The following is a 72,089-nucleotide window of genomic DNA, read 5'->3' on the forward strand; positions in this document are numbered from 1 at the left end:
TGGTGGAATCTCAACCCCTATTTCTCCATAAAAGTTTACGTCACTTTGCTATTTTCCTAAATTTTATTTAAATCTAGAAATTTTGTTACCTTCACAAGTCTGAAAAGAACCGTTTTACCACTACTACTACAATCACTTTTGATAAACCATCAAATTTTTGGCGCCGCTGCCGGGGACCTGTGTTTAGTTAGCATTTTTTTTAGATTTTTATTATTTTTATTATTTTTGTTCTTCTTTACGTTTTTGGTTTTTTTGTTTCCTTGCAGATTTTTGAAGATTGGAGCGAAAGACAATTTTGCCAAAGCTTGTGGTGATTTACTTAAAGTTTGGGAGCGAAAAGCAAAGCTAAAGGAGCGAAAGAAGAAGAATTTTATTTATTTATTTTGATAAAAAGAGAGACATTTTTTTGTAATTTTTTTTATTAGACTTTCTTTTCTTTTGTATTTTTTTTTTATGGACTTTGGACATTAATTTTGGGACATTTTATTTTTATTTTTTAAACCCTACGGAAGAGTATCCTTAAATATAAACTGTTTGCAGGGAAGGACGACGATTACGATATCGTCTCGGCCCCTCGGGTTCGCACACGGCCACAGAAAAATGTTCGGCAATGCATAAAGGTTTACGAGCAAACCGAACTATGAGTTCAGTTACAAGTTAAAATGGTGTTGAACCGAACTATTTTTTGAAGGTTCAAACACTAACTGAACATATACTTGATACACTAGCAAGTATAAATCAAACCTCAGAGTGGAGTTATGTGATTTCTGAATCATCGAGTGATTTTCCAACTTGTGGACACTCAAAATTTCAGTCCACAGAAATAAGTTTGGCAAAGCATTAAAAGTTGCGAGCAAACTGTGTAGAGCATTTCTCGGTCGAACTCGCATGCATGCTATCTCAAGCATGTTTGTCAATGTTAGTATTAAAACTATAATTCTGATTTCTGGTCTTACTAAGCTAAGCTCGGACTAGGATAGAAAGTGTAGTTGAGCTAAGAACTCCATGGCGATTCATCATACAATGAGAAAACTACTCAAGGAACCGATGGAAGTTCATCAACAAAAAGGTATGTGGAGACTTAAACTTATCTATCACTCAAAAGTGTATCTACTCTATATCCTACCTTGAGAAAAAAAGTCGTTTTGCTATAGAGATTGATTATACACATGTGGTATTTCGAGCCGAGTATATCTCGCCTATCTATATCTCGAAATATGCGTTGGTAAGCTTTCACTTCAACCTAGTGACGAAGTCATGATAGGTTTGAATCACTTTGAAAATTGCTTTGACGAGAAAGTGTAACAACTATATAACGTCCTCTAAGAATGTTTCAATGATTTGAAATGCGGGGATTTAATTATATAACCAATGGTGTACATAAGCATTATTGTGGAACACATATATGTATAAGTCCTTATTCCTTGAACCAAAGTTTGCGAACGTTGTTGATCAAGAGAAAACAGAATGTGGCGTGAGCAAAGTCCGTAAACTGGCAGATTCTAGACCAGAGAATTCTGCTCGAGTTTGTGAACTCCTTCCGGGAACTAAGTCCGCGAACCAAGTCCGCAACTGAGTAGGTATATCTAAAGATGATTGTTTTGAACTTATAAATACTAAGGAATGCAATTGCAAATGTGGTATAAAGTTCATGAACCGATTCAAGTGAACCAAATCATCTTTGCTTCATTGTGTCTCTGTGGTAGTTACATAAGACTTGCTTGCCAATATAAACAACTCTCTAAACTAGTTCATATGAGTCATTTGAAATAGTTATGGTGAAGAAGAATATGGTTGATATGGAAATGATCATATGGCTAACCATTTGGTTGACTATTGTTGAACCAACAAATGCATACGTTTGGGTACGGTTACACAAACCTATAAACGTGCATTTCATTTGTGTAACAAGCTAAGTTTTCGATCTAACGGTTGAAAGATATTAGCTTGAATAAAATCAGGTTTTCATCTAACGGTGAATATTGAATATGTTACTAAGCTAACATTGATTGCAAACCCTGATTTGAAAAACTATATAAGGGGAACTCTAGCATCCGTGCAAAACTAATCCCCACACCTTACGTGTGATACTAGTTTGTTTGCTAGAGTCAATTCTCCTTTAACCTTTGGTTTTTTCTTAAAAACTAGGTTAACGACTTAAAGACTTCATCGGGATTGTGAAGCCAGACCGATACTACTTTTATCATAGTTGTGTGACCTGATCTTGCATCTTCTATCGTACGAGTACAATAAGATTGATTGGATTGAGATTGATATCTCAGGTAGGAAAGATATAAAAAGTAGTCACAAACATCTTCGTCTCATTGTTTGTGATTCCGTAACATCTTGTTTCGCTACCATACGATTAAGATTGTTGTGAGGTGATTGATAAATCTAGGCTGTTCTTTGGGAATATAATACCGGATTATCAATTGGTTCATGTTCATTTTGATATATCAAAATACGGAAAAAAAAAACCTTTTGGGTTTATCTGTGGGAGACAGATTGATCATTTCAATAGACTTGTCTGTGTGAGACAGATTGGTTTATTTCAAGTCTTCGACTTTGGGTCGTAGCAACTCTTAGTTATGGGTGAGATCAGCTAAGGAAATCAAGTGCGTAGTATCCTGCTGGGATCAGAGACGTAGGGAGATCAAATGTACCTTGGATATGTGTGAGATTGGTTGGGGTTAAACTACAGTCCAGTACGAAGTTAGATTGGAGTAGGCTAGTGTCTGTAGCGGCTTAATACAGTGTGTGTTCAATCTGGACTAGATCCCTGGGTTTTTCTACATTTGCGGTTTCCTCGTTAACAAAATTCGGGATTGCTTATCTATATAATTGAAATAATACAGGTTGTGCGTTGAAGTTCAATCAATTAGAATATCCGACCTTTTGGTTGTTGATTTACATTGATTGACACTTGGATATGGTCTTCTGTACCATAAGTTTTACCTTGCATTTGATTAAAGACTCGTTGATTTCTATTAACTTGAGTAAATCAAATCAAGAGAGAGATATTAACTCATTGAGATACTTTTATCTATATTGAGTCTGACTATCTAGTTGATTCTCTTGAAAGTATATCGGAGTTAGTCCATACAGATTGCTAAGCGAAATATTGGGTGGTGTTGTTAGACCCCACTTTTTCAATTGGTATCAGAGCAGGAAAACACGTTCAAGACCTTACAAGTCTGTGTTTGTAGCGATCTGACTCTATGGACAATAGTGCGATCTCAATAAATGCACCACCAGATCCAGGATTTCAGAATTCTCTTCCATGACTGATTTAATAAAATCTGTAGAAGAAATTCTATCTAAACCTCCACCAGGTTTAAAATCCCTTGAAGTGTTTTCAGGGCTTGAAAAGAAGCTTGAAATCTTATCTCTTGATGTTGAGTTATACCTCCAGAAAGAGCAAGAATCTCTTGACCGGCTAAATCAAGTTATGATGAATAATATTTATGTTGAGGTTGATATTGATTTACTAATCAGTGAGAGCAATGCTCCTCCTCTGCGTAATCCAATTAGTTGTGATAAACTAAACGAATTACAAGAGGAGTTTAAATCTCTGTCATCTGAGTGTATCACCTCAAAGCATGAATTGATTCGTTTCTCAATTCATGATACTTCCTATCAAGATAGTAGTATTGTCTTGTTTTTGAGTGTTTTGCTCCGTTTCGTCGCACTTGTTCCACTTCTCTTGAACTTGGGCACTTGGATTCTTGGAGTACTACTCTTCTAAGCTAATTTGTAGCTTTTACAAGAATGTTGTTGGTGAATCACAAAGAAGGAAGTTCAAGAATGGGCAGTAGCATGTATTGCTATGGGATTCTTGAATATTCACCATCATCCTTAGTGAACTATGGTGCATGGTCGTTAATGACTTTGTTTGTTCTTCTTTTTGAAAATATTTTTATACGCCTTTGGTAGCTATTATTTGTAAAGACCCTCAAGCTCGCCAACGTTATTAGACTAGTCAAGAGACGATTTGGTCAATAATAACTTAATTAGTTTAGAACGAACGCTAATTAATAGGAATTATTCTAACAACGATTTTGATATGAGACTAGTACCGTTGGATAGATCTCGAAAAGTTACGCGAAATGGACTACTCGAACGTGTCATTCGGATAACTGATGAAGATAATTATCTTGTACCCTTATGACCCCACATGTAGAGGCGAGTGGGTGTCTCATCATTTTGGGTCGGCCTTATCTCTAGTCCGAGAAGATAAATTTATTCTCACGTATTCTTTCACTTTCTTTTTCTTCTTCTTCTACTTCTCTGTTCTTCTTCTCTTTCTCTGCAAATTCTTCTTCCGCCCGTATCAATCGATGAAGCATAAATTTGAAGTTAGCAATTAAATCAGTGAAGGTTAGAAGACACGAAACTGTCGGTGAAGATCGATATGTAGTTGATTTAGGTTCAACAGAAAAGGGGGTTTCAGAGATTTGAAATTAGGGTTACATATTTGGTTAGCGTTTTGAAGGTTATGAGATATGAATCAAATTACTGATAGATGAAGAACATGAGGGTTGTGGTTGAATTTGTGTATTGAAGTTTTTATGATGATTAATTGAAAGGTTAGGGTTTCGTGGGATTTCTGAGAAGATGTAGAAGATGAAATTAAAGCTGCAGAAGTACAATTAGAAGTAGGTTTGACTCGATTAGAGAAAAGGTTGAAGAACATCACAAATTTTATGGCTAGGGTTTTGAGTTTGAAGCTGTTGAAGAAGTTAGGGTTTCTATGTTCCAAGAGAAGTTGATGCTGGTGAATTCAAGATGAATAAGATGGTAATTGTAAAAGTAGGAGATGTGTATAAAGAGTTGATTAAAGTTGAGATGTATTATCCGAGAAGATTGAGAAGCTGTAAGAGAATTGGTTTGCATTTGAGGTAATTATCTTTCTCTATAATCTTTGTGGAGTTATTCATTTTCATTGTGAGTTAGGAAGTTGTTAATGAATTAAGATTGAGAAGGATATTCAGAGGATTGATTGTAAACTTTCAGATGGGTGTATACATGATTATAAGGTTGTGGTAGTTGATGGTGTTGCTCAGATATTGTATTATGCTGAGATGTAATTGTAGATATGAATAGAAATTACAGGGATGGAGGAACTTCAGATGTAGATAATGTGTTAGTGATGTTCTGGTTGTGAATGGGTATGGTCAGTATGGTGGTGATGGTGCTGTTGTGTTTTATTTGATTGTGTTGAGATGAGGTGCAGAGTTATTGAGTTGGTGGTGTTATGAATGAACTGAGAATAATGTGTATGTAACAAGAGTTGAAGAACTGGAGTTGAAGGTGTGTAGTTTTGTTGGTGGCACTGCAGATTGGTTAAGGAAGACTATTTGAATGGATGGGTGGTGTTGGTGATTGGAAATGATACAGGAAATGCTCTTTTATCTTTGGTAGTGATGTTACAGGTGATCATAGGTGTAAAATAAAATGGGTCATGTTGTTGTGAATGTAATTGAGAATTTCTAGAGTTTTAGATGCATAATTAGAAGCCTGCGATTCATGAAGGTGAACCTGATAAGGGAGAAAATGGCAGAATGTAATTCGGATACACTTTGGTATTGTTGTTGTAGATGTTGATGAAGATAGCTGTAACTTGTAGTTCTAGTGTTACATTTGTAGACTTGTAGTAGTGGTAGCTTGAGATGGTGGTGTTGAACTGAGGCGAGAATTAAAATGAGGATTTTGGAGTGTAAGTGTACTTTAGTAAGAATAATGGTCTTACAGTTGAAGGTACAAATGATGGGAGTTATGGTTATTATCTTGCTGGGTTATATGTACTGGTGTAGGTTAAATGGATATGATGTTGTCTGTGAAAACTATGAGCCATGAATGTGCATTGGTGAATGTTAGTGGTGGTGGTATATGTTGTTGTTTTAAGTTTTGCAGGTGATGGAAGGATTAGAGTTACACCATGTTTGTTTACTCCTGACTCATCTGAGTCGTCTGGATCTGAGTGAAATCACCTGACTCATCTGGATCTGAGTCGATATGTTTGTTTTGAGTCAGATCTGACTCATCTGACTCGGAAATAAGTGAGTCAGTGGTTTGGTCCCATGAGTCAGGGGTATTTTGTTACCTGACTCAAATGAGTCCGAGTCAGGGGTTATGTCTGAGTCATATGTCGAGTCAGATCTGACTCAAAATGGAAAACAAACGGTCTGACTGCTGACTCGGTCCGAGTCAGGGGTTGACTCAGATTCAGACGCCGAGTCAGCTGCAAACAAACAAGTTCTTAGTATGGCAACATCTAGTGTTTGTACTGGAATTGGAGCTGTATTTGAATCATCTGTGTGAGTGTAATGATGAATATTGCTCAACTGAGAGCAATAATAGTTGTAAAGTTGTTTTGGCAGTGGCCTTACTGAAAGCCTGCAACTGCAAGGTAAATAGTTTTTTATTTCAGATTGAGTTATGAAGTTACGTTTAAATAAATGATTTGATGTTATGTTTAGTCTAATAGAATTGAAGTGAAGATGAAATAGAGTGTATGTATGACTAGTTTAACCTTATCTAACTCAGTTACCTGACCCAGTAAACCCTTGACCTGAATCAGTCTTATTGACTGAGTAGACTCACCGAGTTCCCTGTCTAGACCCGAATTGACTCAGTTGACCGATTTAAACTTTAGACTTTGACCCGACCTTGGACGTTGACTGTTATTTGTCCCTTGACCGTTAGTTCGACCGTTAGTTGACTTTGGTGGACTTGGGCTTAGGGAAGTTTTCTTAATTAGATGTTTTGGACCTCTTGTGGTCCGAATTAGACTTTGACTTCATTTACTAAGTTGTATAATATTCATAATACTGGGCTAACGGGTTGTAGAACCAATCTAATTCAGGTAGTAAACCTTAGCTATGCTAAAGATAGATAAATAAAAGATGTAGAACCTTAAATGGGCCTAGAATCATTAGAAAGACTTGTATGATTCTTGTGTGAGCCTGTTGGCTAGATTCTTAGACTTCTTGTGTGATTAACAGTTAGTCTATATTAACAACGATCTATTCAAAGGACGAACCAGTGGATCGTGGATCTCGAGGTAGGCGTGGCTTGTCATCAAAAGAAGTGGGAATACATTTGACTCTCTTGTAACCATTGATGTTTTCTTTTACAAAGATTTATGTTTATCAAATTCATGCATTTTCTAGTTGTGCATTCCATGCTTTGTTTAAATTGCATTACGATAATTATGTTGATTATTTTAATCTTTCCAAGGTTTGGAAAGGACTTGTAATGTTTTTTTGTCATTATGAGTTGTTATGGGAAATGAGAATTTCCACTTGTGGTATATATGATACACTCCTTCACAATTATATCTACATGAATTCATCTTTTATGCTTAGAGTGGATCATCATGGTCTTGGTGATATCAATAGCTATTGAGTGTGGTTAGCACGAATATTATACATTGTTTGAAGAAGGAGTTTGTCCATATACATGTTTGTTTATTTCAGTGACTTGGTCACTTTTTAATGTTTGGGAAAACATTATTGTTTTCCAAATCTTTCCATGATTACTTGAAAGTTAAGTGTTATTCCTGCTGGGCACCCCTTTTAGGGATGATGTGCTTACCCATTCCCACTTTCAGTTTCAGAGACAGATCAGAGTTGCGCAGCGAAAGCTTCAAGGGTTGTTTTCATTAGTTGGTTAACTTCTATTATGCTTATTATATATTACATACGGTATCTGTAAACCAAATGACTATTGTATATGTATCATTTGAGAGGACATCTTATATATATATGTTTCAGAGCGGGTTAGTTTTGGGTTAAGTTTTGTATCACATTTCTTAATTGAATGCTTAAGTACATGTTTTAGATTCTTAGTGCGTCTTTATTTAGTTAATCTCTTGGATTAGTCAGCTGCTAGCTTAAAGGGCGCTACATTATTTGTGTAAATTCGGGCGAAAAAGATTGATTCTACCCTATAAGGACAAATCTTCTTATATGTGCATTACGAGTTTATCTTGATGCCTAGGAAACTTCTTATGAGAATTTATTCTTGTTTTGAGAAGAATTACTAGAGTTTGGAATAGCCATTATTGTGATTTCACATTGCTATGCTCAACGCTTTTATCTTCATGTTTTTAGGTTTATTTGTTTAAATTCTAAAATTGTTTGGAAGATGATTTTTGCAGTATTAATCTTTATGGTTTTATATATTGCAATATGTTATGGGATATGTGTGTTTGCGTCCGTGAACTATTATTATCACATACGATGTCAAAAGTTAGCTCTTTCATATGTCGATATGCAATTATTGATACAAGATCGATGAACTCTTGACAAATACAAAAGTTAAGCTTATTATGTCAATTATTGATGGAAGACAGGTTAAAATCTTTTGTGTGCAAGGATTATGTCTATTGATTGTCGTTATGAAAATAGTGATGGAAAATAGAATGAATCCTTGTGTATTCCGCAGTATTGATCTTCCCTGATCCATATTATATGTGTATAATGCAATACTCCACAATTCTTCTTGTGATGAGTATATGAACGGTTAAGCTAATCATTTCCTTATGGTTAACTTAGTCGTAGCTCCGTAAGTTCTCTTATGTTGAGCATTTCCAATTAAATTGATCACTCTTGTGATTAATTTGATTAAGTATTCCGATTAAATTAATCATGGGTTTACTTGTGATTAATTTGATTGAGTTTTTGGATATAGAAAATCATTCTTCATGGTTTTTGGTGTCCAATAAAAATCCTTTGTTTCTTTTGAAATTAAGGTCGCTCTTGTTGTTCTTTTGGGAATGAAAACAAATGGGGGAGAGTTCTTTTGAACTTGTGCTTAATTGCCAAATCTTGAGGGGAGTGCGGCTGTGGAATATTATAGGGGTTATCTTTTATCTTTAAACTCCGTGATGAATGCATTTAGATTCGGCTTTATGATTGCATCTAAATTAGTTGGTATGTATTTTCCTTTTTAGTCATGAAATGTCTCTTTCGGAAATTTCATTAGGATCTTTTTCTTGTACCTTTGCCAATTTTATTGACAAAAAGGGGGAGAATTAATATGTAGTTCACACTACAAATACATATGGTTTTCGGATCATTATGTAAGGGGGATTGGTTTCCATGTGAGATGGAGTATTGACTAAGTGGGAGTGATACATATCATCATAGTATTATTGTTGAAGTTGTGATACAATTGAACTTTGACACTATGTAATAATACTATGACACTGTATAACAATGATCGAGAACTATGTTTTCTCATTGTTATAGCTACGGATCTTTAACAACGGTGATGCTGAACTTACAACCTTTGGGGATCATTGGAGTACTTGGAAGTGAAGAAGATTTCGAGTAATGTTGAAGATTAGGCATGTGGAATAGTACCTACTAAAGTTTCTTTATCTTTTTTGTATTTCATATGTATTGATAGTTTTGTCACTGAAATTGACAAAGGGGGAGATTGTTAGAGCATTGCTCGGTCGAACTCGCATGCGTTGCTATCTCAAGCATGTTTGTCAATGTTAGTGATCAAAACTATAAGTCTTGATTTCTGGTCTACTATAGCTAAGTCTCAGACTAGGATAGAAAGTGTAGTTGAGATCAAGAACTCCATGGAAATTCATCATACAAGACGAAGAACTACTCAAGGAACCGGTGAAACTTCATCAAAAAAAATGTATGTGGAGACTTGAACTTATCTATCACTCAAAAGTCTATATGCTCTATCTCCTACCTTGAGACAAAAGTTGTTTTGCTATATAGACTTTGATTATACACATTTGGTATTTTGAGCCGAGTATATCTCGCCTATTTATATCTCGAAATATGTGTTGGTAAGCTGTCGCATCAACCAAGTTCATCTTTACCTAGTGACGAAAGTAATGATATGTTTCAATCACTTTGAAAATTTCTTTGACGAGAAATGGTTTAACAACTATATAACGTCCTCTAAGAATGTTTCAATGATTGAAATGAGAGTTTAGATTATATAACCAATGGTGGACATAAGCATTGTTGTGGAAACACATATATGTATAAGTCCTTATTCCTTGAACCAAAGTTTGCGAACTTTGTTGATCAAGAGAAATGGAATGTGGCGTGAGCCAAGTCCGCGAACTCAAACCAAAAACTGGCCGAAGTTCTCGACCCGAGAATTTCTACTGGAGTTTGTGAACTCCTTCCGGGAACTTAAGTCCGTGAACCAAGTCCGCTAACTTGAGTTAGGTTCAATCTAAAGATGATTGTTTTGAACTTAAACTTATAAATACTAAGGAATGCAATTTGCAAACCGTGGATATAAAGTTCATGAACCGATTCAAGTGAATCAAATCATGCTTCAATTGTGCCTTGTGTAGTTACATAATATTTCCTTGCAATTGAACAACTCTCTAACTAGTTCATATGAGTCATTTGAACTAGTTATGGTGAAGAAGAATATGGTTGATATGGAAATGATCATATAGCTAACCATTTTGTTGACTATTGTTGAACCAACAAATGCATACGTTTGGGTACGTTACACAAACCCAGAAACGTGCATTTCATTTGTGTGTAACAAGCTAAGTTTTCGATCTAACGGTTGAAAGATATTAGCATGAATCTAATCAGTTTTTCATCTAACGGTGAATATTTGTTACTAAGTGATAGACGCATTTATGTGTCCAATATAGCTCATTTGTATATATTGTTAGTACTCGATATTGTACTTATTTGGTTATTTTATGTATTTGTAGGTGTTTTTGGAAAATAATCTCTTGCGGCGAATTTGGCTAAAAATGTGGCATCTGGACCTCCGTTGATAACGTACCGGAAGCGCCTCAGAAGTGTACCGGAAGTATCCCAGAAATACCCCGGAGGAACCCAGAAAAAAGTGCGGAAAATGCCTCAGAGGACACTTGCTATACGGACCCTTGATTTTGGATAAGGGATAACCTAATTACTAAGGGGTGACCTATTTCCAGGCAGCTGCTAAAGGGAGAACAGCACAGGATAAGGGCACCCACCTTCTTCACGTTTTGAATTAAAAAAATGGCGGGAAAATGCATGCAGCGTCTGGCAGATTTGAAGATCGAATTTTGGACGTGATTTTAGGAGATTCAATTGCTGTATTTGGTACGTATGGACTCTGCATGACTAAACAGGCCTGATACAATCAATTGGACCCAACCAATTGGGCTGGAATGGCCGGGAGAAGTAATCAAAGTTCAAACAGGACACGTACTTTCTGTTCAAGTTTCAAAGATTTGTGAGAGATATTTGGGAGAGTTTGACGCTGGAAATTAATGTATTTAGTCTTTTTCACGTCTTAAGAAGAGTTTGGTACCTATTTTATAGCTAACAGACGCGTACAAACACTGAAGAGGTGATTATTCTCTCAACAGCGCCGAGAAGAAAAAGAAAAGAAAAAGTCGGATTCAGTAGAGATTTTTGGGGATTAAAAGACTATATAAGAGAGGGTTCAAGTCATAGAAGGGTTAGAAACCTTTAGGAGAGAGTTTAGAGTCGATGAGAGCCTAGGAGAAGCAATTATAGAGGAGACAACGCTGCTGCTGCCATTAAAGCTTCTGAAGAACACGAAGAACAGACTCGCAGAGTCAGTCGTTCTTCAGCAGACTTATTTTCATACCACTGTCGTTGTTTCACAGCAGTAGATAGTTATCGTTTACAGCAGTCTTAAATTACCATACTCTTTTGTAACAGTGGCGCTGTAACACCACTACAGCGTTGCTAATTCCTATTTCATCATATAATCATCAATAAAAACACCTATTTTAGCCATGAATTTATCTTGTGAGTGTGTTTTTGAGATGAGGAGCTAAACCCAATCCCAGGGGTGACATAGGAAGCCATTCTCACAATAATTATGTGGTAATCTCTATTTTATTAATTTATGCAATATTTTTATATGATTAATTGCATTGATAAAAATGATTTAAATGGTTTTTATTAATCAACTGTGTTTTCCCTTGATAATGCATGCTTAGTTTTAGACTCTTGATGTATTATACTTGTGATTAACATTTGATATTTTGGAAAATCTGCTTTAGGCAATATTTAGAATCAACCCAATTATTTAAATTGCATAGTAAAAAAATATTAGATCACATAAGTATTGTTGATTGGTGGAATCTCAACCCCTATTTCTCCATAAAATTTTACGTCAGTTTGCTATTTTCCTAAATTTTATTTAAATCTAGAAATTTTGTTACCTTCACAAGTCTGAAAAGAACCGTTTTACCACTACTACTACAATCACTTTTGATAAACCATCAAATTTTTGGCGCCGCTGCCGGGGACCTGTGTTTAGTTAGCATTTTTTTTAGATTTTTATTATTTTTATTATTTTTGTTCTTCTTTACGTTTTTGGTTTTTTTTGTTTCCTTGCAGATTTTTGAAGATTGGAGCGAAAGACAATTTTTCCAAAGCTTGTGGTGATTTACTTAAAGTTTGGGAGCGAAAAGCAAAGCTAAAGGAGCGAAAGAAGAAGAATTTTATTTATGTATTTTGATAAAAAGAGAGAAAAAAAAAAAGAGAGACATTTTTTTGTAATTTTTTTTATTAGACTTTCTTTTCTTTTGTATTTTTTTTATGGACTTTGGACATTAATTTTGGGACATTTTATTTTTATTTTTTAAACCCTACGGAAGAGTATCCTTAAATATAAACTGTTTGCAGGGAAGGACGACGATTACGATATCGTCTCGGCCCCTCGGGTTCGCACACGGCATAGGAGTCGTGGCCCGAGTCGACTTCAGCGGTTCTTCTCCCGTCTGGTACGGGAGGTAAAATTCTAAACACCCGCGAATCTTCTGCAAGCGGGTTACTGGACTCCTTAAGGTGAATATATGTTGAGGACTTGAATATGGACTGTTTTTAAATTCCTAGTAAAGGGCAAGGACTGGACCATATAAGATAAGGGTTCGGATTTCATTACCGCTCCCTTCTTGCCCGCCTTAGGAAAACGAAACCTAAAGCGAACCTAAGCCTAAAATTTGGACTAGAAAGAGACCTATAGGGTATCGAGCTTAACAGGACAATCATTCGAAAAATATTGGTTACTCTTTTAAGCACACCTCGAAGTTCTTGAAGGTTTCTGCGAGTTGAATGCGTGACTGCGCCGCATTGGATCGGTGAGTTTTTGGGTATCAAAGCTCCACTGAGCTTCCCTCGCCTCGATTCAACTTGCTTAAACTCGGATTGATTCCAGAGGGGTTTGCTTAAATTGTAACGAATTCCCTTTCGAAGGATTAGAAGCTGGTCTAGAAACAATCTAAGTGGAGCCATCATGCTTGTTGTTTGCTAGAAATCTTTAGGTTTGCTGTGGTAAAGTCGAGTCAGCCTGCTGTGTGTTTGCTAGAACCTTCCTGTTAGGATTTTTATTTCTTTTTGAATTCTTTTTAGTGTATGCCCGATTTTGTTAGGGCTTGGAAAAGAGATACTCTAGGTCGATTGATTAGCGAAAAACCTAGTAGTTCTTCTGATTTAAGCAGAGAGCTCGAAGACTCTTCTTTGGAGAGCCCTGTTTTTGGAAACTTCAGTTTTGAGAATTTATCTCTGAGTGATAAAAGTACCCCTAGTACTTCTGTTGTGCCAACGATGGAAACTTTGAAAGATTACATGTTCCCAACTAGGACCAACCGAGCTTCATGCATTAAATTGCCAGCCACTACGGCTAATTTTGAGATAAAACCTAGTATTCTTCAGATGATCCCTATATTCTTAGGAAAAGATGATGAGAACCCTTATTTCCATATTAGGGACTTTGAGGAAATATGTGGGACAATTAGAATAAAAGACCTTACTGATGAAGTCTTGAAACTTAAGATGTTTCCCTTTTCTTTGAGAGATAAAGCCAAGACATGGCTTAACAACCTACCGTCTGACTCCATAGAAACATGGCAGGAACTTATCGCTGCCTTCTATATGAAATTCTACCCTAAGCATAAAACTGCAGCTGTTAGGCAGAAAATTAGTGCTAGTGTGCAACAAGAGGGAGAGTCTCTTTATAGGTTTTTAGAGCGATTCAATGATCTCCTATCTCAGTGTCCTCACCATGGATTTGATAATATGAAACTTGTACAGATTATTTATGATGGTTTAGACTATTCGACCAAAGCCATGGTTGAGTCTATGTGCGCTGGTGAGTTCACTAGTAAAAATGCTGATGATGCTTTTGCCTTCTTAGGAGCTATCGCTGAAAAATCCCAACAGTGGGAATCTTGTGTTGAACCCCCTAAAAGACTCTTGGTCAATAGAAGTAGCACCAATATGGTAGATACGAGTTTTGCGTCAGATGCTAAGTTTGCTGCTTTATCCAGAAGGTTAGAAGCTTTAGAAATGGGTCAGACTAAAAATAGGTCCCTTGTTGAACCTAATAGAGCCTCTCAAGTCTCTAGTTGTGTAATAGAGCCCGATAATTCGTTTTGGGAAGGTCAGGTTAGTGAAGAGCAAGCCCATGCTGTCTATAACAACTCTAGGTTTGAGAACCGTCAGAAGTTTGACCCATACTCAGAAACCTACAACCCTGGTTGGAGAAACCATCCTAATTTCTCTTGGTCTAAAGGCCAGAGTCAAGGCCAGTCTAGCAATTCTCAGCCTCCCCCAGGTTTTGGTTTTAAGAACTCTTCAGGTCAAACCCAGTTTCAGAACACTTCGAGAAAAAGATCTCTACCTTAGAGGACACTCTCACTATGTTAGCAAATAACCATGAAATGCTAACAAAGAACCACATGAGCTTTCAACAAGAAACTAGGCAAGAATTGAAGAATAATTCCCAGAGTCTTGCCAAATTAGAACTTCAAGTAGGACAAATAGCTAAGTTCATAAGTGAGAGAGAAGATGGAAGGTTCCCTAGTCGTACTGATCCCAACCCAAAAGGAGAGAAATCGTACAATCATGTGAATGCTGTCACAACCCTTAGGAGTGGAAAGAAAGTTGACAACAAGGTTGCCATGCCTGATAGTGAACATGCTGTAGTTCACCCTGCTGAGCCAGAAAATGAGGAGACTGATAGAGTCTCCAAGGAGACCAATGAGGGTCCTGTTGAGCCCGGCTTTGTTCCCAGAGCCCCATTCCCACAGCTGCTAGTTCCGACTAAGAGGGAGTCCAACTTTAATGATATATTGGAGGTTTTTAAGCAGGTTAATATCAACCTTCCATTATTAGATGCAATTAGGCAGATTCCCTCTTATGCCAAGTTCCTTAAGGACTTGTGTACGCGAAAGCGTAAGCTCAGTGTGCAGAAGAAAGCCTTCATAGCTAGTCATGTGAGTTCTATTATTCAGAATACCACTACTCCTAAGTATAAAGACCCAGGGTCCCCTACCATTGCTTGTACAATAGGTAAGTACCGTGTTGAGAAAGCTTTGCTTGACTTAGGAGCCAGTGTAAATTTACTTCCTATCATGTGTACCTTAAGCTAGGACTTGGTGAGATGAAACCTACCCAGATAACACTTCAGTTAGCTGATAGGTCCGTTAAAGTTCCTCGTTGTGATCGAGGATGTTCTCATAGAGGTTGACAAGTTTATTTATCCAGTGGATTTTGTTATCTAGATACCCAACCTGTCCCTGACCCAGAGAACCAAATACCAGTGATTTTAGGTCGCCCGTTTTTAGCTACATCCAATGCGATCATTAACTGTCGAAATGGTATTATGAATTTGTCTTTTGGTAATATGACTATTGAGCTGAATATTTTTAATATTAGTAAGCTACCCTCTGAACTAGATGACTCGAATGTAGAAGAGGTGAACATGATAGGAACATTAGTCGAGGAGTCATTACCAAACACTTTGTTAGAAGATCCATTAGAAAAATGCCTAGCTCACTTTGGGATTGATTTTGATGATGATAATGTAATTAATGAGGTGAATGCTTTGTTAGATTCAACCCCTTTGTTAGATACTAGTAATGGATGGAAACCTAAGTTCGAACCACTACCAGTTTCTAAGTCTACCCTAGTTCCTTCTTTAGAAGAGCCTCCTAAGTTGGACCTAAAACCATTGCCAGATACCCTGAAGTATGTGTTTTTAGGCCCGTCTGAGACTTTACCTGTGATTGTTTCTTCCGACTTGGATATAGATCAGGAAAGTAGGCTAGTAACCGTCATTCAAAACAACAAAGAAGCTTTAGGGTGGACCATAGCAACATTAAGGGTATAAGTCCTACTGTTTGTATGCATCAGATCTATTTAGAGGAAGACACCAAACCTTCTAGGGAGATGCAACGTCGACTAAACCCCAATATGAAAGAAGTAGTTCGAACTGAGGTTCTTAAGCTATTAGATGCAGGAATTATCTACCCTATTTCAGACAGTAAGTGGGTCAGCCCCGTTCAGGTTGTTCCCAAGAAATCTGGTATTACTGTAGTCCAGAATAATAACAATGAGTTAATCCCGACCCGAATGACCACGGGTTGGCGTGTTTGTATTGACTATAGGAAATTGAACAAGGTCACTAGGAAGGACCACTTTCCCCTTCCCTTCATTGACCAGATGCTAGAGAGATTAGCTGGACATAGTCACTACTACTTTTTTAGATGGCTACTCTGGATATAATCAGATCGTTATTGCCCCAGAAGACCAGGAGAAAACCACTTTTACCTGTCCCTTTGGTACCTTTGCGTATAGACGCATGCCTTTCGGGCTATGTAATGCCCCTGCGACTTTTCAGCGTTGCATGATGAGCATATTTTCTGACATGGTAGAACGGTTCTTAGAGGTCTTTATGGATGATTTTTCAGTGTTTGGTTCGTCTTTCGATGAGTGCTTGCATCATTTGTCATTAGTTTTGACTAGGTGTAAGGAAAAGAATTTAGTGCTTAATTGGGAGAAATGTCACTTTATGGTTCGTTCAGGAATTGTTCTAGGGCATATTGTATCTTCAAAGGGTATAGAGGTGTATTGATGGGTCCGGAAAGGCGTATAAATTTGATGGGATGAAAACGGGCCTACAGTAATACCGCAAGTGCACGGTCGTCAGTTGTAGCTCGTGCAAGTACGGGTCGATCCACAGAGATCGGGTGTGTTTCGGAAGTGTTTTAGCTAATTGGGTTCTAAGTTGCTATTGGGCTATGAAGCCTTTTGAGACTGTTGGGCTTTGAGTGATTTTGAAATGGATCGAACTGAGCTTGGGCTCAGAAATGTGGAATATGGGCTTTGGTTTCAGTGAACTGATTTGAGCTTTGGGCTCAACAGTTCAACTATGAATTGGGCTTAACAGTTTAATAGGCTTTGGCCTTACAGTGAACTGAGTCTTGTGCTCAGTTGTTCACTTATGAATTGGGCTGGGCCTTAACAATGAATTTGACTTGGGCCTTAATGAACTGGGCTTTGGTTTTGGTCTTACAGTTGGGCTCAAATTGTGCTCTGGGCTTTTGGAAGTGAGCTTTGGGCTTGAGTGCACAGCAGAGCAGATGCAAGCAGTAGCAACTGGGCTAACAACAGTGCTGCAACAAGGGAAAACAACAGCTGCAACAAAGAATGGCAGCAGGAGAGGAAGCAGCAGTGCAGCACAAGCAGTGCACAGGGCCAAGAAAAGAAGGCAGTACTGCAACAGCAGCACAAGGCAAGGAGTGGCAGCAGCAGTGCAAGAAAGGCAGCAGCAGCAGAGTGGAGCTGCAGCAGGAGAAGAAGGGGCAGCAGCAGCAACTTGGCAGAGCAGCAGGCACCAGCAGCAGCAAAACAGCACAAGGCCAAGAAGAAGGAAAAACAGTGCAGCAGCACAAGTGCTGCAGCAGCAATTGCAGCAGTAGAAGGAATGCAGCAGGGAAAGCAAGTAGTAAAGAAAATGCAAAACAGAAAATGCAGGTAAAACAAACAAGTGAAAGAAAACAAGACTAACAGTTGAAGATGGAATTGTGGATGACAGGGAAGGTTGATGGCAAACTAGGGTTTAGATTCCACCTCTTAACCTAGACTAAGTCGGATATTCCAATTGCAACCAAATTATCCTCCCAAGGTACTAGCTATCTGATTAGAGCATAACTAGTCTGAGGTTTGGACCATAATCAATTAACATGGGCTGCTGCACTTTCAATCACAGGGGTATCCTAACTACAATGTATGCCTGACATACAATGTGAGAGCAAAGTGATGAGAGGCCAAAATTGTAGTCTCCTACACAGTGGCATTAAGGTTTCATCTTCACCCTAGTGGTGAATTAGAACATGCTAACACCTAGAACTAAACAGGAACAATTACAAATGAACAGGAGCATTAAACTAACAACACATCAACAATTACACAACATCAAACAATTACATAGTGGTGAATTAGAGCATTAAACTAACAAAACATCAAACAATTACACACTACAACATCATACACAGCACAGTGAACAAGAAGAAAAATATGCAAATGATTTAGAATGAAAGTGAAATTAAAATCAAACCTAACCCAATTAGGGGGAAACTTGGCTAGTCCAAGAACAAGTTTTAACATCTCATACACATCCCCTTTTATACCCAAATTAGCAAATTAGGGTTTACACCCATTTTCCCCAAATCAGAAAATTAGGGCAATTTTAAATTACATAAAATTTGCTTACAATCTCCCAAAATTGGCTCGACCCATGCTTCTTGATGTCCCTCTGATGCTCTTCCTGCTCCTATTGTCCCCTAATTTCTAGCTATTTTACTCACCCCAAAACCTAGGGTTTCAGAGGTTGAGAGATGAAGAAAATAGCTAGGCTAGGGTGTTTCGGGTGTTGGAGATGGTAGTGGCAGTGATGGAACTGGTGGTGGTGGCAGAACTGTGGAGGTGATGGTGTTGGCGGCATGGCAGAGAGGGAGGTGGTGTTGCAGAGCTCTGCAATTTTTTGGGAAGAAGGGGAAGAAGAGCTCGATGGGATTAGGATTAGGGGTTGTTTGGTTGGGAATAGGGTATGTGTTGCTATGGTGTGAGGCGGAGACCTCAAGTTTAGATGTTGGCGAATCTGAGATGTTGGATCATTGGTTCTGAGTGGAATCGAACGGATAGATGGAAGGATGTGTGAAGCGACCGTCGGATTCTGAGGTGCAACGAAGTTAACGGCACCAGATGGAGTTAGGTACTGTAGTGTAAGGCGGAATCATCGGGAGTTGATGCACAGGCATAGGAGCGACCGTTGGATTCAACTACCATCTAATCTGAAGGCTTGGAATTTCAGCGCTGTGGTGCTTGGCAGAGACTTCCGATTTTGATGATCTATGAAGGAGCGACCGTCGGATGCTCCCGAGAACTGATCTGATGGCTGAGAACGGAGGCGCTTTTGTGTGTAGAAAATGAGGTTGTGCGCACCATTCTTCGCGGCTTCCTTGCGTAATTTCTCCCGGCTTTTCACTACTTTTCTGCTCTTTTCGCTCCACGACTCATCCGAACTTTATTTACTACCTAAAAATGCAAAATTAATTAATAAAAATATTTATTCTTGAAAACAATGAAAATACAGAATATGGGATAAAATGTAGAATTAATGCACAAAAGATGAGTTAAAATGCCAACAAAAAGGGATAAATATATACAATATTTGGCACTCATCATGTATAGAGCAAAAGTTGACCTTATTAAAACTTTACCGGTCCCAAAAACCGTAAGAGATATTAGGTCATTCTTAGGACATGCTGGTTTTTATCGTCGTTTCATTAAGGATTTTAGCTTGATGTCTAGACCTCTTTGCAATTTGCTTGCAAAAGATGTTAAGTTTGTTTTTGATGATGCTTGTTTAGAGGCTTTTGAGAAGCTTAAGTCATTACTCACTACCGCCCCCGCCCCCATAGTCCAGGCACCCAACTGGAACCTACCCTTTGAGATCATGTGTGATGCTTCAGATTATGCTATTGGTGTTGTGCTAGGTCAGCGAGAAAATAAGTTACTTCATGTGATTTACTATGCTAGCAAAACTCTGAATGATGCCCAGTTGAACTATACCACTACCGAGAAGGAACTATTAGCCATTTTGTTTGCCTTAGACAAGTTTAGACCCTATCTCTTAGGTTCTAAGATCATCATATACTGATCATGCTGCTTTAAAATATCTTTTGTCTAAGAAGGATACTAAACCTAGATTGATTAGGTGGATTCTGTTGTTGCAAGAGTTTTCTCCAGACATTAGAGACAAAAAGGGTGCCGAAAATGTTGTAGCAGATCACTTGTCTAGGCTAGTTGTTAGTTCCCCAGATGATTCCCTTCCTATAAGGGATAGCTTTCCTGATGAACAATTGTTCTCTGTTACCCACTTACCTTGGTATGCGAATATAGTGAACTATCTTGTTACTGGTCGAATGCCCCAGCATTGGGGTAAACAAGATCGTTCTAGATTTTTAGCTGAGGTTAAGCACTTCTTTTGGGATGATCCTTATTTGTTTAAGTATTGCCCAGACCAGATTATTAGGAGATGTATACCTGAGAGTGACCAGTCCAGTATTATTTCCTTTTGTCATGATCATGCTTGTGGGGGTCACTTTAGTGCTAAGAAAACTGCTGCTAAGATATTGCAGTGTGGATTCTATTGGCCTTCGTTGTTTAAAGACTCCCACAGTTACTGCGTTACTTGTGAACGATGCCAGAAATTAGGAACCATTTCCCGTAGGAACATGATGCCCTTGAACCCTATTTTAATTGTTGAGGTCTTTGATGTGTGGGGTATTGACTTTATGGGTCCGTTTCCTAATTCTTTTGGTAACCTATACATCCTTGTCGCCGTAGACTATGTCTCTAAGTGGATTGAGGCGGTTGCGTGTAAAACCAATGACCATAGGGTTGTGATTGAGTTCTTGAAAAATAATATACTTACACGTTTTGGTACACCGCGAGCTATAATTAGTGATGGAGGGTCGCACTTTTGTAATGGGACTTTTAGACTTCTGATGAAGAAATATGGTATTACACATAAGATAGCTACCCGTATCATCCACAGACTAGTGGTCAGGTAGAGGTTTCCAATAGGGAGATAAAACGTATATTAGAGAAAACAGTTAATCCTAATCGGAAAGACTGGTCGTCTAGGCTTACTGATGCCTTATGGGCTTACCGTACTGCGTTTAAGACCCCCATTGGAATGTCGCCTTATCGGCTTGTTTATGGCAAGGCATGTCACTTACCTGTTGAGTTAGAAAACAGAGCTTATTGGGCTGTTAAGCAGCTAAATTTTTCACTTGACAACGCAGGAGCCCATAGGAAACTCCAGCTCAATGATTTGGACGAAATTCGTATAGATGCTTACGATAGTGCGAAGGAGTATAAGAACAAAATGAAACTTGTGCATGATAGAAACATATTACGGAAGTCATTTTCTCCAGGTCAAAAAGTTCTTCTGTATGACACTCGTTTGCATCTATTCCCCGGGAAACTGCGCTCTCGGTGGACCGGTCCTTTTATGGTCCGTACTGTTTTTCCTCATGGAGCTGTTGAAATCGAGACACTGGATGGTAGTAGTTCTTCAAAGGTTAACGGTCAGCGATTGAAGCCCTTTTTAGAGCCTTTTCCTACAAGTGATGTTGAGGAGGTCCCTCTGGAGGACCCTGTTTACCCTTGATTGACCATCGAGGTGATTTGTATGTTGTATAATTTCTATATTCAGTTTTTGGTTTCACTTCACTCAGGTACTATCTTTCCGAACTCTCTCTTTACTATTTCCTCATGTTACTTATATTCTTGGTACTGTTCTTTCATGAGAAACATTGAGGACAATGTTAGATTTAAGTTTGGGGGTGGGGAAGAAACTTTTTGTTAGCTTTTAGTTGCAATAAATAAATAAACTCCAGAGCCTAGAAATTTATGCCTATTGAGGATTGCACTAACTAATCTAAGTGGATGGAAGCATTTTGATTGTAGGAGTTTGAGGAACCAATCTGATTAGATGGAAACATCTAAAAGAGTCTATTCATAAAAGCACAGAGCTCAGGTGTTAGAAATAACATGATAGTTTCACCATATCTCGTTGAGTCCTTTTCACTTCTATTTTTATTTTATTTTGTTTTTAAACTATGTTTCTCTAAGTGATAGGTGGGGCCCACGATTCAAGTTGTTACCAATGCTAGGGTGAATTAGAGTGATTGAGATACCATGAAAAAAAAAAAAAAGAAAAAAAAAAGTTGAAAAAAAAAAGATGAAAAAAAAAAAAAAAAAAATGAGACCAGACCATTTGACCAAAAGGAATAAATTCAATAAAGTCGACCACTGGTACCCTTGTATATGCCAGTTGTATTGACCTAGAGTTAGGTTATCGACCACTGGTACCCTTGTATATGCCAGTGTATTGATATTAGTCAGACTAGTATCTCAATCCATTAGGATAGGTTCATTTTGGCGGAGGCCTTCAGACAGATATGGGAAACGCCGTTCACTTAGTAAACATCAAAACCATCTATGTTTTTCTATATCCATATCTTAATCATTCCATGTGATTAGTTTGACTCCGAATATGATGTCCATAGTGCAACTATCTGAGTAGAGCTCTGTCACTTTATATGAATTTTAATATGCTTGAGTGCAAACTCGTGTACAGCAATTGGAATTTCGCATCAGGGTACTTCTTCCTGTAGTCAATAAGTATGCCAACCAAGGAGATTCTTTAGTGCCTTCCAAGGTTCTGCGTAGATAGCTAAGGTCTGGAGTACAGGTTTTGGGGTATATCTCTGGTAAGCCCTCCCGAGACTATAACTCGGCCACTAGGGCCACCTAGGGGTTTAAAGGCTTATTGCATACGCTAAATGCAATCGACGATGCCTGCGACAGTGAGTTAGAATTTTATTTTGTAGTTTTGATTTGCTCGGGACTAGCAAATAATATGTTTGGGGTATTTGATAGACACATTTATGTGTCCAATATAGCTCATTTGTATATATTGTTAGTACTCGATATTGTACTTATTTGGTTATTTTATGTATTTGTAGGTGTTTTTGGAAAATAATCTCTTGCGGCGAATTTGGCTAAAATGTGGCATCTGGACCTCCGTTGATAACGTACCGGAAGCGCCTCAGAAGTGTACCGGAAGTATCCCAGAAATACCCCGGAGGAACCCAGAAAAAAGTGCGGAAAATGCCTCAGAGGACACTTGCTATACGGACCCTTGATTTTGGATAAGGGTAACCTAATTACTAAGGGGTGACCTATTTCCAGGCAGCTGCTAAAGGGAGAACAGCACAGGATAAGGGCACCCACCTTCTTCACGTTTTGAATTAAAAAAATGGCGGGAAAATGCATGCAGCGTCTGGCAGATTTGAAGATCGAATTTTGGACGTGATTTTAGGAGATTCAATTGATGTATTTGGTACGTATGGACTCTGCATGACTAAACAGGCCTGATACAATCAATTGGACCCAACCAATTGGGCTGGAATGGCCGGGAGAAGTAATCAAAGTTCAAACAGGACACGTACTTTCTGTTCAAGTTTCAAAGATTTGTGAGAGATATTTGGGAGAGTTTGACGCTGGAAATTAATGTATTTAGTCTTTTTCACGTCTTAAGAAGAGTTTGGTACCTATTTTATAGCTAACAGACGCGTACAAACACTGAAGAGGTGATTATTCTCTCAACAGCGCCGAGAAGAAAAAGAAAAGAAAAAGTCGGATTCAGTAGAGATTTTTGGGGATTAAAAGACTATATAAGAGAGGGTTCAAGTCATAGAAGGGTTAGAAACCTTTAGGAGAGAGTTTAGAGTCGATGAGAGCCTAGGAGAAGCAATTATAGAGGAGACAACGCTGCTGCTGCCATTAAAGCTTCTGAAGAACACGAAGAACAGACTCGCAGAGTCAGTCGTTCTTCAGCAGACTTATTTTCATACCACTGTCGTTGTTTCACAGCAGTAGATAGTTATCGTTTACAGCAGTCTTAAATTACCATACTCTTTTGTAACAGTGGCGCTGTAACACCACTACAGCGTTGCTAATTCCTATTTCATCATATAATCATCAATAAAAACACCTACTTTAGCCATGAATTTATCTTGTGAGTGTGTTTTTGAGATGAGGAGCTAAACCCAATCCCAGGGGTGACAGAGGAAGCCATTCTCACAATAATTATGTGGTAATCTCTATTTTATTAATTTATGCAATATTTTTATATGATTAATTGCATTGATAAAAATGATTTAAATGGTTTTTATTAATCAACTGTGTTTTCCCTTGATGATGCATGCTTAGTTTTAGACTCTTGATGTATTATACTTGTGATTAACATTTGATATTTTGGAAAATCTGCTTTAGGCAATATTTAGAATCAACCCAATTATTTAAATTGCATAGTAAAAAAATATTAGATCACATAAGTATTGTTGATTGGTGGAATCTCAACCCCTATTTCTCCATAAAAGTTTACGTCACTTTGCTATTTTCCTAAATTTTATTTAAATCTAGAAATTTTGTTACCTTCACAAGTCTGAAAAGAACCGTTTTACCACTACTACTACAATCACTTTTGATAAACCATCACTAAGCTAACACTGATTGCAAACCCTGATTTGAAAGACTATATAAGGGGAACTCTAGCATCTGTGCAAAACTAATCCCCACACCTTACATGTGATACTAGTTTGTTTGCTAGAGTCGAATGTCTTTTAACCTTTGGTTTCTTCTTAAAAACCAGGTTAACGACTTAAAGACTTCATTGGGATTGTGAAGCCAGACCGATACTACTTTTATCGTAGTTGTGTGATATGATCTTTCATCTTGTATCGTACGAGTACAATCAGATTGATTGGATTGAGATTGATATCTTCGGTAGGCAATATATAAAATGTAATCACAAACATCTTCGTCTCATTGTTTGTGATTCTGCAACATCTTGTTTCGCTACCATACGATTAAGATTGTTGTGAGGTGATTGATAACTCTAGGCTTTCTTCGGGAATATAAGATCGGATTATCAATTGGTTCCTATTCACTTTGATATATAAAATGACGGAATAAAACCTTTTGGGTTTATCTATGGGAGACAGATTGATCATTTCAATAGACTTGTCTGTGTGAGACAGATTGGTTTATTTCAAGTCTTCGACTTTGGGTCGTAGCAACTCTTAGTTGTGGGTGAGATCAGCTAAGGGAATCAAGTGCATAGTATCCTACTGGGAATAGAGACGTAGGGAGCGCAACAATACCTTGGATCAATGTGAGATTGGTTGGGGGTTCAACTACAGTCCAGTCCGAAGTTATCTTGGAATAGTCTAGTGTCTGTAGCGGCTTAATACTGTGTGTGTTCAATATGGACTTGGTCCCGAGGTTTTTCTGCATTTGCGGTTTCCTCGTTAACAAAATTTTGGTGTCTGTGTTATTTCTATTTCCGTATTATATTTTTTATCTTTATATTTGAAATAATACAGGTTGTGCGTTGAAGTTCAATCAATTAGAACATCCGAACTTTTGGTTGTTGATTTACATTGATTGACACTTGGATGTTGGTCTTTGGTACCATCCAAGTTATTCCTTGTATTTGATTAAAGACTCGCTGATTTCTATTAGCTTGAGTAAATCAAATCAAGAGAGAGATATTAACTCCTTGAGATACTTTTATCTAGATTGAGTCTGATTGTCTAGTTGATTCTCTATAAAGTATATCGAAGTTAGTCCATACAGATTGCTAAGCGAAATATTGGGTGGTATTGTTAGACCCCCGCTTTTTCAATTGGTATCAGAGCAGGCAAACACGTTCAAGACCTTACAAGTCTGTGTTTGTAGCGATCTGACTCTATGGGCAGTAGTGCTATCTCAATAAATGCACCACCAGATCCAGGGATTTCAGAATTCTCTTCCATGAATGATTTAATAAAATCTGTAGAAGAAATTCTATCCAAACTTCCACCAGGTTTAAAATCCCTTGAAGTGTTTTCAGGGCTTGAAAAGAAGCTTGAAAGCTTATCTCTTGATATTGAGTTATTCCTCCAGAAAGAGCAAGAATCTCTTGACAAGCTAAATCAAGTTATGATGAATAATATTTATGTTGAGGTTGATATTGATTTACTAATCAGTGAGAGAAATGCTCCTCCTCTGTTGTTGATGGTGGTTTTTAGGTTAGGGAGAAAATTGTAAAAGTCTATCTACCTGACCCGGCATCGGAAGTAATAGACCTTGATATGTCCATATTCCATAAGGAATTTGAAGAATATATCAAAATTTGATGAGTGTCTATGCCGCTCTTCATATTGTATTGAAACTCAAGCTCCTAGATGAATTGTTCACTAGTATAGAGTCTAACGAGTATTTAAGCTCCTAGTTGCATTATTCACTAATTAAGTGGAGCCATTTAAAAGTGTTGAGTGCCTAAGCATCTTCGCTCATATATGTATTGAGAAATTAAATATATTTATGTGTATAAAATTTACTCAGAATGGTGCATGTAGCAACAATCCCAAATATTCTATAAATTTTATCTTGCACCGGCATTATTCACTAATGCATGTCCTTCCTAGTGTTTTCTTATGCTATGTTCCCCAGCGAACTCTCAATATTGGCATGACATGACGATTAAATGTTCGCTTGAAAAAGAGTAGCATGAATCCGAAGTGTCAGTATTGAGACCTGCATAAAAACACTCACACAGGCTACACCACCCTATGACAAAGAGATCAGCGTGTTCGCACACCTTTTAATTAAAAGTTACCCGATCCGTTTAAATTCCTTAAGGATAATCTGGACTGTCCATATCAGGCTCAAAAAATAATCACGGACACACAATTTGGCCGCGTGATTTAACAAACTTAGAATACCCTAGCATAACTAGGCAATCACTATAGTGACCACCGACGGGCCCACTAGTTCCCTAGTCGATCGAGTAGTCTTATGCTTATTCACAAGCACTTCAAACGCCGACCTAAACGTGGGTGTTCGCGCTATTTAGAAGCTAAAAAGAGCTAGACCGACCATGACGGTCTCAAAGTCATCACGTCCGTCCAACTTGGACAGCCAAGTTCGACGTCTTAGATTGAGCTTTGGGCGATCAAAAAGGCGCCATAGTAATCACCAGCGGGCCCACTAGTTCCCTAGTCGATCGAGCCGTATTTAGCTTGTTCATGATCGCTTCAAACGCTGACCCAAATATGGGTGTTCGCGCTACGTAAAAACAAAGCTCGACGAGCATAAATTTTTCAGGGAAGTCTTAAAACTATCGCAACCGTCCAACTTCGCCATCCTGGTTGGACGGATTAGATCATCCCATGAATGATCAGGGAAGCGCTAAAGCACACGTTGGCGGGCCCAATTTCCCTTCACCCAATCGGTTTCTCACGGCAAGGCCATGGAGAAATGAAACGTTTGCTCGAACCATGGCAGGCATGATGCTTCTAAGGGTCACGGAAGTCCGCTAGTGTCTTAAATAGATCATAACCATCCAATTTATCCAGCCTGTTTGGATGGCTTAGATCGCATTTATAACCCTCAGGAAGGTGCACATGCATTCACCGTCAGCCTAGCATGGTCCCAACGTGATCGATCTCCCAAGATGAGGCTCACAGCGCGCCAAATCGCTTGGACAAAGTCACGAGGGCGTGACTGTTTCAAAACCCTAATTAGGGTTTGTGGCAATGCACATCTGTCGTAGTACGATCATGACCATCCATCTTCGCCAGCATAAACGGAGGGTGTAGATATAGACTCAAGAAGTTATCGGCCGGCCTATGCAGACTAGGGCCCGGCGCCTCGAAACGCACGCCCAAAGGTGGCATGCCACACGACTTTTGAACCTTTGCGGCATTGTATTTCTGTCGCAAATCGATCACGACCACTCATCTTTGCCGGTCAAATTGAGTGGCCTAGATCGAGTCTTTGTGGGACCGAGAGGTGTAGACATGCACGCCGACGGGACGTATCCACTCATGCTTGTTCGGTCCCTCCAAAATTAGTACCCATGCTTGGATTCGATCAAGCCAAACATGGGATGTTGCGCACCTCTAAAAACCCTAAAATCCATCAACGACAGTAAATATGTGCAGTAAATCATCTCGTCCGTCCAAATTTTCCAGCTTGGTCGGATGGATTTGATTAAAAATTAGGCGATGAATGAAGCGTTTCAATGATTACCGTCCGCCACTCTGCCACAGGGAGTGATCGACCAAATAGTGGCCCGCCCATGCGGCCTTCAAACGGTCACTCGAAGATGGTTGGACGTGCTGCCATTTTAAGACGCTTAATTCGCGACTTGTTCAATCAATCTTTAAAACAACGATGCTTCATACATATCGATTGTTTTGAGCTGCTTGCTTAAAAGCGATGCATTACATGCATCGAGCATGCACGATATTTCATGAATATCAATTCCACAAATAACTTAGTTATTTAACCTAATAGCACCATATGCTATTTCTTACGGCGGGTCCCACGACTTGACCCGCTCATTCGAGACATCAAACATGTCACTAACTGGGGGATACTTACTGGGGTATTGGTCTGGCGGTTTACAGCATGCGGCATGCAACGCGCCCATTACGAGAACGTGTTACGAAAGATGGACGATTAATGATGATGAGGGAAGTGGGAAAAGGCGTGATCGTGTGACAATCACCTACACGACCCCACTACTCCATCACTCAACTTCCTCCACTTCCTACGAGATGAGGATTGCTCTCAAATGACTTGTATAAATAGGTTCTTCAACCTATTTTCAAACAACACAGAGAAAACCAAGTGTGTATAACAGTATCCAGAAAAAACCCAGAAATGATAGATTACATTGTGCAAGACAGTTCAACATTCTGATAAAAGTCATAAACAGCCAACACCTTCACAATTTCAGCACCTTCTTCGCTTCCCTCCCTAAGATCAACCCTTCTTCTTCACCTTGTGACCGAATTGAATCTGAAACGTCCATTTCTTGGCTTAGGCCAGAGTCTTACAGATTGATTTCTCGAACCTAAAAGCATTCCCGTGCAGTGCATTTGTTTAGGGTTTGAACTCGTTTCTCATCAATACACCCTAAATTACCAAAAACAGCAGAATCAGTTTTTACCCCAAAACAACTTGCGACCATAGTGGGAGATTGATCTCTCGGTTGCAAAAAATCATTTTCCCTATCTTGTTTTCAATTTCTTAAAATTCTCAATATGGTTGATCTTATGAATGGTTCAGAAACCCTCAATCCCAATTTTACTTCTCCCAGCACTGACAATACTTCACATGTTATTCATGAATCCGTTCTTTCATTCAAAACCCTTGTCGAGGCTACGGAGTCCCGATATTTAACAACTATTCATGATTTGATGAAAATTGTAAATGATATTGTCAGGAATCAAGCTACTATTGTCAAGACGCAGGACAGAGTATTTGCTCTCTTGAAAGTCCTCAAGGATCAACTATCGAACGAACCAACACGCATTCATTCTGAAGGAAACACCACCAACAATCCATTTTGGATCAATACTTATGGTAGTAGTCATTCTTCCAAGATTCATATTCCTATTACTGGTGAGGAAGATGAAGCCTATGATTGTGTTGAATGGAAAAGTATCCACCAACCTAACTTGTCTGCTCATGAAGATCGAGAGATGGTTCCTCAAACTCAGAAAGAAGAATCGTGGGATTTAGCACGATCTCATTAGAGTCCTCGCAATGAAAAGGTGATTTCATTATGTGCTTCCTTCCTGGAAAGTAGCAATTCTCATATTGCATCAGAAGCTGCTAAGAGATCCGCTACTGCTTTACTCAGTCGATCCGAACCTTCCCAGAATGAAGAAACTCGTAAAGATGTTCAGGAAAGCAGGTGTCCTTCCAATAAAAGACCCAACCTCCAATTAATCACTCGTGAGGGTGGAAAGATAAAGTATCCGGGGAACAACTCAACAATCTAAGAGTCCGACTCCCATTTCACGTAGGTAAAATGAGACTCCACCATTCAACTTGTTTTTACTTGTTCGACTCGTGCGGTTTCAACTTGGCAACTTGGGAGTGTCCAACAAGACTTTGCATATCTTTATGGTTATGCCAACCATCATCAACTCTATTCATTCTACACATGTTATCGGTTTCTTTGTTCCTCCAAAAATAATCTTGAATGGGCATCCACGCTTCTTTGACTTCGTCTTGTACACCCTAGTCGTTTTCTTATCATACACAACCCTTTCTCTTGTGACTTGCGTCCGACCCACTACACTCACATACCATTTCAAGCCGTGAATCTTTTTGTTGAGTGTTTTTCACTAGAACACACATCTTCTCTTTTGCTTTCTCAACAATCCAATTGATTGCGTCGTCTTTTTCCTTCCATTCCAAATCATTAGCATAATGTACGGAAGTATCAGGACCCCTAACCCATTGAGATTGAGGTTGATCCGTCATCGGTACCAATGCAATATACAAAACATCACAAGTTAGTTGATATGTACTACAATAGTCGTCAGGGTCGACATATAAAACAACAACAACCAAAGAACAACTGGCACAGTCGAAGAATAAAACAATGCCGACCAAACTACAGTCGGCAGGGTCGACGCATCCATAACAATGCCAGCTTAAGCATATTTCACAACCCGTCTCCTGTGTTGCAAAAATCTTATAGTCGGAAGGGTTCTTATTTATGACCATGCCGACTAGAACACTGCTCATGAAAAGTCGTGGCATTTGGTAATATAAACCATGCCGACGCCTACAGTCGGCAGGGTCGATAATCGTTGACCTTGCCGATACTGGGCAGCAAAAGTGAATAAATAAATAAATAAAATCGATCATTTTCATGGAAAAATCACAATCTTCACCATGTAATTTGTGTACCTGATTACTTGAAGATCCCTTATCTTCTTCAGGGTCATTGGATTCTACGTTTGGCTCAAGACATTCATCACTTCCATATCCATCTTAAGTTTGAGGAAAATAAAATAGTGAGGATCATGCATATAATCCATTTGATCATGATTTGGTAGATCATTATACAAGTACTCATCTTTAGGGGGAAATTAGAAGGCTCTCCCACTTCAAAATCAGGATTAAAATCACTCATCCCACTCATATCACAAATTTCTCTACTACTTGATTCTCTCTCACTCTCAATTATTTCCAAATCCACTCATATAAATCAACTAACTAATTTAACTAATCTAATCATTTTAATTAAATTAGTGTTAATCATTGCAGGGGCAGTTTAACCATTTAGAAAATACATGGTTAAGGCGCGTCCTGTTTTACTTCAAAATGACATAGGTTTTTTCTCATTAGATATACCTCAATTAATCTGGATATACCCCAATCTCGTCAGGTTATTTAGTGGAGCACACCCCTAATGTTAAACATTAGCTGGAAAATTTCTCAAGCAAAATTTAGGACCAGACAATTCCGATTTTTCTCAGTCAAATTGTTTATCATGACTCAATGGAGTACCACATATCCAAGTCAAATTGTAAACTAGTATCTCTTTAATAAATATTGCATGCTTCAAAAGAACGACCCCTAGCTCAGCTGGTCATCCCCGTTCCCCAAAGTTTCATGCGCTCCAGGTGGTCCCACGTTCGAGCCCCCAATGACATAATATTGCAGGAATTAACATGGACGGTAGAGTTATCTTGCCCCCTTGTGACACAATCTCAGCCCCCATTCCCGCTTCGGTTCCCTTGACTAGGCTATTCATGAAACTCGCTGGTAGGTTAGCACGACAACGTGTTCAATTCGTATAGTAGTGTGTTGTTGGAGCTTAGTTTGTTAGGCTTCCAACTAGTTAATGTAATATTCTTTATCTAGTAATAAAGAAAAAAAAAACAAAAAAAATTAACATTAGTCGATAAAATTTTGCCAGCTCACACCGGATGTAATATCGTCTCGCTATCCTTCCTGCCTTATCGGCACGTACAACAAGACAATCGGACCAAAGTGGATATAATTCGAAGACAGCATGCAAGACCCCACTTCCACGTGTCAAAGCAGTTTTTGTACCGCCCATTGTTTTGATTGGAGTTTGGTTGAAATTCTTACAGCCCTAAATTTCATCTCTCTCTAATCCAACAAATCTTATTCTTACATCTCCTTCGATTCTTCAATTCTTTGTTTCAGTTTCCTAATCAACTAGTCAAAACTCGTCGTTAATAGGGTTCTTAGTCAAATTCTTTCGAAACGGAATCCATCTGATTTGAACGACGGTCGTTGTTGCATTAACCAGAGTTGGTTAACTCTCTGTTCATAGAGGTTATCGATTGAAGCTTCTCAGGTTCTTACAGTCGCTTCTTACATGGGTTTCTTTCCCTAGTTTTATTTTCTCATCACTGCTTAAGCAATGCCCAAATTGGGATTATTTTTTCTTTATTTCAAGATTTTTTCAATTCTTTTCTGATTGGATTAGGCTATCAATAATATCCCAATAGAATATTTTTTCTAAAGAAAGTCATTCATTGAGAGAATAATTTGATCTGGGGTATCTCAAATTTTTATTGAGTTTGTGGATTGATTTTTGCTTTTGTTAATAATGGTTAGTGTGAATCTGGGTATGCTTCACCATGTAATAGATCATATATATGGTGCATTTGTTCATAGAACAAAATTGACAACGCCATTTTTTTCAAGAGGATGGGGTGGTAATCAACTTGTTCAACTTGAAGCCATGATCAATCAACTTTTCCCGGATGCTGTTGCTCAAAATTGGCCACCTAAACTAATTCAACCAATGTGGAGAACTATTTGGGAGACAAAGAATGCTTCTCTCAGAGAAGGTGTTTTTAGAACTCCTTGTGATCAACAGTTGATTGATGCATTGCCTCCAGAGAGTCACAATGCTAGGGTAGCTTTTCTTATGCCAAAATCAGTTCCGCCACATCAGATGTCTTGTGTAGTTCATCTTGCAGGTAACTTTATTTCTTTAATTCTTAGATTCACTTGATTACATATTTTTCTTGTTCAATTCGTTTGTGTAAATTGGATATGGCATAAAACCTACAGGCTAGACTCTTTGTTTTTAGAATTGACATAGTTGCAGTGTTTGGTGTGTGTCTATGAAATTGAATAATGGAGGCAATAGTTGATTGGAAATAATATGTTTTCATAATATGGATTAAATCATCTTTCAGAGAAAATATTACTGGAAACCTTTTGTTGTCAAAAGTGAAATCTGTTGAAGCTGACTATGGTGAGCTGAATAATTCATAGTACAGGTAGGGTCAAAGAACAAATATATAGAGTTTGGTATGATGGGCTTCTTTAATTCCTCATAAGGGAAATGAGGCACACCTTCACATCTAAGCTTTGAAGTATTTCAGTTAAAACTGCCCGATAATCATAGACCGTTTGAAACATAGGCTTTGAGTTTTGATGGGTTGCCTCAGTTATCTTTTCTTTGCGGGAGCTTTTTAATGTAAGTACATAGTTTGAATTTCTTTTTGTAGGCACGGGTGACCATACTTTTCATCGAAGGTTGCGTCTTGGTGGCCCATTGTTGAAGGAGAACATAGCAACCATGGTACTTGAGAGGTGAGAAACTTAGATTTTCCTGCCTATCAAGTCTAAATTGTTTATTTGGTAATTTCATATGAGTTGGCCAGCCTTCAAACAATCAATAGAAAGGGGGAGTTTCTGAATTTGAAATGTATATACTGCTGCAGCCCTTACTATGGACAAAGACGTCCTATTCTGCAGCGTGGAGCAAAGCTTCTCTGTGTAAGTGACTTGCTTATGTTGGGAAGGGTCACTATTGAAGAAGCTCGCAGCCTGCTGTACTGGTTAGAAGCTGTAGAAGGGTTTGGAAAGACTGGTGTATGTGGACTTAGCATGGGTAAGTAAGATGACACCACGTGAAATCTTGTGTGAAGTTTAAATTTGTGCTGATATTCGAAAGTTGGAACTCTTCTGATATATTGAGCTTCAGAGTTAGTGAACTTTGCCCCTCATTCTGTTAGCCTTATTTTTGTTGGTGGAAGTAAGAAATAATCCTTTTAAGTTCTGTAAATACGTTGCACCAAAGCCCCCTGTGTATCTATTCATGGAAACATGTTGCAACTTCTTCTCCTTTACGTGTATTGGAGACAGTTATATGACAAGGGCTCATGTATATATGCTTTTTGACACAGAAATTTTATTTTGACTGAAACATGTCTACATTCTGAAATAGCACATGAACATTGCTGATTTAAACAGCCTACATTTTGAATCATGCTTTTACAATTGTATTGGTCCACGATGTTACAGGGGGGTACATGCTGCAATGGTAGGATCTCTGCACCCTACACCAGTTGCGACATTTCCATTTCTCTCACCACACTCTGCAGTGGTTGCCTTCTGTGAAGGGATATTAAAGCATGCAACTGCTTGGGACGCTCTAAGGGAAGATTTAGCAGTGCAGCAAGCTGCAAAGACCCTTGAAGAAGTAAGAGAACGGCTGCGAACTGTATTATCGCTTACTGATGTGACACGATTTCCGATACCCAAAAATCCGGAAGCCGCTATATTTGTGGGCGCCACTGTGAGTTCTATATCTCATTATACATTGAGATTTCCACTTAAATCATTCGAAGACATTATCACTACAACCGTATTGTTCGTGTAACTTAACCAGATTTGCTTGCCAAAAGCAAATATTCATTTTTTTTTCTTACAATTCACTAATGCAATGGACATCTCTCCCTTGAAGGATGATGGCTACATTCCAAACTATTCAGTATTAGAGCTTCAGAAGGCTTGGCCAGGTCAGAAGTGAGATGGGTTACATGCGGGCACGTATCATCTTTCATCTTTCACAACAACGCATTTAGGAAAGCAATCGTGGATGGGCTCAACAGGTTACCAACGAAAGAATCTTTTACCTTGTGACAAAAGTGACCACAAGCGCAGGTGAAGATTATTCCATGATACTGTCAATCCTCGCGCTGTTTACTGCTCTAAACTGTAACATGAAAAGTACAGTCGATCAACCATATCAACACCCCAAATAATAATTAGGAGAGAATGGGGTTGTTTTGGTTTCCTTGTACATCACAAAGAAAGTCCCCTCGTTTATAGGGAATTGAATATAAATGAAGTTTAATGAACATGATTTTAACAGGCCAAAAACAAACCGGTAATGTTTTATGATAAGTATTAATCTTTCCAGTGTCTCGAAGGTTAACATTATAAAGTGGGAATGTACAAACACCCCTACTACCGTGGATCCTGCACAAATACCCTTATGAGTCTTTACAAATACCCCTAATGGCAAAACTGAAATTATGTTCAACAAAATAATTCTCATAACCCCATTTTTAACCTTTGTGTCTTATATTCAGACTTCTCTTTATTCTCACTCAGAAAATAATCAATTGAACTAGCCGACACATCTTCATCGTTTCACCACCAGCAACATCTTCGTCTCCGCCACCACCAACTTCATCGCTTCCATTATCAGCTATGTCACTACCTAAACCACCACATATAGCACCACACCCAACTCTCCTCCGCTTTCACCCATCACCGCCACCACAATCAGTAGAAATTTCTCTCGATCTACTTTTCTCTCCTCCGCTTTCGCCCATCACCGCCACCACATTAAGCACCGTTTCTCCGCCGCCGTAACCAACACCAACCTTCAGATTCAAAAACCAGGTTTGATAATCACCATCAAGAGTTCTATATCAACATCAACTTCTTCTTTTTCTCGATTTGTCACTGATTTTCAATATCAGATTTAGTTTCAGGAGATCGAGAGATCTGAATTTAGGTTTCATTTTCTGGTAATTTCGAACTAAATACTCGAAATTTTAATTTATTGAAGCTTAACAACTACTCGATTTGAAGATGATTCTTATTAATCTGAGTTCGACAATACAAAAAAAAATTGAAAAACTTTAATCAAAGAATTTAGGGTTCGTTAGGATGTTTCAATTTCCGAATGTAGGTTCTCCTTCTCAATTTCATGTTTCAAAGTTTACTACTGTATGAGTTCGGAGATTAATGGAATTAGTGGTTTGTTTTTGTATATAGCCCAACTTCTGAAGCTTTAATTCCAGTTCGTTTGGATATTGAGATCGATGAGAATCGATTCAAAGATTCAGTTAGATGGAATCCAACCAGTAAATCTCTATTTTGGATTGAAATTTGTTTTTATTTAGTTTCCATCTTGCTAATCTTCTGAATTTGTTCTCAATAATGTTGAAAAAACCAGATTCTGAAGTGAGTATGTGTAATTAGTAATGGTTGTGGGTTTTACTGTAAGTTTTGACATAATTCAAGGAAATACTGATGACAGAGTTGAAGTTAGATGAATGTTAGGTTGCTGCTGCAATAAAGGAAAATGGTGGTACTTCAGTCTCAGATGGTGTTGAATTGGTGATTGATGTTGCTGCAGTGGGAGGTGGTGGTGTGTTACAAGAGATGATGATACTGAAATTAGTCTTGAATTGATCTTGCAGATGCATTTTTGGTGTGTGGTTCAAGTGGTAATAGAATGGTAATATGCAAGCAGAAGTTTGAGCTGAATTGCCGGGTTAGACGAATGGTTGGCTTCTTGATTAATTGGAGTGTAGGAGATGATGTTATTATAGCCAAAGATGTGTGTGTGCAAGAGGACTTACTTGTTCCATTGTCTTGCATTCAACTTCCTCAACGACAATGGATTAGGTACACTTTTTACTATCATATATGACATTTAATGCGTGTACTGATATGTTATATGTTCACGTTATTGAATGGGTTATGGTATTCATTAAGCTTCATAGTGTTAATCTGTCTTTGTGTATACCCTGTTGTGAAAAGTATGTTTTCCTGTTTCAAATGGTTTAGTCTTGAACTCCTAATACCTTTTTATATTCATTTTCTTATACTTTATTGTACACATGTCTTTGATTGCCTTTTCTGCTTGAACTTCAAATCATTATGCTTACATCTTTGTGTTTTTAACTTTGCAGTAAAGTGGAGGGATTATTCTTCTGCTATGAGTGTGATTTAACGGTTGTGGTCATGAAGATGTTGCAGGTATAGTTTGCAGTAGCAGAGATGAAGGATATGGTGTTTGTCTGGTGGTGGTTTGAATTGTTGGTTGAGCACTGATGGTGTGGCGAACCTGTGGTGCAATGGTAGCACAACTGACTATATGTCAGAAGATGTGTGTTCGAGTTATTTGTGTATAATTTTTATGTTTTTGGAGACAATTTGTGCTAGTTGCCTCCATATCTGAAGACAACTTGGGCTAGTTGCCTCCATATGTGGAGACAACTTGGGCTAGTTTCTTTCACTTTTGAAGATAACTTTGTGCTAGTTGCCTTTACTTGTGAAGACAACTTGAGCTAGTTTCCTCAGATATGGACACAACTTGAGCAAGATGACTCCACATGGTGGTGGTGGTTGGCGGCGGTGGGTGACGGTTGTTGGCGGCGGAGGTAGTAGACAGTTGTGGTGTTGGTTAGCGGCGGCGGTGGTTGGCGGTGGTGGACAGTGGTTTGAGGTGGTGGTGGTTGGCGGTGGTGTTTGGTGGTAGGCGGTGGTAGTCATCGGTGGTTGTTGTTGGTGGTGGTGGTCGGTGGTGGTGGTGGTCGTCGGTGGTTGGAGGCGGTGGACGGTGGTGGTTGGTAGTGGACAGTGGTGTGGGCAGTAGAGATTTTATTTATTTATTTTCAAATAGTGGTAGTGGTGGTGGTTTTGTATATATACTATACAAAATAGGGTATTTTAGTAATGTATTAGGCTTAGGGGTATTTGTAAAGTTCATAAGGGTATTTTTGCAAGGGGTCTCATAGTAGGGGTATATAGATAATGTTTCCCATTATAAAAGTCGATCTTTTCACCATTGCTGCATTAAAAAAATTGCTACTGCAGAATACATTAAATGACCATCTTATTTCCTTGTTTCACAATTATGCTATGCGGATGTACGCGTATCTCGTTTTGCGTCTCAGTTGTACATCTCGTTTTGCGTCTTGAGCAAAATGATTCAGTTGAACCATATCACCAACACATTCGGTTACTACTACAATGCCATTTCAAAAGGTTCTTATGTTCTTCCAGGTACTAATATGTAGAGATGAAACACTAGGAAACACCGTTAAATCACAAAATTGTTGCTTTATGGGCTTGAGAGAAAGGAAGGGCTTTCCTGATCCTATATTTCAATCTTCTCAAGAATCTCATGAGGAGAAAGCGCTTCAGTGGCTGGCTTATTTTGGCAGCAGCTCTGAGGAAGACTGAATTCCTTCTGAAGATTCCCAGATTTTCCCTTTCCAATGGAATAGGTGATTGAACTTTTGGAGGTCTGGATACAAGATGACATCATCAAGCTACCTCGTGTCAAATGTCCTCCCACTAAACAAGAAATGGAAGATCCCAAGTACTGCCGCTTCCATAGGTTTGTCAACCATCCTACAAGTGACTGCAACAAATTGAAGCACATCTTCTAGGAGAAGATTGACTCAGGGGAACTCCAACGAGGCACTGAAGGAGTATACAAATACCATCCTCCTATTAGAAGCTGTTGCATGCTTTCTGGGGACTCCGTCTACAAAACTGTGCAGTCAACCATGGAACATGTGCGTGAAATTCTCTATTTATCCAAGGCACAACGTCAAGATATCTTTGCCGCTTTTAATTGTGTTGTATCGGGAAAGCGACTACGTTCGATCGATGAAGCTGCCCCCATGCCTAAATCTCTTATGGAAGACATGATTGGCATAAGCGGCTGTGGACTCTTCACCACTGTTTATCTTAGAGATGTCGAGTTGGGAAAAGCGTTGATTAATGCAGGGACTACGAAGGGAAGTCCAGAAGCGCCCATATCGCATATCCCGAGGGTCAAACGCACGAGTAAGTCTTCTCGAAAAACCTCTTTTACAGTCTGTTAATCCTCATCTCACCAAGAACTGGGGACTTGATCCGATCGTCAACCCAACTGCGACTAGGCGATGTGAAAAGGAAGCTGGTCCCTGTCAATATTTTGTCAAATGTTTAGAAGAAGTCTCAATCGAGGATAATAGGTCCAGAGGTCAAGTAGCAAGAGCCTTACCTAGTTTCTGAAATTTAACAAGGTGACTATTGCAAACTCCTTGTTACTGACAATTGGGAGGAGTAGCAATACACACTAGGTAGCTTCCATCAGTTCCTGAAACATTATATTGCCATTTCCTTAGTATTTCCCCTGTTTTCATACAATACTTACAATCCATCCAAAATGTTTGCACCAATTTGCATTCATAGTTAAGATTTCACTGAAACACCATTTATTTCACTAAACAAAAACCTCTATTCTTCAAGAGCAGCCACCTACCTGTTCAAAACCAAATCAAACCACAAAGGAACGTCTCGTCTTTACAAATTCCTGGGAAGGAAATGAAGGCGTTCAAGGGAAATCATTCAGCAACATTTCATTTTTTTTAGAGAAAACATTTTTTATATCCCGAATAGTAGCCTGCTTCAACTTCAACACCTGAGATAGTTTCTCAATTTTTGATTTATGATTAGTGAGATTCATGGAAGGAATCCTATCCATTTCAGTTCGCAAATTTCGGATTTTGGAAATACCTTCACATAACCAAGAAACATTAAATTCGAAATCTACACACATGTCTTGAGGATACTTCTGATATTCGATCACTCATCCAGAAGCAGCGTGCCTGATCATACTACACATTTGGTCATGGAAATGTGTCCATAATTCTTCAATATTCGGGCGTATAATTCAGCATACTTCTTGACACGCTGAACCCCCAGTAACACGTGATTTACATGAGGAGCATCAAATTGAGGGTCGAGAGTGCAGTCAAATCCTTAACATCGTCGGTCGCCTCCATTACCTCTCGGTTTTTCCTGCAACGTCATCCTGGATACATGCAACTCGCGTGAATCCAACAAGGACGTTCATCTTCTTAAAGCATTAAAACTACGAAATAAGTTGAGCAAGATTAGTTCAAAGATATCCAGCTAAGTCATCCAGTCAAACAAAGAAAAACATGTACATACACGTACATCCGAGGAATTGGAGATCACTGTACATGTTCGATCACCACCTGCAATCCTCTCTGGCAGAACCTATTTCCCCTAGAGACTGCCTCCACCTTTCCTAGAGGATACCACTCATACAACCACCGAACAACTTAAAGTCAAGGCCTCTCGCAATCGAGAATAATGGAGTTCGGAAAATTTTGAAATTTACTGGAGAGGCTGGAGACAGAAATTACGCATTCCAGTGGATATCGATGGTAAATCACGTGATTAAGATGAGTCCTAACAGTCGTGTAGGACACTTCGAAGAAGTCATCATCCATATTGGGAATGTCTTTGGAATCATTAATTCCCCTTGGCTTAGTAGCAGAAATATTCCCAGATTGCTTTGTTGTTGTTTATACTCGCTCTATCGCTGCTAACTAAGAAATTCAATCACATTGAATTAAACGTGGATATTTCACCCACATTAGGAATACCAAGACGAGATGGACTTACCTTGTTGTTGTTTGGTGTACATGAAGATGGGTGGGTCTTGATGTTCGTGCAAAACAGGAAAGAGCATAAGCTCCCTTTACACCCGACGAAATTTTAAAGCCAGGAAGGGTTTCTTACTCTCGCTCATATGAACGAGATTCAGAGAATCTAGTTGAGATCCAAGGACTTGACTGGACATGCCGCTTCCTTTTTTCCTACCATTGATGAGCAAGAGTGGTAAATTGTTGGTATCCCCTGATTAGAAGCTGCTTCACCAGTACGACTGCAAGGGAAGTTCAAACCAAGCGATATACCTATGGTAACATCTATCTACTTCATCTTATTGGTTTTGTTTTTTCGTCTGTCACCATCTAGTGCTTACCCCGCAACAATGTCACTATTACGTACTAAGCAGGGGACTTAATGTTGATGGTGGTTCTTAGTTTATGGAGAAAATTGTAAAAGTCTATCTACCTGACCCGGCATCAAAAGTAATAGACCTTGATATGTCCATATTCCACAAGGAATTTGAAGAATATATCAAAATCTGATGACTGCATATGTCGCTCTTCATATTGTATTGAAACTCAAGCTCCTAGATGAATTGTTCACTAGTATAGAGCCTAACGAGTATTTGAGCTTCTACTTGCATTATTCACTAATTAAATGGAGCCATTTAAAAGTGTTGAGTGCCTAAGCCTCTTCGCTCATATATGTATTGAGAAATTAAATATATTTATGTGTATAAAATTTACTCAGAATGGTGCATGTAGAAAAAATCCCAAATATTCTATAAATTTTATCTTGAACCGACATTATTCACTAATGCATGGCCTTGCCTAGTGTTTTCCTATGCTATGTTCCCCAGCGAACTCTCAATATTGGCATGACATGACGATTAAATGTCCGCTTGCAACAGAGTAGCATGAATCTCCTGAAGTGTCAGTATTGAGACCTGCATAAAAACACTCACACAAGCTACACCACCCTCTGACAAAGAGATCAGCGCGTTCGCACACCTTTTAATTAAAAGTTGCGCGATCCGTTTAAATTCCTTAAGGATAATCTGGACTGTCCACATCAGTCTCAAAAAATAATCACGGCCACACGATTTGGCCGCGTGATTTAACAAACTTAAATACTCCTAGCATAACTAGGAAATCACTATAGTGACCACCGACGGGCCCACTAGTGCCCTATTCGATCGAGTAGTCTTATGCTTATTCACAAGCAATTCAAACGCCGACCTAAACGTGGGTGTTCGCGCTATTTAGAAGCTCAAAAGATCTAGACCGACCATGACGGTCTCAAAGTCATCACGTTCGTCCAACTTGGCCAGCCAAGTTCGACGTCTTAGATTGAGCTTTGGCCGATCAAAAAGGCGCCATAGTAATCACCAGCGGGCCCACTAGTGCCCTAGTCGATCGAGCTGTATTTAACTTGTTCATAATCGCTTCAAACGCTGACCCAAATATGAGCTTCGCGCTACGTAAAAACAAAGCTCGACGAGCATAAATTGTTCAGGGAAGTCTTAAAACTATCGCAACCGTCCAACTTCGCTATCCTGGTTGGACGGATTAGATCATCCCATGAATGATCAGGGAAGCGCTAACGCACACGTGTGCATGCCCAATTTTCCGTCACCCAATCGGTTCCTCACGGCAAGGCCATGGAGCAATGAAACGTTTGCTTGAACCATGGCAGGCGTGATGCTTCTAAGGGTCGCGGAAGTCCACTAGTGTCTTAAATCGATCATAACCATCCAATTTATCCAGCTTGTTTGGATGGCTTAGATCGCATTTAGAACCATCAGGAAGGTGCACATGCGTTCACCGTCAGCCTAGCATGGGCCCCACGTGATCGATATCCCAAGAGGAGGCTCACAGCGTGCCAAACCGCTTGGGAAAAGTCACGAGGGCGTGACTGTTTCAAAAACCTAATTAGGGTTTGCGGCAATGCACATCTGTCGTAGTTCGATCATGACCATCCATCTTTGCCAGCCTAAACGGAGGGTGTAGATATAGACTCAAGAGGTCATCGACCGTCCTATGCAGACTAGGGATCGGCGCCTCGAAACGCACACCCAAAGGTGGCATGCCACACGGATTTTAAACCTTTGCGGCATTGTATTTCTGTCGCAAATCGATCACGACCACTCATCTTTGCCGGTCAAATTGAGTGGCCTAGATCGAGTCTTTGTGGGACCGAGAGGTGTAGACATTCACGCCGGCGGGACGTCTCCACTCATGCCTGTTTGGTCCCTCCAAAATTAGTACCCATGCTTGGATTCTATCAAGCCAAACATGGGATGTTGCGCACCTCTAAAAACCCTAAAATCCATCAATGGCAGCAAATATGTGCCGTAAATCATCTCGTCCGTCCAAATTTGCCATCTTGGTCGGACGGATTTGGATTAAAAGTTAGGCGATCAATGAAACACATCAATGATTACCGTCCTCCACTCTGCCACAGGGAGTGATCGACCAAATAGTGGCCCGCCTATGCGGCCTCTAAACGATCACTCAAAGATGGTTGGACGTGCTGTCATTTTAAGACGCTTAATCAGCAACTTGTTCAATCAAGCTTTAAAACAACGATGCTTCATAAATATCGATTGTTTTGAGTTTCTTGCTTAAAAGCGATGCATTACATGCATCGAGCATTCAGATATTTCATGAATATCAATTCCATAAATAACTTAGTTATTTAACCTAATAGCACCATATGCTATTTCTTGCGGCGGGTCCCACGACTTGACCCGCTCATTCGAGACATCAAACATGTCACAAACTGGGGGATACTTACTGGGGTATTGGTCTGGCGGTTTACAGCGTGCGGCGTGCAACGCGCCCATTACGAGTACATGTCAGGAAAGATGGTCGGTTAATGATGATGAGGGAAGTGGGCAAAGGCGTGATCGTGTGACAATCACCTACACGACCCCACTACTCCATCACTCAACTTCCTCCATTTCCTACGAGATGAGGATTGCGTTCAAATGACTTGTATAAATAGGTTCTTCAACCTATTTTCAAACAACACAGAGAAAACCAAGTGTTGTATCACAGTATCCAGAAAACACCCGAAACTGATAGCTTACATTGTGCAAGTCAATTCAACATTCTGATACAAGTCATAAAAAGCTAACACTTTCAATATCTCAGCACCTTCTTCGCTTCCCTCCCTAAGATTAACCATTCTCCTTCACCTTGTGACCGAATTGAATCTGGAACGACCATTTCTTGGTTTAGGCCAGAGTCTTACAAATTTATTTCTCGAACCTAAAATCATTCCCGTGCAGTGCATTTGTTTAGGGTTTGAACTCTTTTCTCATCAACACACCCCAAATTACCAAAAACAGCAGAATCAGTTTTTACCCCAAAACATCTGCGTAATCCAATTAGTTGTAATAAAGTAAACGAATTACAAGAGGAGTTTAAATCTCAGTCATCTGAGTGTATCACCTCAAAGCATGAATTGATTCGTTGCTCAAATATTGATACTTTCTATCAAGATAGTAGTATTGTCTTCTTTTCTGAATAATCTAGGACGTCTCTTTTTATCAAAAGAGTTTCCCTTTGCAGTACTAAAAACTATCTGCAAAAATTGTTTTTTATAAGTTGGAAAACAAGAAATCAGAAACACAAATCTTTTTGGGTTCTCTTGAAGTTCTTTGATAGACTTATAAAAACAATTCCTTGGGTGTTTCTCAACACTACAAGATTTAAGAGTTGTTGGAAAGAAAATCTTTCTTGATGCCATGGTGAGCAAGACATTGTTCACCTCAACACAACTTGTTTGTGTTGAAAGTGCATCCTCACCAAGAAATGCCCTGCTATGTATACGGTGAGGGAAGCACAACAACTGGGGGGCAAAGATTATATTCGGTAAGGCTGTATAATTCAATTGGACTTTTCTAAAAAGGTATTTCTATAAACTTGAGCAAGTTTTATGTTTTTATTACTTGTTTGAGTACTTATAATGATCCATGTACCTTGATTATCGTTCATTTCTACCTAACTTGATCAGTGTTTAAGGTTCTTAAATGTTTAGGTTTGAAAACATTAGTTCGAGATGTTTGGACTTCATGGTACACATACCAAGTATGCGTAACATCATTTAAAACCAAATCCAGGGGTTTAAGTTCGCAAACCCCGTATGCAAACTGCTCCAGGATACGAAAATTCATTTGCAAACCCGTATGCATACTTGACGTCGATATTCGGTAAACTTGTTTTGGCCGTAACTTCTTCGTCCGAACTCGGATTGACCTCGTTATTTTTGCACTCTCTTCCTCTTTGAATTCTCTTCAAAATGGAGATGAGAAACCTTGAATTTGTATGAGTTAAGATTGGTATTTATCCTGTGTCTTGTTTTTGAGTGTTTTGCTCCGTTTCGTCGCACTTGTTCCACTTCTCTTGAACTTGGGCACTTGGATTCTTGGAGTACTACTCTTCTAAGCTAATTTGTAGCTTTTACAAGAATGTTGTTGGTGAATCAAAAAGAAGGAAGTTCAAGAATGGGAAGTAGCATGCATTGATATGGGATTCTTGAATATTCACCATCATCCTTAGTGAACTATGGTGCATGGTCGTTAATGACTTTGTATGTTCTTCTTTGTTAAGAAAATATTTCTATACGCCTTTAGACAAATCTTCTTATATGTGCATTACGAGTTTGTCTTGATGCCTATGAAACTTCTTATGAGAATTTATTCTTGTTTTGAGAAGGATTACTAGAGTTTGGAATAGCCATTATTATGATTTCACATAGCTATATCCAACGCTTTCATCTTCATGTTTTTTCGGTTTATTTGTGTAAATTCTAAAATTGTTTGGAAGATGATTTTTGCAGTATTAATCTTTATGGTTTTATATATTGCAATATGTTATGGGATATGTGTGTTTGCGTTCGTGAACTATTATTATCCCAGACGATGTCAAAAGTTAGCTCTTTCATATGTCGATATGCAAGTATTGATACAAGATCGATGAACTCTTGACAAATACAAAAGTTAAGCCTATTATGTCAATTATTGATGGAAGACAGGTTCAAATATTTTGTGTGCAAGGATTATGTCTATTGATTGTCGTTATGCAATTAATGATGGAAAATAAAATGAATCCTTGTGTATTCCGCAGTATTGATCTTCCTTGATCCATATTTTATGTGTATACTGCAATACTCCACAAGCCTTCTTGTGATGAGTATATGAACGGTTAAGCTAATCATTTCCTTATGGATAAATTAGTCGTAGCTCCGTAAGTTCTCTTATATTGAGCATTTCCAATTAAATTGATCACTCTAGTGTTTAATTTGATTAAGTATTTTGATTAAATTAATTATGGGTTTACTTGTGATTAATTTGATTGAGTTTTTGGATATAGAAAATTATTCTTCATGTTTTTGGTGTCCAATAAAAATACTTTGTTTCTTTCGAAATTAAGGTCGCTCTTGTTGTTGTGCTTAATTGCCAATTATTGAGGGAAGTGCGGTTGTGGAATATTATAGGGGTTATCTTGTATCTTTAAACTCCTTGATGAATGCATTTAGATTCGGATTTATGACTGCATCTAGATTAGTTGGTATGCATTTTTATTTTTAGTCATGAGATGTCTCTTTCAGAAATTTCATTTGGATCCCGTTCTTGTACCTTTGCCAATTTTGTTGAAAAAAAGGGGGAGAATTAATATGTAGTTCACATTACAAATACATATGGTTTTCGAATCATTATGTAAGGGGGAGTGGTTTCCATTTGAGATGGAGTATTGACTAAGGAGGAGTGATACATATCATTATAGTATTATTTTTGAAGTTGTGATACAATTGAACTTTGACACTATGTAATAATACTATGAAACTGTATAACAATGATCGAGAACTATGTTTTCTCATTGTTATAGCTACGGATCTTCAACAACGGTGATGCTGAACTTACAACCTCTGGGAACCATTTGGTTGACTATTGTTGAACCAACAAATGCATACGTTTGGGTACGGTTACACAAACCTAGAAACGTGCCTTTCATTTGTGTGTAACAAGCTAAGTTTTCGATCTAACGGTTGAAATATATTAGCTTGAATCTAATCAGGTTTTCATCTAACGGTGAATATTGAATGCTTTGTTACTAAGCTAACATTGATTGCAAACCCGGATTTGAAAGCCTATATAAGGGGAACTCTAGCATCTGTCCAAAACTAATCCCCACACCGTACGTGTGATACTAGTTTGTTTGCTAGATTCGATTCTCCTTTAACCATTGGTTTCTTCTTAAAAACCAGGTTAACGAATTAAAGACTTCATTGGGGTTGTGAAGCCAGACCGATACTAATTTTATCGTAGTTGTGTGATCTGATCTTGCATCTTCTATCATACGAGTACAATCAGATTGATTGGCTTGATATTGATATCTCCGGTAGGCAAGATATAAAAAGTAATCACAAACATCTTCGTCTCCTTGTTTATGATTCCGCAACATCTTGTTTCGCTACCATACGATTAAGATTGTTGTGAGGTGATTGATAACTCTAGGTTGTTCTTCGGGAATATAAGACCGGATTATCAATTGGTTCATGTTCACCTTGATATATCAGAAGACGTAAAAAAACCTTTTGGGTTTATCTATGGGAGACAGATTGATCATTTCAATAGACTTGTCTGTGTGAGACAGATTGGTTTATTTCAAGTCTTCGACTTTGGGTTTTAGCAACTCTTAGTTGTGGGTGAGATCGGCTAAGGGAATCAAGTGCGTATTATCCTGCTGGGATCAGAGACGTAGGGAGCTCAATTGTACCTTGGATCACTGTGAGATTGGTTGGGGTTCAACTACAATCCAGTACGAAGTTAGGTTGGAGTAGACTAGTGTCTGTAGCGTCTTAATACAGTGTGTGTTCAATATGGACTAGGTCCCTGAGTTTTTCTACATTTGCGGTTTCCTCGTTAACAAAATTCTGGTGTCTGTGTTATCTCTATTTCCGCATTATATTGTTTATCTTTATAATTGAAATAATACAGGGTGTGCGTTGAAGTTCAATCAATTAGAATATCCGACCTTTTGGTTGTTGATTTACATTGATTGACACTTGGATATTGGTCTTTGGTACCATACAAGTTTTACCTTGTATTTTATTAAAGACTCGCTGATTTCTATTAGCTTGAGTAAATCAAATCAAGAGAGAGATATTAACTCCTTGAGATACTTTTATCTAGATTGAGTCTGTTTGTCTAGTTGATTCTCCAGAAAGTATATCGGAGTTAGTCCATACGGATTGCTAAGCGAAATATTGGGCGGTGTTGTTAGACACCTACTTTTTCAATTGGTATCAGAGCAGGAAAACACGTTCAAGACCTTACAAGTCTGTGTTTGTAGTGATTTGACTCTATGGAAAATAGTGCAATCTCAATAAATGCACCACCAGATCCAGGGATTTCAGAATTCTCTTCCATGAATGATTTAATAAAATATGTAGAAGAAATTCTATCTAAACCTCCACCAGGTTTAAAATCCCTTGAAGTGTTTTCAGGGCTTTAATAGAAGCTTGAAATCTTATCTCTTGATATTGAGTTATACCTCCAGAAAGAGCAAGAATATATTGACAGGCTAAATCAAGTTATGATGAATAATATTTATGTTGAAGTGGTATATTGATTTACTAATCAGTGAGATCAATGCTCCTCCTCTGCGTAATCTAATTAGTTGTGATAAACTAAACGAATTACAAGAGGAGTTTAAATCTCTGTCATCTGAGTGTATCACCTCAAAGCATGAATTGATTCGTTGCTCAATTCATGATACTTCCTATCAAGATAGTAGTATTGTCTTCTTTTATGAAGAATCTAGGACGTCTCTTTTTATCAAAAGAGTTTCCCTTTGTAATACTAAAAACTATCTGCAGAAACTGTTTTTTATAAGTTGGAAAACAAGAAATCAGAAACACAAATCTTTTTGGGTTCTCTTGAAGTTCTTTGATTGACTTATAAAAACAGTTCCTTGGGTGTTTCTCAACACTACAAGATTTAAGAGTTGTTGAAAAGATACTCTTTCTTGGTGCCATGGTGAGCAAGACATATTTCACCTCAACACAACTTGTTTGTGTTGAAAGTTCATCCTCACCAAGAAATGCCCTGCTACGTATACGGTGACGGAAGCACAACAACTGGGGCACACAGATTATATTCGGTAAGGCTGTAGAATTCAATTGGACTTTTCTAAAAAGGTATGTCTATAAACTTGAGCAAGTTTTATGTTTTTATTACTTGTTTGAGTACTTATAATGATCCATGTACCTTGATTATCGTTCATTTCTACCTAACTTGATTTGTGTTTAAGGATCTTAAATGTTTAGGTTTGAAAACATTAGTTCGGGATGTTTGTACTTCATGGTACACATACCAAGTATGCATAACATCATTTAAAACCAAAATCTAGGGGTTTAAGTTCGCAAACCCCGTCTGCATACTGCTCATGGATACCAAAATTCGTTTGCAAGCCCTATGCATACTTGACGTCAATATTCAGTAAACTTGTTTTGGCCGTAACTTCTTCGTCCGAACTCGGATTGACCTCATTATTTTTGAACTCTCTTCCTCTTTGAATTCTCTTCAAAATGGAGATGAGAAACCTTGAATTTGTATGAGTTAAGATTGGTATTTATCCTGTGTCTTGTTTTTGAGTGTTTTGCTCCGTTTCGTCGCACTTGTTCCACTTCTCTTGAACTTGGGCACTTGGATTCTTGGAGTACTACTCTTCTAAGCTAATTTGTAGCTTTTACAAGAATGTTGTTGGTGAATCAAAAAGAAGGAAGTTCAAGAATGGGAAGTAGCATGCATTGCTATGGGATTCTTGAATATTCACCATCATCCTTAGTGAACTATGGTGAATGGTCGTTAATGACTTTGTATGTTCTTCTTCGTTAAGAAAATCTGTTTATACGCATTTGGACAAATCTTCTTATATGTGCATTATGAGTTTGTCTTGATGCCTAGGAAACTTCTTATGAGAATTTATTCTTGTTTTGAGAAGGATTACTAGAGTTTGGAATAGCCATTATTATGATTTCACATAGCTATGTCCAACGCTTTCTCTTCATGTTTTTGGGTTTATTTTGTAAATTCTAAAATTGTTTGGAAGATGATTTTTGCAGCATTAATCTTTATGGTTTTATATTGCAATATGTTATGAGATATGTGTGTTTGCGTCCGTGAACTATTATTATCCCACACGATGTAAAAGTTAGCACTTTCATATATCGATATGCAAGTATTGATACAAGATCGATGAACTCTTGAAAAATACAAAAGTTAAGCCTATTATGTCAATTATTGATGGAAGACAGGTTAAAATCTTTTGTGTGCAAGGATTATGTCTATTGATTGTCGTTATGCAAATAATGATGGAAAATAGAATAAATCCTTGTGTATTCCACAGTATTGATCTTCCTTGATCCATATTTTATATGTATACTGCAATACTCCCAAGTCTTCTTGTGATGAGTATATGAACGGTTAAGCTAATCATTTCATTATGGTTAAATTAGTCGTAGATCCGTAAGTTCTCTTATATTGAGCATTTCCAATTAAATTGATCACTATTGTTTAATTTGATTAAGTATTTTGGTTAAATTAATCATGGTTTCATTGTGATTAATTTGATTGAGTTTTTGGATATAGAAAATCATTTTCAAGGTTTTTGGTGTCCAATAAAAATCCTTTGTTTCTTTCGAAATTAAGGTCGCTCTTGTTGTTGTGCTTAATTGCCAAATATTGAGGGGAGTGCGGTTGTGGAATATTATAGAGGTTATCTTATATCTTTAAACTCCTTGATGAATGCATTTAGTTTCGGATTTATGATTGCATCTAAATTAGTTGGTATGTATTTTCCTTTTTAGTCATGAAATGTCTCTTTCGGAAATTTCATTAGGATCCCGTTCTTGTACCTTTGCCAATTTTATTGACAAAAAGGGGGAGAATTAATATGTAGTTCACACTACAAATACATATGGTTTTCGAATCATTATGTAAGGGGGAGTGGTTTCCATGTGAGATGGAGTATTGACTAAGGGGGAGTGATACATATCATCAGAGTATTATTTTTAAAGTTGTGATACAATTGAACTTTGACACTATGTAATAATACTATGAAACTGTATAACAATGATCGAGAACTATGTTTTCACATTGTTATACCTACGGATCTTCAACAATGGTGATGCTGAACTTACAACCTTTGGGAACCATTTGGTTGACTATTGTTGAACTAACAAATGCATACGTTTGGTACGGTTACACAAACCTAGAAACGTGCATTTCATTTGTGTGTAACAAGCTAAGTTTTCGATCTAACAGTTGAAATATATTAACTTGAATCTAATCAGGTTTTCATCTAATGGTGAATATTGAATGCTTTGTTACTAAGCTAACATTGATTGCAAACCCGGATTTGAAAGACTATATAAGGGGAACTCTAGCATCTGTGCAAAACTAATCCCCACACCGTACGTGTGATACTAGTTTGTTTGATAGAGTCGATTATCCTTTAACCTTTGGTTTCTTCTTAAAAACCAGGTTAACGACTTAAATACTTCATTGGGATTGTGAAGCCAGACATATACTACTTTTATCGTAGTTGTGTGATTTGATCTTGCATCTTCAATCGTACGAGTACAATCAGATTGATTGTCTTGAGATTGATATCTCCGATAGGCAAGATATAAAATGTAATCACAAATATCTTCCTCACATTGTTTGTGATTCCGCAACATCTTGTTTCGCACCATACGATTAAGATTGTTGTGAGGTGATTGATAACTCTATGATATTCTTCAGGAATATAAGACCGGATTATCAGTTGGTTCCTGTTCACCTTGATTTATCAAAAGACGGAATAAAAACCTTTTGGGTTTATCTGTGGGAGACAGATTGATCATTTAAATAGACTTGTATGTGTGAGACAGATTGGTTTACTTCAAGTCTTCGACTTTGGGTTGTAGTAACTCTTAGTTGTGGGTGAGATCAGCTAAGGGAATCAGTGCGTAGTATCCTGCTGGGATCAGAGACGTATGGAGCGCAACTGTACCTTGGATCAGTGTGAGATTGGTTGCGGTTCAACTACATTCCAGTCCGAAGTTATCTTGGAGTATTCTACTGTATGTAGCGGCTTAATACAGTGTGTGTTCAATCTGGACTTGGTCCTGGGGTTTTTCTGCATTTGCGGTTTCCTCGTTAACAAAATTTTGGTGTGTGTTATTTCTATTTCAGCATTATATTGTTTATCTTTATAATTGAAATAATACAGGTTGTGCGTTGAAGTTCAATTAATTAGAATATCCGACCTTTTGGTTGTTGATTTACATTGATTGACACTTGGATATTGGTCTTTGGTACCATCCAAGTTATTCCTTGTATTTGATTAAAGACTCGCTGATTTCTATTAGCTTGAGTAAATCAAATCAAGAGAGAGATATTAACTCCTTGAGATACTTTTATCTAGATTGAGTCTGACTGTCTAGTTGATTCTCCAGAAATTATATCGGAGTTAGTCCATACAGATTGTTAAGCGAAATATTGGGTGGTGTTGTTAGACCCCCGCTTTTTTAAAAACCGAACTCGCTCTTCGGTTACCTGATACAGTTTCACAGTGGCAACAACATCGAGACTTGAACCTTCTCCTTGTTTTCGACCCTTTTTCATTTGCTTGGAGCGAATTTTCTCCACCATTATTTGAGAAATAAGCTTCTCCCACTGACTGTAGTACACGATTTGTTCCTTTGCCGACATCGTGTCTCCACTACGGATTCTGGTCATCCATTTCTTCAACAATGTCGTACCCTTCTTCACCTATTCAAAAAATATATCCACAAGTAAATATTTTTTCAACACTTTATAACAACTTTAAAGATAAAGATAAGTCATGTACTTACCACATTATCCAATAAATTAATGGCTTCTTCTCCACAAATTGGCATCTCCTTTTGAGCTCTCTTACCCTCCCTCTCCTTTGCCTTCGCCTTATCGGCAATAGCTTGTTGTTATCGATTTATCACAATAGGATGACTAATTTCTTGATAAAAATCCATATGATCTTCATCAATTGCCTTTACATCGGCACCACAAGGTACTAAATCACCTAAAGGTAAGTGGTACTTCCTTTTTTCATTCCAATATCTTACCGCAGGAGTTGGTTGATGTTTTGAAGTAAATTAATTCTCGGTGTTCTTTGTTCCTCCAACCATCAAATTGAAATTTTCTTTCTCCACGTCGGGATCCATTTGGACACAAGAAAGTTGTCTTAAAACTCTCCTTAGATTATATATTTACTAGCCGTGAGGATGCCAAATTGGTCCATAGTAAGGCGAAACGGAAAAATAACCATTCAAATCTTCTTCATCTACAGAGACATCATCTGTTACGCCGTATGGGTGAAATACAACATTTTTCACCGTTAGGTTATCCAATTTCTCCCTCAACGAAGCCATCTGTTCTTTTTTTTTTTCCTTCTTTTGTGCGTCCATAAACACCCATTTTCCTGCTATAGGTTCGTCATGGGGATAATTTGGCTTTGCACTAACCAATACCAATTTAGGGAAGTGGTCATAGATCCAAGCCTATGCGAAAAAAGTAAAAATATTAGCCTCATATATGATATGAAAATTATAGCGAATAACTTGCTAATTGACAAAGAAGAAGGTCACCTGAATAAGAGTTAAATAACCTTCAATCTGAGTTGTCTTAATCCTCGACCCTTTGTTCATTTGTTCTAAAACAAATGCAAGCACCCCAGTGGCCCAAGAGTAGTTGTTCATATCATCAAGATTCTCCAAAAGCTGTAGGTAATGTGCGTTCACCTTATTTCCAGAAGTGTCGAGGAAAATGCCAGTTCCTAGATGATATAACCAAAAAGCGGTGACATGGTGCCTAAGCGTATCCTCGTCCATCACCAGCTTTCCCTTCTTCACCTTATGAGTTGTCTTTTCAAATGTTTTCTTCAACTTTACCAACTTAAATTTCTTGACCATCTTCTTCTTTGGGATTATACTCATCACCATGTTTAGGAGACCTCACAACACGTCTAAACTCACATTGGGCCTTTTTTGCATTCCAACCTAAACACTTTAGAGCAAATTCTTCAAGAGCTTCATAACTCATCCGGGGGTTGTAGCCTTCACGAAGACAGTTACCTTCCACGGGTAGGCCGGTGATATTCCTGCAATCATCGGGAGTAATACCCATCTTGCCAAATGGAAGATGCATCGTATATGTCTTGGGATAATGTCTCTCGAGAAATGCGGATACTCCAACAGTGTCAAAATCCACATGTTGCAGCTCAATATCTTTCCACAACACACATTCTTCAACCTTGGCCTGAAACTCGGGACACTCCTTGGAAAGATCCCATTTAGCCGCCTTTTGACGACGAATAAGACGAATTGCATCATTATGATCCTACGAAAAGAACATCAAACTGTTAATACTTGATGAAACATGTCCAAAAAAAATAAATCTTTTTGTTATTTAAGAATACCTTTGTCGCATAGATCTTCGCATCCCATGAGTGTTTGTAGCCAAACAAAGTTTCCCCTCCATCTGCTGGAGTACCATAAGTTGGGCTCACCGGTGACAAACACAACTCACTAGGTGAAATGTGTAAGTATCTAGCACTAGGCGGCTTCGGTTTCACTTTCTCTTTGACATGGACAATTTCTGTCTCTTCACCCTCTTCATCCACTTCCTCCTCTTCATCCTCTTCTCCCTTCTCATCCTATTCATCCTCTTCATCCTCTTCATCCTCTTCATCCTATTCTCCCTCTTCGTCCTCTTCTTCCTCATCCTCCTTTTCCTCTTGTCCTTCCCCATCTTTACCCTGTCCTTGTCCTTCTTCTTGTAAACCCTGTCCTTGGTCTTATTCCTCTACCTCTTCATTTCCTTGGTCTTCATATCCTTCCTCTTCATCATCATCATTTTCTTCTTCGACAACATTATCAATTATATTTTCCATCACCTCTTGATTGACATCTTGGATTACATTAGGAACATTTTTTTGGTTCACTTCCTTTAACGATCCCCCTCCATCACCTCCATGTTTAGCATTTTTAGCACCACAGTTTCGGAAATCCAAATGTATTCTCCCATGAGGGGTGGGGGTTCTCAAATCTTCATCTAGACCTAGATTAGATATTTTTCCTTTTTTCCTAATGAATGAAAACCACATTATCAGCTAAACAAAAGATTTTCTTATCAAATAAAATTGAACATGGGATTACATCCTACATAAAATTTCACCAGACAAAAGTTCGATTATCTACTATGTAAGTGTCGAAGTAACCGAACTAGGAGATCGGTGACCTAGTGTAAGTGGCCAAGTAATCGAACTACATGTTAGGGGTTGACAGACTAAAGTTCGGTTTTCCCCTAGAAATTACGATGTAACCGAACTGTACAATAACAAAGTTCGGTTAACTATGTCAAAATATCGATTATACCGAACTCTTATTTCCCATATATAGAAAGAGTTCGGTTACGCAAAATTTTCTTGCGAGCTTACCGAACTAAACAGTCCGGTTACATAAAAATAATTAAAGTTTGCGACATTGTCGAAGTATTCTTCATATCGGTAGTTCGTTTACAAAAAAACTAGGGTTTTGAAAATTCTCCTAGCCGAAATGCTCATTGTAACTACTATTTTAATGGGTTTTGATAATTTCTTCAACCAAAAACAAATTAAAAGGAATGGGTATGAAGGAAAAATTACCCGCGGATTTGCATTTCACTTGAATCAGACTTTTTGATTGTTGTTGGATGATTGATTTTGCCTCTGAACGGTGCTTCAAGTTGTTTATGAATTAACACTTCTTTTGGGAGACTCACTAATGTGGGAGTCCCAGACTCAATCCTGGAAGTCTGGGTGTTTGCTTGGTATCCATTGCTTATAAAGATAGATTAATCGACGCTGAAATTTTTTCGAATCGACGATTAACGTCGATGTTAACGAAGAATAGGAAAAGAAGAGAAGAAGAATAAGACGAAGAAGAAAAGAAAGTAGAAGAAAGGTTTTGAAACTGGTTTCTTTAATCAGTTGGGTTATTTAGGTTTTAGATTAGCGGGTTAGATTAGTGGTTTATTAGAATTATATATAACATTAATTAGGATAAGGACAGAATAGTCTTCACTAATAATTTTGGACACCCCTTAAAATTTATGGTGGACAATTGAATCACAAAGTAATCCCCACAAAAATGGGCTAGTGCTCAAAAAAAAAAAAATCGTTGAAGACAAATGGACGCCCACCCCAAACTAAGCGATAATGTTGTGTGTATATATATTTGGTTTACCGTCGTCACCAAAGTAAAAGAGATTGATCATATTCCTAGAAAAAAAATGGAGAAAAATGAAATCCCCGGAACCCTAACACCACCGCCACCACCACGGCCACCAAGGGAGAGGCGAAGGAGAAAGACGGAAGATGGCGAGAAGAAGAAGAAGAATCAGAGAAAAGAAGTTAGAGTGGTATCTTCTTACTTTCCAATCCCTCCTCATCTTAATAGTGGTGATTTTGTTGTTCAAAGACCTAAAAGGGATTTTACTGTCCCTAATAAACCACATGATGATGATTATCTATTTAAAACCAAATCAACCCCTGATGGTGATTTCGGAACATCAACACCTCCAAAACAAGAGAATCCCAAATCATCATCATCATCAGCAGCAGCATGTGTTGAGAATATTGATGATGTTCTTGCTCGTTTTGGTTATGTTCCGAATCCGAAGAAACCCATCCCATTCCGATCTGCTAAATCTGCTAAATCTACACAAGCTTTACCACCACGCAACATTCAATCACACCAGAGTAATGCCTCTTCTTCTAATTATGATGATAGTAATAAGCAAAACCCAGTGGAACTTCATGATCAAGTGGCTGAGTGGAAGAGAAGGAGGTTTTGTAATAATGAGGTGAAATCATTTTTACAAAACAGAAATGGATTGGTTAGGAATGCAGGATTCCAAGAGATGGAAGAAATCAAAACCCCAGAAAAGGAATCCACGGGAAAAACTAAGAAGAAGAGGATCCGTAAAACACCAGCGTTTTCGCGTCGTCTTACACTTGCTGAGAGTAATTGTGAAGCTTACCTGAGAAAGACTCCGGACAATACATGGAAACCTCCAGTTTCACCACACAAACTGCTTCAAGAGGATCACTATGAAGATCCTTGGAGAGTAATCGTTATTTGTATGCTCCTTAATGTTACTTCAGGCAAGCAGGTTTGTTCTCCATTTTATTATCCTCATTTTTTCCAAGTACTTTCAATTTTATTATTGAATCATAGGCCATTGATCTAGCATCTAGTATAGAAATGTATGCATTGTTCTGTTCCCTTGAACATCAGGTGGGAACATAAAGCATGTCAACTTCTTTTGTGGAAGCACATTTTTAAGGCAATTTGTTAGATTCTGTTGTATTATCATGTCTCATTTGTTAATTTTTAAGCTATTGGTTTTAAAATATAAGGTTTCTGAGAAAGTTTGATTGTTCTAGTTGTAAATATGGCATAGGCGAGAAAGTTATTGTTCTCCACTTCATACGGTGAGAAATAAATACAAAGAAATACACCATCAACATATGACTTGGTAGCAAACGACTTTTTTCTCTCCGCTGGGGGACCCTCACTTTTAGATAGTCTTTTTTTTTTTTAATTGCCTCTCTAGATCTCTTAGGAGTAGCCTTTGGTAGCCTATGATTCTAGAATCTATGTTTTCCCTCTGCAGTCAGTGTCAAGCAGAAGACCCCATGAGCACTGATGTCATGAACTGCGCCATTTTCAGTCGCAGTAAGACTAGCAATGAAGTAGTCATTGCTTAGAACTTTGTTAGTGATCAATGAATTAACTATTGAAGCAAACCATCTGCAGGTAAGAAAAGTTCTGCCTGATTTCTTCAAACGTTTTCCCGATGCGAAGTCAAGTTTGGAGGTTGTACCACAAGAAATAGAGGAAATTATTTGGACCCTAGGAATACACGATAGAAGAGCAATAATGATTCAGCGCTTCTCTGCGGAGTATCTGTGGGAGAACTGGACCTACATAACCGACCTTCATGGTGTTGGCAAGTAAGTTGTGCATAATTTACATTCTCTCAACCTACTTTTTTTCTTTCTGAAGGAAGCCATTTTTCAACTCTTCTATGTCATGTTTTGATCTATTTCTTGTTTCACATGTCTCATTTGGATAGGTATGCAGCTGATGCATATGCAATATTCTGCACAGGGAAGTGGGATCAAGTTAGACCCAAGGATCATATGCTGAATAAATACTGGGAATTTCTCCATGTAGAGTTTGGGAAAGCAGTTCCCGACGAGGTTGGTGAGAGGATTGCTCCCTACCCAACACATAGTTAGGCTAGTTAGGGATGATATCTATTTTGCTGCATGACGTCCTTGCATATGATGGTATTTTGTAAACTCTCTATCTTTCACTCTTTCTACAAACTTTGTGTAAGCTTAGGGTCATTTTATAGAGTGGGCATCATTTCTGGTTATTAAGCTTTAACAGAAAGAAAAACAAAACAGGTAGTGAAGAGAGTAGACGAGATAATTTAAAAACTGTAATGAGAGTTGTTTAGGGTGTCAGATATATAGAGGTATTGTAGCTGGTATTTAACTCCTTCTGACTGCCCAAGTCCTTGACCATTTTATTTGTACAAGATACTGTTGAAAAAATATATAAAGGTCTCTACTTTGGTATTTTGAAACTTGGACATTCTGATATTTGCACAAACCATTTAAACCTTGCAACTTTGAATTGTAATGTGCGGAACACTGTTTTCACAGCTTGGGACTTTTTATGCGTAGACATGAATCTCTCAACCTCTGAACATTTTCATTTCATTGCTGTAATGGTTTTAGTTTTGAACATTTGACACTTTACCTATACATTTATATATAAAGATCTACTTCTGGGAAATGTAAGCAAATCATTTATTTTATTGTCTTGGAGTACTGTAAAATTTCCTTTGTTAAGTTCAATAATAAAATATCGAGTTCACTAGCATCGAAACATTCATCGATGGGAACCAGGTTTCCTATTGGTAAATTCTTAAACCAGGTAGCCAGTTGTTACTATTCAAAGTTCATTGTCTACAACAGTGAAGCTGAAACAAAACCCAGCAATAAGTCTCCTTTACTTTCAGCAAATTTTGGCAAATATGGTACATAACAAGTGATAAAAGACCAAGTGATCAAATATGGTAGACAAAAATTCCATCTATATGTTAAGAATTATAAAAACTCCGTACAAAAACCCCAAAATTTTAAGAACATCTAAATTAGATCATTTTCATATCTTTTTAATCTAAATCGTCCTGGTTAAATTGGAGCATATGCCACTTAATCAGAGCTTATAGATTACTTCATCTACCTAATACACAATGATAAGGGGTTTCTAAATTTATGGAAACTACCAAAATTACCCTCAAAAAAATATTAATATTACTAAATTACCTCCATCAATCCTTATTAATAAACCTAACTAACTAAAATTAGTTTTCATTTCTAACCTAAAAACTGATTCTTCATCTTCTCTATTCCCTCTTTTTCTATTTTTTTGAAACCAAAAATCGTTGATGATCGACGATCTAAAAACGATTAATCGTTTTGTTTCTTCTATAAAATGTTTAAACCATCAAGAACTAAGTATGCTACTAACATGACCTATTCCAGTGAGAACGATCCCAGAATTGTTGAAGTGATTCGAAAGAAAACGAAGGAAGTGCAAGAAGAAGCCGAAGCCTCTCGTATCGCACACGAGGAGGAAATGAGTCGAATCAGGTACTTTTCTATCAACCCAATCCTCTAAACTAGGTTTTAGTAACATGCAATAGGTTAAAAATCAAAAATTTTGAAATCAAAAAATTTCCGGGTTCACAGAATCGGATTACGTTAATGTCGAAGTAACCCGATGCTTGTTAGAAACGGATTATGTTCTTAAACTTATAAACCGATTGTTCTGCATGTGAAAAGGAATCGAGGTACGTTAATTTATAAATAGCCCGATTGTTGTAGCCAATATTCCTGGAACTTTATTTTGTTGGAATCAGATTACATATGTCCCACTTATAGCACCAGAATCCACCCTTGGAGAAGTTCTGAAAGTAGTCGATATAGTCAATTCTACGGGGTTGGTACCTGCGGTCGACAATTTGGACCTTGGTTACGACAAACCTGTTTGTTCCTCCTTTTCCTAGAGATACTACGGGGAAACGGATACTTTACATATTCCGTTTGGAGAAATGACGATAACTCCAAATGATGCGAAGTTAATTACCGGTTAAGCAAAGAAGGTAAAGCCGTGAAGCACAAAGGGTACGAGCCAGAGCTTGGGTGGGGCAAGATTTATGCATGGACCAAGGTAGTGTTCCAATGGGGTGAGGAGAAGACCAAGGAGGAGATGCTAGTAGGCAAGTCAAAGCAGAGGATATTCCATCTCTCGAGGCTGAGGAAGAACTTCATGGGAACAAAGAAGCTTCGTGCTAAGGAAAAAGAGGTGATGCCGCAACGTATCATCGCCACGACCAATACGTATGTCCTCTATGTCCTTGGAACTCTTATCTTGCCCGAAGTTTCCGGTGCCCGTGTGAGCGCTAACTTTATCCAGTTGTTGCAACCATTTGAAAAGATTCGCAAATACTCTTGGGGCACTGCCATCCTTGCACACTCGTAGAAGGAGTTGAGAAATGCTTCTAGGGATCAAAGGAACCAAATCGGAGGGAATATGGCTTTTCTGCAGGTTTGGATATATATGCACTTATCAATATGTGGTAAAAGGGCTTTTGATAACAAGGAATGGGATGGAGAGCATTATGGAGACAAGTATACCTACATAAGTAAGCCGAAGAAACAAAAAATGGATTATCCGAACTTGAAAAGACAGTTAGACAATTTGACGACAAAGGATGTTGTCTTTGATCCTTACAAGGAGGTTTTGGCTAAAGGAAAAGGAAAGAAGGTTGGGTGCCCAGAGCAAAGTTCGTATTTTGGGCCTTTATTTCATCCAAGAGGATATGTAATGTACAACCCGACGAGAGTCGCAAGACAATGCAGTTACGTACACAAAATCCAAAAGGCGCACAAGATGTTCAACATCAATGAGAAAAAAACAAAATCATATGATAATGATATTGTCATTGTTCACAAGCCTTTACCATCATGTGATTATTGGGAAAACAGAGCCTTCCACAAATATCTTTTGGATGGTCCATCTCGAACAGATGACGAGGCAATTCTGGGTTACATGACGTGGTACCTCAATGTTTCGCATACTCGAGTGATACGAGTAGATGAGAGGCCCAAGATAGAGGACAAAGATACCTCTCTAGATTACTTGGTGCGTATTGTTACTCAATTATGACTTTTTTTTAATGATTTTAGCATTATATATTGAATGTTTGTTATTTGAAACTGAAAAAGAGAAGACGAGTCGGACACTTGATTACCCAAGAAAAGCTAGAAATCAGGGAAGGGAAAAATGTGAAGGCCAATGAAAAGCTGATTGATGAATTGAACGGTCTCGAAGATGTAGAAGCTGGTGCAAATTTTGTGGAGCAGGATGATGATGATGATGATGAGGAGGAGGAGGAGGAGGAGGAGAAGGATCCAAAGAAGAAGAGGAAGAGAGCCCCTACAAAAAAGATTCTGAAGGTGCATCGACCAGCGCCCAACCTGGTAAACGAGGACGCGGTGGCGATGGTCGTGGAGGTGGACGTGGTCGTGGTCATGGTGGGGGTGTTCATGAATGAATGGTTATATTCATGTTTATGTCTTTAAGTATGGATAATTATGGAGTCAAAACTTATGTCTTGTCTTAAACTTATTGTCGAATTATGTTTGGTTATACTCCTAGTCTATGAATGACTTAATCTGGTTTCTAGTTTATGAATGACTTAATGTGTGTGGAAAAAATGAAGAATTCTGGCATTCTTTCTGTCAGAATCAGTTTACATGTAACAATATGTAATCCGATTCTGACAGTTTCCCAAAGTTCAGTTTTAGAATCGGGTTTCATCTACCTATATGAAATCCGATTGCTAAGAAGAAAATTTCGGTAACTTTTAGAATCGGTTTACATGTATAAATATGTAATCCGATTTTGATGAAGAAAAGTTCTGTAACTTTGAGAATCGGTTTACATGTGCATTACAAAAGCCCGATTTTTTAGAGGCAAATTTATATGATTTTGTAAGGAAACAATCGGTCTATGTGGTAATATATAAAATCCGATTGTTTGAATTGAATTCAAAAAAAAAATAGCCGTTGAGACTTCATCTATATAAGGACAACCTCTTTGAGCCACTCCCACATCACACACTTAGTCTAGAAAATGGAATGAGAACCGTTTGAAGATTTGTGTCTGGTTAAATCCTTTGCTAATACGTTCCGCAAACGTCCGAATGAAATCTATTCAATGTTTTGGATGAGAGTTAAAGAGTTCTTTTACGGGCATATTGCGAATCCCAATAACCGAAAATGGAGAGACTTGGCTTTTCGATTCAACTACATAAAAGGCGCAATGCGAGAGTACGTAATAGTTAGAAATATGGTGTACCACTATCATCCACGAGCTCCTCTTAGGTCAAAAAGGAGTAATCCGATCATTTTTATACCTATGTCACCGTCAAAAATTCGCATACTAACATTTAAGAATTCATTTAATTTCAGCGGGAACGTTTCAACGGGCTATGGAGAATTCGTAATGGGGAAAGAAAGTTCATTCACCACAAAGAATACACGACGTTGTACCGACGTGCTCGGAGGTTCATTGACGAGCATTTGATGTGTCAAATTCTAGAATTCCCATACAGAATCATATATATGTAGTGGGCTAATTTCCTAAACTATGTAAATAAATATTTTTTTTCTGAAATTAAGGCATAATCGTATTATACAGACACATATAAACAACGATTTGAGGAATCGGTTTATGTAGGTATTGACCAAACTACGATTCTGGGTTTACATCGTCACAAGAATAAACTCAACTCATAATCGGTTTACAAATGCACTAACATAAACCGATTCTGGATCGAGTGAATTTTTTTTTTACAAGTTTTGATTATGCATTAATGAAAGTTAATCTCAGGATTAACTTGATTAAACACTTTTACATTTTTCGAATTAGCACTAATTTAACAATGGCATATCAGGCATTAACATAAATAGTGGATAAAGGTTTTCTATGAATTACTTCTTAATGACCCTATTTTGTCACGTAGTTATAGGCCCCAATTAAGTAGGATATGCCCCAATTTAACCAGGTAAATTAGGCACAGTCGCACAAGATGTTGCCTTCTCCATTTCTCTTTATATTTTCAGACCACCACAAAAACCAGTACCACGTCTAGATATTTAATCAACAACACCTCCACCTTCTCCTCCTCTGTTAACACCATCAGAAGCACCACCTTCTCGTACTCCCAACATCACCGCCAAATCCACTACCATGTCCGAATTCTCTACCAACACCACCTCCGTCTCATTTTGTCGCCAACACATCGGGGAGAAGAAGAAATTCCATTGTGGTTGTAGAGATTTTTTCGATGCTAATTTTTCAAGAAACTTTACAGGTTCTACAAGTTTGGTATCGCTTGTTTAAGGTTAGGTTTTAATTATTTTTTTAAATCTGCTAGTTTTGATTGTAAAATTGGTATGTATCTGGATTAGGGTAATTGTTGTTTGAATCAAATCACAGCTATGGGTAATCGGAAATGATAAATGGTGAAGGTGGTGGTTGTGTGAGATTTTTCATCTCAAGTTTAGGTTTTTTATTTTGATAAGCCGTTAAATTTTGCAATTTCTGATTTAATTCAATAAGAATGAAACGTTGTTCAATGTCAAAAAAAATGCAGTAAGTCTTGAGTTTGTTTGAAATGAATTTCCAGAAATGTATTGAATCCGTGTTGAATACTTGCATTAAGGTTTTCCATCATTTTTTTTTTGAAAAATGATCATATGATGGCAGTAACAGGTCTAACCGGGAGTGACAATAAGGTTTTCCATCATTTTTCTATGAGTTTTTCAACATTGTTTTTGTTGGTTCCATCATTTTTTCTGATGGTTTCATCATTTTTTCCTTTTGGTTTCATCATTTTTTGGCGGAAATATAATAGAATTTCTGGAGATCGGATTTACAGAGAGGATTCAAGATCTTTACTAACGCAAAAGATGTGCACCCGTCGTGAAAAATCTACGACATCGTTCAATTGGCAAGGAATTTTATGTCTAAAAATGAAAATTGAGCTCTATAACAATAAGATTCATGACCGTGATCACAATGTCACCAAGTCGTCAGAATTTGTGTATGAAGTTCATTCTTGCAACCGCTGGAGAATCAATGGCTTCCCTTACGCCGATGTTGTTAATTGTATGATGGCGAATGGAGAAGATACTTATAAATATGTTCAACACTACTTCACCACTAAGTCATATCGAGAGTCGTTTTCAAGACCAGTTCATCCAGTTCCCATTGTTGAAAGGCATGCAACAATTTCATCCAAGTCTTTTGTTCATGGACTTAAAGTTTTGCCACAATCAGGTCTCCCAAATAAGAAGAAAAGGATTCTTAATAAAGGTTCAATTTCTAATAAAAATATGAGAGCTTTTGGTGGATACAATTTATTGAATACTCATAATCAAAGGACATGCCTTACGAAGCAGATGTGAAGTCTTATAGGATAATCTCATTTTGACTACGGTTCATCAACTTTCACTTTTTACAGTTAAATATGTTAATTTCCTGCTGGTGTTTCATTTGGATTAACTTTTCCTTTTTAGGTTTCACTTGCAATATGTTGGTACCCTTTTTGGTTTCATCATATCTACTGTTGTTTTGGAACAAAAATAGATATGAACCCTTTTTGGTTTCATCATTTCATATTTTTCTAACTATGCATTACTGATTTGTCCAATGTACATTATTTCTCTTCTAATTTTGCTTTTCTAATTGTGAATTATTATTTTTATTGGCTTTTTTGTTTTGCTGTGTTATGAATTATTGCCATGACTTGTTACCATTGTGTCGAATGTCGATTGCCGAAAAGCGATCCTTGTTGTGTTTCCTGTTATTGTTTAATACTTTCTGTTGTAATTATACTTTATCCTTGGAACATGAAAATGTTTCATGCCTTGAAATATATCAAAAATTTGAGTTTAAACCAAGCCGTGATACGACCCTTTTTCCTTTTGGTTTCACTTGCAACATGTTGGAACCCTTTTTAATTCCATCATTCTACTGTTACACTGGAATCAAAATATGCTGGAATCATGTTTGGTTTCATCAAAAAACAGACATAACAGTCTCTGACAATATGGTTTGGGTTAAACATAATTGAAATCATTACAAACATTGTTTACAACTAGTTGACTGTACACTAATTGAAACCATTCATAAACCATTTAAACCTTTTATAAACCATTATAAGCATTTATGTTTACAACTAACCGACAGTTCACTAATATTTATGTATGCGTTTATAATTCTTTTAGTGATTTGTCCATCAGGATCATGTAGCACAACTTTTCTCTCATGTTTTCCACCTTTTATTGAAATATTCTCTTCATGAGACTTCATGTTTCCCTTCAATAAGCTCTCCATGTAATGTAATAACAAACATGAAGGCCACATTCTACCCTGAAGTTATAGAAAAAATTTCTCTTTAGTTAGCACTTGCAAAAGAAAATGATTAGTATTAAATTACAAACACCTAAACGAATCTTCACGTCTTTTCCCTGCAAAAAAAAAAAAACTGATTTTAGTCAAAAATAGAATAAACTAACACTTCCGAACCAATACTGGTAGAACCAAACAAGGGAAGAATGATGAAACCAAAAATGGTTTCATCAAATATAGCCATAATTAACCAACACCACCAAACCAGTATTGGTGGAACCAAATTCGACAAGGGAAGAATGATCAAACCATTTTTGGTTTCATTAAAATTACCAGAGTTAACCAACTTACCAACACAGTGTTGGTAGAACCAAATTCGACAAGGAAGAATAAACCATTTACTACCAGAGTTAACCAACACACCAACAGAGTGTTGGTGGAACCAAATTATACAAAGTGAAAATAATGGAACCAAAAATTGTTTCATCAAAACCACCATAATTAATCAACACACCAACAGAGTGTTGGTGGAACCAAATTTGACAAAGTGAAAATACTGCAACCAAATTTGACTAGAGTTACTTGATCCAAAAATGATTTCAGTATAAATAAGAACAACACGAGTAATTATTTTACTAAGCAATTCATCATCATTGATTAGTTTAGGTAGAACAGATAAAATGATGATAAAACCAAACAGATAAAACTTCGATCCATGTTAGTTCAAACGCTTAATAATTTATGAAGAACATGAAACAAAAGATTCAAGTTACCTTCTATAGTATTTTTAATCGTTTTACAGAGAAATTCATCTTTCTTCTTCACTTGTTGAGTATTTTTTTCACCATTTTTACTAGCTTTTCTGATTTTGGTTTCTACTCTTTTGATTTTAGGTCATAAGTTGTTCCAATTTATGATTTCTAATCTTAGGTTTCAAGAGAAAAATAGAGAATCGATTGTTTATCAGTTCAAACGAAAGAAAATCGATTTCATAGATCTGATTGTTTCTTATTTTTGAGAAGCAAATGAAAGAGAAAAAGAAAATGAAAAAGAAAAACGATTGAATCGAGTGAATGAGTAGTGTTGACTTGTTATGTTAGTCTTGGGATGAAAAAAACAAGGGGTATTTTAGACAGTTCGGGAATTTGGGTTTTTTTTAATTCATTTGTTTTGTTGGGGCTATATTACATCGATGTTGATAGCAACGGGTTGTAACGCGCGCGTTAAATATAGTATATGTTCTTGTTTTACTTGTTCATTTTTTTAGCTAAGATAATAATTTTATCCCAAAGAAAAGATTACATGTTCAGGAGAAAGGCAAGTACATCTCCCGAACACTACCCCGTTACATTGATCATTGTTCCTTCTACAATGCTTGGCTTCCTTATTAGCTAAAGATACACAAATTCTGTTGCCATAATTTAACCTTGAAAAAGAGTAATTGACAGTCATCTAAAATATTTTGACTAAACCAACACAGATGGTTATTATTATTAGTCAAATAAGTGATTGCATTCTTTGCATCATTGCGAATGCAGAAACTGGTTCCATCCATTTGATTCCTTATAGTATGTCAATGCACTTTTTTTTTCCGTTGTCCATGCTACTCATTTGGTGAGTTTGCATCCTTCAAAGGTTCCTGCCATATCAGTTTGAACAAGCCCAGAACCTGCTTTATTAGTATCTTTATCAAAGCTTAAGCTTGCATCACAGTAAAGAATACTACACATATCAGGAAGGCTAATGTTGTTCCAGGTCTTGATAGGTGCAGGTGGCATGACTGGTTGATTATGTGCAAAAGGCGTACAACGATCTATATATGCTATCAGTTTCATGACATAGTTGGCGGTATTTATCGGCGTAAATTTTTTATTTTGAGAAATCCGAAAACACCTACTCCTCCAAATACACCAAGATGTGACGAATATCGACTGCTTTGTTGCTAGACTATTGTTATAGCATTGCTCGGTCAGACTCGCAAGCTTTGCTATCTCGAGATTGTTTGTCAAATTTAGTTGTCAAAACTGTATATCTTGATTTCTAGTCTACTTATAGCTAAGTCTCGGACTAGGATAGTTAAGTGTAATTGAGCTCAAACTCCACGACGATCATCTTACGAAGATGAAGAACTTCTCAAGGAACCAGTGAAACTTCATCCGACTAAAAGGTATGTGGAGACTTGAACTTATCTATCACTCAAAAGTCTATCTACTCTATCTCCTACTTCTTGAGACAAAAAGTCGTATGTTATATATATATATATATATATATATATTTTATTATATACATTTGGTATTTCGAGCCGAGTATACCTCGCCTATCTATATCTCGAAATCTGTGTTGGTAAGCTTTTCTCTTCGATCAAGTTTATCTTTACCTAATATGTTTCAATCATCTTGAAAATTTCTTTGACAAGAAATGGTGTAACAACTATATAACGTCCTCTAAGAATGTTTCAATGATTGGAATGAGAGTTTAGATTACATAACCAATGATGGACATAAGTATTATTGTGGAAACACGTATGTGCATAAGTCCTATCCCTTGAACCAAAGTTTACGAACTTTGTTGATCAAGAGAAACCGGAAGAATGACTTGTTATTCCGATTATACACATTTGCTATTTCGAGCCGAGTTTTTCTCGCCTATCTATTTCTCGAAATATGTGTTGGTAAGCTTTCGCTTTAACCACTTTCATCTTTACCCGTGACGAAAGTCATGATGACATTTCAATATCTTGAAAATCACTTTGATGAAAAATAGTTTGTGAATAACAACTATATAACATCCTCTAAGAATGTTTCAATGATTGGAATGTAGAGTTGAGATTATGTAGCCATCTATGGATATAAGCATATATAGTGTGTTCGCACATTAGTGTATAAATCCATGTACCGGAAACCAAGTGTGTGCATATGTGTGCATACAGAATTGGTGAAGGACACAGGTTAGGTACGCGTACTGGCGGAAGTTCACGTCCGTGAATTTCTGCTGAGTTTGGAGTTTACAAACTCTTAAACAAGTCACCTTAGGTACGCGTACTGGCGAAACTTTTCCACCCGAAAAATTCTGCTGAGTTTGGAAACCAAAATCAACTCAATTTGGTTGCTTAGGTACGCATACCCGTACACATACTTAAGCTGATTATTTTCTCAAATCGGTAGTTCATGAACTTAAACAAATAAATTATAAGGAATGCAATATTTGCAAACCGTAGCTATATTGTTCATGAATTCATTCAAATGAATCAAATCCGATTTTTTTTAATTGTATCTATTCATAAAGACCTAAGCAATTGAATAACTCTTCAACTAGTTCTTTTGAAGTCATTTGAAAATACGATAGAAAAGCAATAATGATTCAGCGCTTCTCTGCGGAGTATCTGTGGGAGAACTGGACCTACATAACCGACCTTCATGGTGTTGGCAAGTAAGTTGTGCATAATTTAAATTCTCTCAACCTCCCATTTTTCTTTCTGAAGGAAGCCATTTTTCAACTCTTCTATGCCATGTTTTGATCTATTTCTTGTTTCGCGGGTTTCATTTGGATAGGTATGCAGCTGATGCATATGCAATATTCTGCTCAGGGAAGTGGGATCAAGTTACACCCAGGGATCATATGATGAATAAATACTGTAAATTTCTCCATGTAGAATTTGGGAAAGCAGTTCCCGCTGTAGTTGGTGATAGGATTGCTCCCTGCCCAACGCATGGCTAGGCTAGTTAGGGATATGAAATATGTTTAGCTGAGCGGCGTACCTGCATATGATGGTATTTTGTAAACTCTCTATCTTTCAATTTTTCTATAATCTTTGTGTAAGCTTAGGGTCATTTTATAGAGTGGGCATCATTTCTGGTTATTAAGCTTTACACAGAAAGAAAAACAAAACAAGTAGTGAAGAGAGTAGACGAGATAACTTAAAAACTATAATGAGAGTCGTTTAGGATGTCAGATATATCGAGGTATCGTAACTGGTATTTTAACTTCGTGTGACTGCCCAAGTCCTTGACTATTTTATTTGTACAAGATACTGTTGAAAAAATATATAAAGGTCTCTACTTTGGTATTGAAACTTGGACATTCTGATATTTTCACAAACATTTAAACCTTAGAACTTTGAATTGTAATGTGCGGAACACTGTTTTCACAGCTTGGGACTTTTTATTTGCATATATGAATCTCTCAACCTCTGAACATTTTCATTTCATTGCTGTAATGGTTTTAGTTTAGAACAAATTTACACTTTACCTAAATTTATATATACATATCTACTTCTGGGAATTATAAGCAAATCATTTATTTTATTGTCTTGGAGTACTATAACATTTCCTTTGTTAAGTTCAATAATAAAATGTCGAGTTCCCAGGCTTCTAAACATTTATTGATGGAAACCAGGTTTCCTATTGGTAAATTCTTAAACCAGGGTAACCAGAAATTAGGTTGTTACTATTCAATGTTCATTGTTTACTACAGACTACAGTGAAGCTGAAGCAAAACCCCAGCAATAAGTCTCCTTTACTTTCGGCAAATTTTAGCAAATATAGTATATGTTCTTGTTTTTCTTGTTCTTTTTTTTTTCTTAGCTAAGAGAATAATTTTATATCAAAGAAAAGATTAGATGTTTTGGAGAAATGCAGGTATATCTCCCGAACATTACCCCGTCACATTGTTCCTTCTACAATGCTTGGATGCCTTATTAGCTAAAGATGTACAAATTCTGTTGACATAATTTAACCTTAAAAAGAGAAATTTTTCAAAAGAAATTGACAATCATCTAAAATATTTCTGTTAAACCAACACAGTTGGTTATTATTGTTAGTCAAATGAGTGATTGCATTCTTTGTATCATTACGAATGCAGAATGCCTTTGTTTACTATCCATTTCATTCCTTGGTATGGCAATGCATTTTGTTTCTTCCATTGTCCATGGCGCTACTTTGATGAGTTTGCATCCTTCAAAGTTTCCTGCCATATCAGTTAGAACAAGCCTGGAACCTGCTTTATTAGTATCTTTATCAAATCTTAAGCTTGCATCACGGTAAAGAATACTACACATATCAGGCAGACCATTGTTATTAGGGGTCTTAATAGGTGTAGGTGGCATGACTGGTTGATTATGTGGAGTAGGCTTATAACGATCCATATCTGCTATCAGTTTCATAGCATAGTTTCCGGTATTTATCGGCGTAATATTTTTTTTGAGAATTCCGAAAATACCTACTCCTCCAAATACACTAAGATATGACGAATATCGACTGCTTTGTTACTAAACTATTATTGCTCATCATCCAATGCCCAGACCAACTTCTTATGTATATGTCAGATTCTTCCTCAAAAGCAACAAAGTGACCAAATGGGGTGTTTGCCCACACAGATTTCGCGTATGGACAGAATAAAAACAGACGTTTAGTTGTTTCAGCTGAATTGTATCACACAAGCAACACGATTCAGTTTTTTATATTATAGGAATCTAGCATTGGTAGGAAGAGTATTTTCTATAAATTTCCATATAAAAATTTGTATTTTGGGTAGAGTTGGAAAGCTCCAAAGAGATTAATATGTGGGTTGACTAGGATGGGGGTTATGCATGAATTGTCGCTCACCTGATAGATCCAGTGAAAGAAATTCTGATTTTAAATATCTTTTGAGCATGTTCTACAGTGAAGAAACTATTTATAAGGTCTACATTACATGTCCTAGTACTAGCTACAATAAGTCAGCAACTAGAATGTCAGGGTTGGGATAATTACGACAAAGAGGAAAAGATACTTCTGGTATCCAATTGTCTGTGAATGCATGAATGCTTAGGATGTTTCGAACTTCTCATATGGAGTTTTCTCTAATGATTTCTAGATCAGCTTATATCCTCTTCCATAAGCAAGTTAACTTTAATGGTTTCCTAGCATGCAACGGATGCCGATTCCTGAAATATTTACATTTCAAGATTTTGATCTACAACTCATTCGGAAAGTAAATAAAAGCCCATGCTAGTTTAGCAATCGCTGCTCTACTAAATATTCTTAAAATTTTAAAACCCAAACCACCTTGCAGTTTATGAGAACAAACATTCCCCAAATTTTTCATGTAAATACTCCCTGAGTTATTCTTTCCCAACCAGAAATTCCTTTAAGAATGTTCCATTTTTAGCGTAATGGTGTATGGTATGAAAAAGGTACTCATGTGGTATATTAGAGAGTATTTCAAGACATGTTGCACCATTATGGATCTACCAGCTTGTGAAAACTGCTTTCCTTCCCATTTCACAACTCTTTTGTCAAAATGATGTAGAAGATGGCTAAATGTCTATGTTTTATTTCCATCAATGAACAATGGAATGTATAGATATTTCTGTAAGATTTTCTTAACTATTAAATAATTGATAAGAGAAATAGCATGTTCAGGATGAACATTTTTTCTAAAAAATAAATCGGATTTGTCAAAATTAACGACTTGACCAGATATATTGCTAAAATATTTGATTAGAGCCATCAAGTTATTATCTTGCTCATGGGAAGCTTTGACTAATAAGAGGCATTCATCAGCAAAGAGAAAGTGTGAAACACTAGGGATGTCTTTGTTGATACGTACCCCTTGAATTATTCGGTTGTTTTCAGCATGAACAAGAAATCTAGTCAAATATTCCATGTATAAAATAAAAATATATAGGGATAATGGATTCCCTTGTCTTGAACCTCCGGGTTGGTTTAAAAAAGAGACAAGGATATCCATTAAGCTTGATAGAGATGTTAGTGTGCTAATACATTGATAAATAAGAGCATTAATCATGAAAACATCCAAAACATTCGAGAATATCAATCAAGAATGAATGACCATTCAACTCTGTCGAAGGTCTTATACATGTCAAGTTTAAGACCCAAGACGTTGTTTCTATATTTTTTTCTTTTACTTTTCATATTATGAACTATCTCTTTTGCTATGAAAACATTTTCATAAATGTGTCTCTTCGGCACGTACACAGCTTGGTACGGAGAGATTAGCTTACTAAGTGAAGGCTTCATCTTATTTATAATAAGTTTAAAAATTATCTTGTAACTAGTATTACATATGGAAATTGTCCTAAAGTCAGACGAAGGGTTGCTAATTTTATGAATAAGCGACAAAAATTTATGATTCATATTTAAGTAAATGCTTAGACTCAAAGAAAGTACAAACAGTTTTCCAGACATCAATTTCAATCATCTTTAA

The 72,089-nt window shown here is 37.6% G+C and overlaps 1 protein-coding gene, 1 long non-coding RNA gene and 1 pseudogene across 3 annotated transcripts; all 3 read left to right on the top strand.

Moving 5' to 3' along the window:
- The first annotated feature begins 32,318 nt into the window (after positions 1 to 32,318).
- On the top strand, positions 32,319 to 34,911 carry LOC113320289 (annotated as a pseudogene).
- Positions 34,912 to 35,111: 200 nt separating this feature from the next.
- On the top strand, positions 35,112 to 37,108 carry LOC113320143. 2 transcript variants are annotated; one of them, XR_003345933.1, is made up of 3 exons: positions 35,113 to 35,563; positions 35,814 to 36,449; positions 36,737 to 37,108. It is a non-coding gene; the product is annotated as an uncharacterized LOC113320143 (long non-coding RNA). The 2 variants fall into 2 exon arrangements; XR_003345932.1 differs by having other exon boundaries at positions 35,112 to 36,449.
- An 18,465-nt stretch (positions 37,109 to 55,573) lies between these two features.
- LOC113323235 lies at positions 55,574 to 57,981 on the top strand. Its single transcript, XM_026571517.1, has 3 exons — positions 55,574 to 56,490; positions 57,138 to 57,334; positions 57,457 to 57,981. Exons 1-3 carry the CDS (start codon positions 55,609 to 55,611, stop codon positions 57,620 to 57,622), a joined length of 1,245 nt encoding a protein of 414 aa, XP_026427302.1. The 5' UTR covers positions 55,574 to 55,608; the 3' UTR covers positions 57,623 to 57,981.
- The last annotated feature ends 14,108 nt before the right edge of the window (positions 57,982 to 72,089 follow it).

This window comes from Papaver somniferum, chromosome 11 (genome assembly GCF_003573695.1).
Source record: "Papaver somniferum cultivar HN1 chromosome 11, ASM357369v1, whole genome shotgun sequence".
Classification (NCBI taxonomy): Eukaryota; Viridiplantae; Streptophyta; class Magnoliopsida; order Ranunculales; family Papaveraceae; genus Papaver; species Papaver somniferum.

Excerpts from the sequence above, each read along its gene's own strand:
- LOC113323235 (XM_026571517.1), top strand. The coding sequence starts at position 55,609 with ATGGAGAAAAATGAAATCCCCGGAACCCTAACACCACCGCCACCACCA. Across the intron at positions 56,491-57,137 it reads ATGTTACTTCAGGCAAGCAG|GTAAGAAAAGTTCTGCCTGA; the intron begins GTTTGTTCTCCA and ends AACCATCTGCAG. Across the intron at positions 57,335-57,456 it reads GACCTTCATGGTGTTGGCAA|GTATGCAGCTGATGCATATG; the intron begins GTAAGTTGTGCA and ends TCATTTGGATAG.